The 72,089-nt window shown below is 34.1% G+C and overlaps 3 protein-coding genes across 3 annotated transcripts; 2 read left to right on the top strand and 1 right to left on the bottom strand.

The window, feature by feature from the left end:
* The first annotated feature begins 2,081 nt into the window (after positions 1-2,081).
* On the top strand, positions 2,082-13,323 carry LOC100813406 (transcription factor MYB1). The gene is made up of 2 exons (XM_003520895.5): positions 2,082-2,541; positions 12,163-13,323. Exons 1-2 carry the CDS (start codon positions 2,268-2,270, stop codon positions 12,945-12,947), a joined length of 1,059 nt encoding a protein of 352 aa, XP_003520943.1. The 5' UTR covers positions 2,082-2,267; the 3' UTR covers positions 12,948-13,323.
* Positions 13,324-45,068: 31,745 nt separating this feature from the next.
* Positions 45,069-49,018, top strand: LOC100813946 (uncharacterized). The gene is made up of 2 exons (XM_003520896.4): positions 45,069-45,588; positions 48,226-49,018. Exons 1-2 carry the CDS (start codon positions 45,134-45,136, stop codon positions 48,455-48,457), a joined length of 687 nt encoding a protein of 228 aa, XP_003520944.3. The 5' UTR covers positions 45,069-45,133; the 3' UTR covers positions 48,458-49,018.
* A 4,557-nt stretch (positions 49,019-53,575) lies between these two features.
* LOC100814477 (serine/threonine-protein kinase BSK6) lies at positions 53,576-59,221 on the bottom strand. The gene is made up of 10 exons (XM_014773145.3): positions 58,812-59,221; positions 58,482-58,702; positions 57,823-57,958; positions 57,564-57,697; positions 57,366-57,471; positions 56,796-56,881; positions 56,124-56,312; positions 55,159-55,323; positions 54,967-55,080; positions 53,576-54,044 (listed from the first exon to the last, which is right to left on the bottom strand). The coding sequence occupies exons 1-10, from the start codon at positions 58,891-58,893 to the stop codon at positions 53,802-53,804; spliced, it is 1,476 nt and encodes a 491-aa protein (XP_014628631.2). The 5' UTR covers positions 58,894-59,221; the 3' UTR covers positions 53,576-53,801.
* Positions 59,222-72,089: the final 12,868 nt, after the last annotated feature.

Raw genomic sequence — 72,089 nt, 5'->3', positions numbered from 1 at the left:
GTCATCCGAGGAAGACCCTGAGGAGGATCTTGAGGAGCTACCTCCTGAGCCTGCTGTGGATGCTCTTGACTTTCTAGAGGGTAATGAGGACCCACTCCCTGAGGTGGATTCTCCCGAGGACGTCATGTCAGCATCCGAGGCAGACTCTACGGAGGATAGTGGCCCTGGAGAGATGACGATCAGTGGAGGCTCTTCATCATAGTAGACAGTTCTATGGACTAGTTTTATATACTTTTTGAGGGTGGGTGTATCTAGGACTGACTGTTAGGTTTACTCTTTTGTTTTTGTACGGGTAGACCTATTGTATAGGAATTTGATGATTGTATACATGTGGCTGAAGCCACCACTGTGGACACCTTTGCTCTGGATGACACTATGTATTTTGTAAAACTCCCATATTTTGGACAGCTTTTAAATGATGAATGTACTTAGGTTTAATCTTGTTATTTGAAAAGAAAGTATTAGCAAACTTTATTTGCAAAAGAGTTTACCGACCGTATTTTATTTATTATTTTCACGTGACGACCTAAAGTAATGGCTGGTATACTCTTCCTTTTGAAACATCAAAATAGTTTAGAGATTACGAGTGGTAAGAAAGAAATGACTCCGAATAGAGTTGTGAACTGGCCATTCAGGACTCTATAATGAGGATTTTCCTTCTGCACCTAATTATTGTGAAAAGAGAAAGAAATGAAAAAGAAAAAGAAGAAAAAAAAATTACCATGGTTTTTGTTATTTAAATCATTACTATTAAACCAATCATTATTTTGGGGACGCCACAGTTCTCATGCGGTTTGTTGGAAGGGACAAAAATACTACTTTCAGTGTGGACGTTGTGGGACCTCTACACCAAAGGGCAGTCCTAACCATAAGGCACCATATTTTTACCATTGATGTCTCTGAAGATATGATTCAACAAAATTATCAACTGGTAGGTGTTTCTTAATTTAATCATAATCCTTTATATTATTTATTGTTAACTTCTTATATTTAATCACCGTGTTCCTTCTAACCTAGGTTCTGCCACCAGAGGCTTCAATTTATTTAATTGCATCAAAAAAATATATGGTTGTGGATCGTGGTAGTGGTAGGCATCAGAAATGGATGATTACCATGAACAATGGCCTGTCATGTGTTGCTGATGTGTGGATTCATTATTTAGATGAGTGTCATTTGAAGGCTGGAGATGAGGTCATCTTTTTCTACAACATTGACCAACATCTATGGGAGGTCCTTTATAGGAAGCAGGTTACATGGGATGACACAAAGGATGAAGCTGACTCCCCTTGAAGAAATATTTAATTACTTATCTTTGTTTTATTTTGATATATTATGTCTTTAATTTAATTACCCTCGGGTAATGAACAATTTTTTTTTTTACTTTTGTTTTTGTTTAGACATTCCTATCAACAGTACAAATATTATTATGTTTTATTCTATGTTTGTGGGTTTGATTTTTCTATGCTATATTTATTATTTAGTTAGATTCAATTTTGGTTGTTTCCAAATAATATTACTTGGGCTTTCGAAAAAAACCTGCACTTTAGTGAAGGTGGTTGTTCACCTTTGCAGAACCAAGGGACAATGAAATGTAGATCTTCAAATGCTTCAAGTACATGTAAGTTATTTTTCTTTGTCTACTTTATGATTCATTTTTATTTACTTATTGTATACATTTATTGTTGCATACCATTGAAGTTGTCGAGACCTATTGTTTGGGATCAAAGACCCTGATTCAAGATGGAACCTTATATTTTATGTGTTTGACATTGTTCTTTGAATTATAATTGCATTAACCGTCTTTTCACATAATGTTACATCTTTTTACATTAGCAGCCTTTCCGGTCTATATTATGTGTTTGAATATTTAAATTAATTTTTTGTACATTTTTTAAAAGATTATTAATATTTAACAATTAACAAATCTCAAATATGAGAATAAACATGTTGATAATATTCAAATAGGAGTATGAGCCCGGACGTTCCCACACGCAAAACTCTAGTTAATTTAAAACTTACCCCAAATGAAAAAAAAATCCCTTTCCACTTTTCCAGTCAAAAAGGTTAGGACACTATCTGAGTTTTGTTACTGAAATAATCCTTAGATTGAAGGGTATAATTGTAGTTGAACAGTTGAAACATGGACATTCATCTTCCTTCGCTGTGAGCACGCTTGTGTTGAAAAAGTGCCGAAACATTTGCGCTAACTATTCTATTGTCTTGTTCTTTTCCACTTTCCACTCTTCACTTCTTAACTAACCTCACAGATGGAACCGGAAGAAACCGCCGCCGCCGCCGCCGACGGAAGCGGCGACGAGGGGCTGCTCGGGCTAGACAGCGGCAGCGGCGGCGGTGGAAGGGACAGAGTGAAGGGTCCATGGTCGCCGGAAGAGGACGTCATTCTGAGCCGTCTGGTGAGCAAGTTCGGCGCGAGAAATTGGAGCCTCATCGCGCGCGGGATCAGCGGAAGATCCGGCAAGTCGTGCCGGCTCCGGTGGTGCAACCAGCTCGATCCCGCAGTCAAGCGCAAACCCTTCACCGGTACGTAATTGGTTTGAATTTGAATTTGAATTTGAATTTGGTTTTGTTTCGGTATGGTTTAATTTGATTTTTTTCGAAAATTGACCTTCCGAGTGTAGAGATGGAAATGCAATAACGGAAATGGTTTGAATTTTACTTATAATGTTTCATGTATTAAGATCTTTTGTTTTTAAAGTTTGATGGTTTTGTGGTTCATTTTTTGAATTTGCTATGTGCATTACTGTTCCTTAATGGATAAGTCACATTTTTGCTTTGCTGTTTATGAATTATTATCATGTTGTTACCCAGGGTGATGGTGTTATTGAGATGGTGGTTGGTAGTTATCATTGGCTACAGGGTATGACTGATACCTGTGATTGTTATTTGTGTAGAGAACTCTTTGTGTCTTGTACTTAAAATGGTTATGGCGGTGTACGCTACTGTGTGTTTGGATTGGTCTTGCTCACAGGCTATGTTAGTTTTTGTCGTTTTACAAGAGGACTCACGTGGATTAGGACTTATGAGAGACTGATCTTATTATGGATAGGTTTAGTCTGACATTTGGAAAATTATGAACTTGATGTCCTGGATCGTCGTAAATTGAGTTCCAAGTGAATTTCATACTTAGTATGGGTATTCGCTATACTATAACAGTGTCTTGTCATGCACTGAGTTGGTTTTGTGTCTGGTTCGTTTTTGTTATTTTTGATTTTGAACATAGGAATTCCATTTATAATAATGGTTAAATAAAGTGTCTTTTGATCCTGAGTGCTGTTTTTGTTTTTGTCTTGTTCCAACTTAAAATTTTCAGATTTTTTGGTCAATCCAAGGTTTTAAATTGTGATTGCAGTTGTGGTTTCATCACAATCCTCGACATTGTGGAAAAATGTGGCTAATGCGGTCATGGTGAGTAAAAAAACCTTGACATTGCAGCCACAATTGCAGTTGCAGACAGTTAATCCCTATTTTCTTATTTCTTGTCAAACCATTTTCTTTTTAAAGTCTAATTCTTAGAATGTAATGTGAGATAATTTGACGAATTCACTGCATGTATATAATGTATAGCGAGCTAGCTAAAATGACATCCCATCAAGTTAAATGAATAAATTCATGTCTAAAAGCTTTAGCTCAGGCCTCAGGAAGTACCGAATTTCTTTGGAGACTATTGGTTAAAGGTGATAAAGTTTATAGATTTAAGAAAAGGAACACTTCTGTTAATGCTTTGCTGATTCACAAATGGAGAGCAAAGGAGTGAACCATTCTTCCAAGGTTCCCCTTATACAACTCAGATGCTGATTGATTTTCCAGAACTAACAAATATGAATGTTTCCACTTCTACCTAAGCCAAGACTATAATCTTATCAACTTTAGCATCCCAACCAATTCTATAACTACACTAACTACCTATTCTCTGGGCCTTATCAATATCATCTGCTCAACGTTCAACCTTATCGGCTTGTCCACAATTTCCAGATGGTGTTTACACTATATCCTTCCCAGTGTGTTTTGCCTGTGCCACCAGGATTCCAAAATCTTGTATGTACTCGTCAATAAATCCATTTGCTGCAAGGTAGGTAATCTTTCATACAAACTGCACAATTGTCTTCCTGGGAACCTTTGAACCATAGCCACTGTCAAATTTTCCCAGGTCAAATCTGATGTCTTCTTTCTCAATAACACGAACAAATGCCCTGCTGACCCCTCCATGATCATGAATGTGAATTGAAACTTCTCATTTGGCTTCATTTGTTGCACTTTGAAGATTTTCTCAACTTGGGCAATCTGACTCACCCGGTTGCTGCCATGGATGTTGGGCAATTCAATCTTTCTAGCCCAAGATTTTGATTCATCACAGAAGGACTCATAATTGGCTTCTTGTTATGACTCTGTTTTCTCCATATTCAGTCTTCACATGTGTCTTGTGAGTGGGTTGTTCATGGTCTTCTTGCTCCTTGAATCTTTTGCCCTGTTTCTTCATTCACCTATCCACTGATTGTTGAACTTCTTCAGTACCAACTATAATTAGCCGAATTAGAGGCCAGAGAAAGTAATTGTGCCCTGTGACCATCAGTTCTCTTTGTTTAAGAACTCCCCCTTGTTCTTCAGAGCTTTCATCCCGTGTTCCATGTCAACCCATAAGGGATCTAGTATTTGGGTTAAAATTGTTAGAGACACAACATAAAACTTCTTAGGCTTTAGAAAGAGTGCTGAGCATTAGAGAAGAGAGAAATAACATTTCTGTAATGGTTAATTGAATAACGGACCAAAGGACATAATCCTTCTTCCAAAGATTTCCCTTCAAGGCTATCCTTTTACGACTAAGCTACTGCCCAGCTTCCCAAAACTAACAAATCTGATTTCTGCCCTGCTCCTACTATTTAGGCCAAGTCTCTATTTTTAACTATTTCAACTGGCCAACTAACTTTATTACATTAACAAAATATTCTGTAGCCCTCATCGCTTCTTGATCCGGGGTTCAAAACCCACTGAGGCCAATTTGCTTCGTATTTAGCCTATGTTGTCCTTGCTGACACTAGATCATGGACCTCACTTTTAAAAAAGAGAGAAAAAAGAACAAATGCTAATTCAAAATAAATTATTCTCCAAAATTGACATAAAATGGGCAACTCAGGGCACGAGGCTCTCACCTGGTGGGGTTTGGGGACTTTGAAATCAAGGAGACTATTTCCCAGATTTGAACTCATAACCTCTAGAGGTCACAAAGTGGCGACCTTACCATTTCGTCAAGGCTCACCCTCAAAATGATATAATGATAAATAACTTTTGAACCAAATACACTGGATGATAATCCCCGATTTTGTAAAGATACTATAACATGTGGGAAGCAGGAGGGAAATTTGGCGTGAGTCTGTTACAAAGGAAGGACACATGGCTGATGATCCGCATGTGGGGGTCAGAAAAAGCACACGCGTTAGGAGGGAGAATATAAGGCTGCATGAATACTCACTTTGAGGCATGTTGAAGGTGAAAATTCTTCCTGATTGCTTCTCTGATCCTTCTGATATATTCCTTCTTCTCTGTACTCCTTTATAAACCTTTTCAGCTCTTCTTTAATCTTCAGGTGTTACTCTGAACTGGTGCTGGTCTCATTGCAGAACGCTGACCTTGCATTATTGATTCTGTCTCGTTCCTTTTGCTGTTGTCGTTATTTCGGTTTCGTTGTGAACACTGTTCCTTTGTTTGTTATAAACACTATTTTCTTCTATCAATACAAATTATACGTTTCATTGGTGCTTTCATTGTCATCATGGCCGAGCATAATGAACGTACCAGGCTTCAACAACTTCAGTCCTAAGTTTCCGCCCTCACATCTTGGATGGAAGAACAACGTTCTTGTGATCAAAGTTTTCACGATCGTTTTGATCAATTCCAAGCTGACAATCAAGCTCGTATGTATTTGATGCAGAGATCAATTGATCTGTTGATTCAGAACCAAACAACGGCCAATGGTGGTTCGAACTCACAAGGTTGTAATTCCAACACTCCAGTCTTGTCACCGACGCCAATTTCAATAAATTCTGTTGTTAAGGAGATTTTATTGGGTTTTCTGCATTTTGATGGACAAACTCCAGTCATGGAATGGATTTTCAAGGCAAAGAAATTCTTCAACTATCATAATACTCCAGATTAGGATCGTGTTGATATAGCTTCCATTCATTTTGAGAAAGATGTAATTCCATGGTTTCAGATGCTGCAGAGAATGGAGATGGTGAATACCTGGATTGAGCTTCGACGTGCGTTGGAATCTCAGTTTGGTCCTTCGCTTTTTGATTGTTCTATGGCAGAGTTATCCAAACTTCAACAAAAGGGTTTATGTCATTAGCTCATAGATCTGATGGTTTGACTCCTGAGGCCTTACTTAATTGTTTCATTAGTAGATTGAACAAGGACATCCGTAGAGATGTGGTTGCCCAGGCTCCTAATTGTATGAGGAGAAGTATGTTACAATGCCTATTACTCGTTCTACTCCATTTTCACCTAGATACTCAAACTTGTCTTCTTCTAATACTCATAATAATGTCCAAAAAAATCCAGTGAAAAATAGTTTACCCCCATTGCTGCCCACTCCAAATGTACCTCCTATTCAAAATACTTCAGTAAAAAAAAAAACTCCTGCTGAGATGCAATTGAGAAGAGAGAAAGGCCTATGTTATTTCTGTGATGAGAAGTTTTCATTCAACCATAAGTGTCCTAATAGACAGTTTTTGTTGTTACAATCTGAGAATGATGATGCTGAGCTTGAACCTCATGATAGTGAAGACAGATTTGATAGTGTGGCTGATAATGCGGAGGTGATTCTTGAGGATCATCACTTGTCATTGAATGCTTTAAAAGGTGGTGTGGGTGTAGGTACAATTTGATTTATGGCTTATATTGATAAACTTCCAATGAAGGTTTTGGTGGATGGAGACAGTTTAGACAATTTCTTACAGCCAAGAGTGGCTAAATTTCTCAAATTACCTGTGGAACCAGCACCTTTTTTTAAGGTTATGGTGGGAAATGGGAATTATATGGAAGCTGAAGGAATGATTAGCAAGTTAACTATCAAAGCTCAAAATGCCAGGTTTCAATTGCCTGTGTTTTTATTACCAGTATCAGGTGCTGATCTCATCTTAGGAGCTAGTTGGCTGGAAACTATTGGTCCTCACATAACTGATTATGACAAGTTACAATTGAAATTTATGTATGATGGAAAATTTACGACCTTACAAGGAGAGAATGATATAATTCCAGGACAGACTTATTTACATCATATCAGGAGGATGTTGAATACAGATGCTGTTGCTGAGATTTTTACCATGCAATTAATTGAGCCCAATTCTGTACAATTTCCTTTATTGGAGTTGCCCACTGATATGGAACCTAAATTGGCCTTACTTCTGCATTCTTATAGTGCTGTGTTTGGAACTCCTACGTCATTACCTCCTCCATGAGCTCATGATCATTCCATTCCCTTAGTGGATGGTTATCAACCTGTTAAGGTCAAACCTTACAGGTATCCTCACAGCCAGAAGGAGGAAATAGAGAAATTGGTGAATGGTATGCTTGAAGAAGGAATTATTCAGCCAAGTAAAAGTCCTTTTTCCTCTCCAATTATTTTGGTAAAAAAAAAGATGGATCTTGGAGAGTATGCACAGATTATAGAGCACTTAATGCCATAACTATCAAGGACACCTTTCCAATTCCAACTGTTGATGAATTAATTGATGAACTTTATGGGGCAGTCTTCTTTTCCAAGCTGGATTTAAGATCCGGTTATCATCAGATTCTTCTTAATTCTGAATATAAACACAAAACCGCTTTTAGAACACATCATGAGCAGTATGAATGGCTAGTTATCTCATTTGGTTTGACCAATGCCCCAGCCACTTTTCAGAGTTTGATGAATGACATTTTCAAAGGTGCTTTAAGAAGATTTGTTTTGGTATTCTTTGATGATATTCATATATTCAGTCCTTCATGGAAGGATCATTTGTCTCATTTGGAATTTGTGTTGAGCATTTTGAAGCAGCATCAGTTATTTGCTAGATTCTCTAAATGTACTTTTGGAGTTAGAGAAATTGATTATTTGGGACACACCTTATCAGGAGCTGGTGTAGCAATGGAGACAACGAAATTACAAGCTGTTTTGGATTGGCCATTACCAAATTCTCTTAAGCAATTAAGGGGATTTTTGGGCTTGACAGGATATTATAGAAGATTTGTGAAAGGTTATGCTACAATAGCAGCATCCTTAACAACTGATCTTTTAAAGAAGGACTCATTTAAGTGGTCTGCAAGTGCAAGTGCCACTACTGCCCTTAATAAGTTGAAGGAAGTTATGACTTCAGCTCCAGTCTTAGCCATTCCTAACTTCAAGGAACCTTTTGTACTAGAGACTGATGCTTCAGCTACTGGAATTGGGGCTGTATTAAGTCAGAGTGAACATCCAATTGCTTATTTTTCCAAAAAGCTATAATCTAGAATGCTAAAACAATCTGCTTACATTAGAGAGTTTCATGCCATTACGGAAGCTTTGGCTAAGTTCAGACACTACCTATTGGGCCATAAATTCATTATCTGTACTGATCAGAAAAGCTTGAAGGAATTATTAGAGCAAAGGTTGCATACTCCTGATCAACAGCAGTGGTTACCCAAATTTTTGGGATATGATTTTGTTATTCAATACAAGCTAGGTAGGGAGAATATTCCTGCTGATGCATTGTCCAGAAGTTTTTCTATGGCGTGGTCTGAAGCAGTTGGAGTGTGGATGACTCAAGTAGCAACATTAATTAAGGAGGATGCTATTCTGGCTGCACTTTATAAACAATGTATAGAGGGAACTGTGTCAGGAACTGAATATACAGTTAAGGATGGCTTGTTGTTTTGGAAAGGCAGGATGATGATTCCTTTGAATGAGGCATTGAAACAAAAAATTATGCACGAGTTTCATGCTTCTAAGATTGGAGGTCATGAGGGAATCACCAAATCAGTTTCCAGGATTTGTAAACAATTTTATTGGCCCAAAATGCAGCAAGATATAAGGGATTTTGTGAGAAAGTGTATTATTTGCCAACAAGCCAAGGTAGAACAAGCGTTGCCAGTTGGCTTATTACAACCACTGCCAATTCCTCAAAGAATTTGGGAGGACATTGCTATGGACTTTATTACGCATTTGACATCTTCATATGATGCCTTTATTGTTAATATAGTAAAGATGCATGGCTTTCCTAAGACCATTGTCTCAGATCGAGATCGTGTTTTTATCAGTGCTTTCTGGCAACAGTTATTCAAAGCCCAGGGCACCACATTGGTTATGAGTTCTGCTTATCACCCTTAGTCGGATGGCCAAATGGAGGTGTTGAATAAGACACTAGAGATGTACTTGAGATGCTTTGTGTTTGATCATCCTAAAGCCTGGTTTGAGATGCTTCCTTGGGCTCAATTTTGGTACAACACTTCCTTTCATCACAACATTGGTATGTCTCCCTTCAAGGCTGTTTTTGGTAGGGATCCACCATCTGTTATTCCTTATGAATGTAATTCGAAAGATCCAGTTTCTGTGCAAGATTCTTTGATTACTCGAGATGCTTTGTTACAACAATTGAAATCTAATCTTTTACGAGCCCAAAATTATATGAAGCAAAATGAAGATAAGAAAAGCAGGGATTGTCAATTAGAAACTGGAGATTTGGCTTTGGTTAAAGTACAGCCCTATAGACAGCACTCAGTTGCATTGAGAAAAAATCAAAAATTAGGAATGAAGTATTTTGGTCCATTTGAAGTGGTGGATCGAATTGGCACAGTGGCATATAAGTTGAAATTGCCTGAAATAGCTCGTATACATCCTGTTTTTCACATTTCTGTATTGAAGAAGTTCATTGGTAGCTCAAAGCATCCTTATTTACCATTACCATTAACAGTGGGTGAAAGTGGTCCGATGGTTCAACCCATAGTAGTATTGGATTCAAGGGTGTTATTGAGAGACTCTTCCCAAGTGGAACAGGTGCTGATTCAGTGGGAAATTGCTGGTCCTGAGGAAGCTACATGGGAGGATGTGACTTGGGTTAAGGCAAGTTATCCTCACTTCAACCTTGAGGACAAGGTTGTTTTTAAAGGGGAGGACAATGTAACATGTGGGAAGCAGGAGGGAAATTTGGCATGTGAGTCTATTACAAAGGAAGGACACGTGGCTAATGATCCGTATGTGGGGGTCAAAAAGAGCACACGCGTTAGGAGGGAGAATATAAGGCTGCGTGAATACTCACTTTGAGGCATGTTGAAGGTGAAAATTCTTCCTGATTGCTTCTCTGATCCCTCTGATATTTTCCTTCTTCTTTGTACTCCTTTATGAACCTTTTCAGCTCTTCTTTAATCTTCAGGTATTACTCTGAACTGGTGCTGGTCTCGTTGCAGAACGCTGACCTTGCGTTATTGATTCCGTCTCGTTCCTTTTGTTGATACGTAGTCGTTATTTCGGTTTCGTTGTGAACACCATTCCTTTGTTTGTTATAAACACTATTTTCTTCCATCAATACAAATTATACGTTTCAGATACCCAACGTATATTGGCTTCCATTCATTATATACTTTAGGATGAGATTGTGTAATATTATAAAGGACAAAACTTTGGTACAGTAACTGATAGTACTTTTCTCCAGTAAAATTATTACACTGGTTACCAAGATGTCAATTTTAGTTGCTGAGATGAAATTGATGGCTGCACTGAAGGTGGACACTTGACATCGCTTATTGAAATGAAATATGACCCTTGCTAATTTGATTGAAGAACAGTATGACCAATACCTTAGTACTATATCTTAGCTTTGACCCATTGTTAATTTAATTTATGGTTAGTTAATTAGATATTTCAATTGTGTCATCGCAAGTAATACTCCGACTATAATACTCCGCAACTAATTAGATATTTCAATTGTGTCATCGCAAGTACTATATCTTAGCTTTGACCCTTGCTTTTTGGAAGCACCGACTATAATATATTCACATCGCTGATTGTTTTATACTTACATCATTTGTTGGGTTGCCTTTAATCAACTTGTGTCTATATTTGTGTACACTGATCTTAGGTCTGACTGTTGACTTAAGGGATGATGATCTGCATTCTTGTAGTCATGTGTTTTCTGTATAGAAAGGACATTCATGAATAGAATACAGCTATCATGATCATAAAAGTGTGGTGAATTTAAAGTATAGAACATACTTATGCTTATGCTCACAGTTACACCTAAAAATAGCATACACAATTTTAGATTATAAAACTGAGGTTGACAGGTGGTGAAAGAGCAACTGATCTTATGTATCTTTCATTTTTGGAGGTAAAAACCTATTAGATAATGAAAAAGCTCAATGCTTGGGATAGGTTATATCATGTAAATAACTTTTAGTAATGGTTTGCAATGATAATCAAGAATGTGGTATTATGCATACATCTCATTTCATTTGTCAAACTGTCTCTGCTTTTGTTTGTTGACTATTAAAATTTAGTCCTCTTTTTTGTGCTAATTTTATATCTATCTATGCATGATATTAAAAGTTTAATTACAGTTTCCTGCAACAATTATATTATAATAAATTCAGGATCTAAAATGAGAATCCGCAGACCAAAATGGCCTTTGGGAAAGAATGAGATTACAGAATTCTTTGTTAATTTTTTTTTCTTTTTCTAAAAACTCAAGTACCTCACTTTCAATACTAATCACCAGCTGTAGTAGCAACAACAACAACAATCATCATTGTCATCATAATAAGAATATTGTGAAGAGAGTGTTTTTTTTGGAACATTTCTGTTCCCTTGTGATAAATCTCCTTACTCTCACAGATGACTTTTCTGCAACCTGCAGTAACGAATAAGCCACAATTTTTTTTGTTTTGTGCAAATTTCCTTACCTGGAACAAATTATAACTGTCTACATTATCTTATGACACAGGTCATAATAAATCCTATGTACAGGAAACATGCATTCCATTGAAATATGTTGGTAATCTACATTACAGCATGCATTATATGTTACATTAGAATTATATGATATATTTACTTAGAAAGTTTTGGATTTCATCTATTAAATCTTATCATGTTACTTTCCTAAAGATATAGGCTTAACAAAATACAACTCTTTTCAGATGAGGAGGACCAGATGATAGTTGCTGCTCATGCAATCCATGGGAACAAATGGGCAGCCATTGCCAGGCTTCTACCAGGAAGAACAGATAATGCGATTAAGAACCACTGGAATTCCACTCTGAGGCGTCGGGGAGTTGGACATGATACGATTAAATTAGAATCTGGCAGCTTCATGGAAGATGTTAGCTTGGAGAAAGCAAAAGCATCATCAGAAGACACTCTATCATGTGGGGATGTTTCTTTGAAATCCTCAGAAGGGAGAGATGTCAGTTCTATGGAGATCATGGATGATAAATCTGATGGCAAAGCACAAACTGAGGGTCAATTACACCATGAAGTCAAGGACCCACCTACCCTTTTTCGGCCAGTAGCACGCGTGAGTGCTTTTAATGTATACCACTCATTTGATGGTACGCAGCCTTCAACATCAATTCCAAGATCTGTTTCAATGCAAGGACCCGTTTTACAATCATCAAAACCAGATATGGAATTTTATAGAGCGCTTGAAGGAATTTTTGGTGATCAGTCAGTGCCTCACCAGTGTGGCCATGGCTGCTGTGCTGCTCCAAATGGTAGAAAGTCCGAAAGCTCTTTGTTGGGACCAGAATTCATTGAATTTTCGGAACCTCCATCTTTCCCAAATTTTGAGTTGGCTGCAATAGCTACAGACATTAGTAACCTTGCTTGGCTTAAAAGTGGGTTGGAGAGTAGTAGTGTCAAAATAATGGGCAACACCTCTGGCAGGGTAGTATCTAATGGATCTCAAGTACATATTGGCCATTAAAGTGCCAAATAGATCATCATTCCTATTCTGAGTGAGGACTGGATAATGGGTATGATAAAGGCTTTAGTAATGACAATCTATTTTCCTTCCAAATGTAATTAGGCAATCAAAGTTATGTGAATCACTGCTATAATGTAAATGGATTCACTAGGTAAAAGGAGGTTCATAAGTTCAAGGAACAATTATTTTGTTTTTTGGGGTGTTGACTGATTAGGACTTGATTTGGGACCCTGTAATTGCTAAAATGTTCGTCGTAAAATAGGCCAATAGGGTAAAATTACTTGCATATCAGTCAGTTCGAGTTGCTGCTGTGATGCTGTTCACTTTCTAAGAGTAAAACTCATTTATGTTAAAAGGCAATTGCAGCTTAGAGAAATCAGAAGAGTTATTGTTTTCTGTTGTGAATGGCCTAGGCTTTACTAATGTTGCTCAAATATTGGTCACGCATGATTTTAAGTTCCAACTATCTCGTGCAATGCTTACTACCATCTACCATGCTATTATCATTGTTAACTACTCGCCCTGGTCTTAAATACAAGAAAAAACACATTATTTTGTCTCAAATATAAGCTAAATTTATTTTATTTAATGCTATTATTTTTAAAATATCTTTCATTTAATTGATATGTTAGTTGCAATGATTCTTTTGTATTCTTAATATTAAGTTCCAATGAAGAGTAAGTTAGAAAAAATACTTTTTAATTGAAATTAATGCAATTGAATGTGATTAACTAACTTTTTTAGTGTATCATAATTTTTTTCTTCTTCTTATATTTGAGACCAGAGGGACTACATGTAATACTTGTATTATACATGTCACCTAATTCACATGATTGATCAATACGAACATTGGTCTTACATTTTAGATGTTTTTGTTCCTCCAATTGTGGTAAACTATATTTACATGAAAGTTAGTGCTGATAATAATGGGGTATTGACTAATAACTACTCCCTTTGCTTATTATAATGTAAAAATTAAAAGTGTAGTTTGATCCTTTTATATGGTTTAATTTAAAATGTTTTAGGCATTAATAATTTTTTCATTAAAATACTTTTAAGAAAAATCAATTCTAGAATAACATGCCAGTGAGAGAAACAAAATTCATTAATATTTATAGTTTTGTTCATCGGGATAGTTTTGGAAGAAAAAATATACTAATTTAAGATAAATTCAATGCTTGTATAAACAAATAATATAAGAAGGGGGGTTGAATTGTGTTTTTAGAAATTTAAAAACTTTTCTTAGACTAATAGCATGTGTTATTGTCTTATGTAAATAGACCAAAATCACTTAGATATCTAACTATGTTAGACGATGATAAAAACAATTTTCTTTGTAAAACAAAACAATATATAAAATCTAAAAACAAATTCAAATCTCTTGTCAGTTAAAGCAAAAGAGAGAAGAACATAAAGAATTATACTAGTTCATCTCGAATTTGAGACTACATCAAGTTCTTAGCAACCACTAAGGTTTCACTAACTTATCAAAGTTACAAGTGTTCATTATCACTTCTGACTCTTACACTTGCAAGCTCTATCCCAAGCCTGACTTAAGCCCAATATTCTTTGTTCTACAAGTCATTGTTGGCTCTAAACAAATCAACAAGATTTAATTGAAGATTGCACACTGACTAAAATGCGATCGTCTTACAGACAAATATATCATACGACATTTTTAGTATTTTCTCTCATGGTATGCAAAGTGTTTTAAGAGCTTAGTATCTTTACAAGAAAGAATGAAAGAATAAGATTGCGCAAATGATTTGTGGCGTGTTTCTTCAAAGCTTTTCCTATATATAACATTCATCTCCAAGTATCTGTTGTCTCACAACGGTTGAATTCTTCCATCTATTCTTCGTTTGAAGCCTTGACTCCATTGAAGCATTTAATGCTTGCATTAAATGTACATCTCTTCTTAATGCAAAGTCTATGATGATAGGTTAGTGTGTCTTGTACTTCAGTAGAAAAATCACTTCTTTCATCATAGAAGGTCTGCAACAACAAAGTAGATCAACGTATTCCAAAATGGGAACTTCATTTATTTTTCAGAAGACTTTGATAGATCATCAGAGAATATTTTTTGCTTGAAAGAATCTACACATAGTATTAATGAAGGTCTTAAATGTTATACCAGATCGTCTTATGGGTATATCGTCTGAAATGTCAGGCACCCAAATACAAATCATGATCTAATAGCATATAAGATACAACTTTTATCATTTGTATTTATTTGCATCTAATTAAATTAGGAATCCTTATTCATCTTTAAAATATAAAAGTGTTTTGAATGAACAATGCTCTCAACTAAATTAATAATTTTTTTAATTTTAATAAATTAGTTAATTGGACCTTATAATAAGGATTAGATGAAATATTTTTCTTGCTTAAAAACCACTTTGCAAGATGATGTAATATAAAACTTAAAATAAATATTTTTATATGTCTTGTTACTTTTAAAAATTTAATTTAAATGCATTGTTATCAAAATATATTAGTATTTTAGATTTATGATAAATAATGTATAGATTAAATTAATCTGCAAGGTTTTTAATTATATGAGTTTTTAATTAGATTCATAAATTATTTTTTAATTAGATTCTTAAATTTGTATTTATTTTTTAATTAGATTCTTGGGAGGATTTAATTAAACCTTGTCATAGTTCAAGAATGTAATTAAAAATTGTGAAGTTTAAGAACGTAATTAAAAAGGTTTAGAGATGTATTTAAAAATTGTCATAGTTGAAGAACGTAATTGAAAATTGTTAAGTTTTTGTACTTCAATATTTTCACCTTGTTGGCCAGTATTCTTACATATGCAGCTTTGTAAGTTTTAAATTCAGTATTTCTCAATCCGCAAAAATTTGAACTAAAGACATTCAAATAGATAAGAGATTAAAAAAATCTATAAAAAAGTAAAAAAAAATGCTTATTTTTTTTGCTAAAAAGTAAAAATGCTATTGTCGAAGAAAAATAACTAAAAATATTCTTGTTGAAGAATGACAGCTAAAAATCCTCTGGTTTTCTAGTTATTTTAATCATATGTACATATTTTTTTACCTTTGCAATGCACAACATAAATATTTGTTTTATATAACTAAAATTTATAATAAATAAATACTTTTAAATATATAAACTACATTATAATTAAATTTGTACTAAATAATACTTTTAAGCATATCAATTATATTTTAAATTTGTGATAAATAATTTATAATATGATACGATATTATTTTTAACTATTGAGAATTATTTTTTTAAAAATTTGATTTAGAAATAAAGATTAAAAAATAGATTTAAAAAATAAGAAAACCTTTTAAAAAACTCTTAAAAACACTCTTATTTAATTATAGGTGACATTTATAAGAAAGAAGTTGTAATGTATAACTTTATCTTTCTCCCTTTTTTTATATGATTTTTCTTCAATTTTATTTCCAGGTGCAAGATTCAAGGATTTTTTTTTCATCATAATTAAGATCTTTAATTTATGGATAGGACTCCGATATATACTTTATAAGTTTTGATCTTTGGATTCATTATAAAATTAAAAATTGTCCTTTGCTTTAATTGTGTATCTATAATCTTGTCAAACCATTCTGAAGATAAAAGCACAGAAAACAGAAGACAGAAGAAAAGACAGTGTTGTCAATAACATGAAATCTTTGATCTAATTTAGTTTCCGTTTACCATCGGTCTTTGTTCTCTTAGACAGGTTTGAGTGGTCAATTTTGGATCCAAAGTAACCTTTCACTTTATCCAATCCCAAATTCCACTAATTTCGAGGGAAAAGATGTGGAACAAATCAACCAAATTGTCCAACAGATCATGGGAAGTGGTTTAGAATCGCTTTCGCATGTTAAAGGTAGAACCAATACTTGGTCAAATTGAAGAACCATATGTCACGTACCCAGTTTCTTTTTTGAAAAAAAAAAAAACACATGTTACCATTAAAGTGTATGTAGGGTCGGTGTAACAATAAGTAAGAACTATTTGAAAAAAATTATTATTTCAAATAAAAATTATACATTAAACTTTTTTTTTGAAAGAATATATTAAATCTTTTTTGAAAGGATACATTATTTTTTTTTCTTTTTAATATATGGTCTTTTTGCTAATTATATGATTTTTTTTGTTAACATATAAGATATTTTTGTTTTATAAAAGTTAAAGATCAAATAATTATTTTAGGCTTAAAACTCAAATTTCATTTATGAGAAGAAAGATGATTAATAATAATAACATTATCTATTAAAGATTGTGTATTTATTATAAATTTTTTGATATTATATTTAATTTTTATGGATAAAAAATATATTATTTATTAACGATTGTGGTGAGATGCTATAGGATGATACTGTAAGGTGCACCTGAATTATGGATAGGAAAAGCTGAATTAGTAGAAGGGCTTAATTCTTAATATATGGTATTCCTGACAGAAATATGCAGACGATCATCATTGTGTTGCTCAGCATTAGTTCCTAACATCTTGTACTGTTTTTTCACTTTCTTGTATTGCATTTTCTGTCTCTCATATTCACCTTCATTTTATGTGTTCCGCAACGAGAGATTGAGAAATTTCTATTCCAATTTTATCTCACTTCGCTAATTAACCACGGACACTTACTACATAATTATTTTTTATCATTCACTTACTACATAATTTAATAATGTTTTCGGTTCATTAAGAGAAATAAATACTCATTAATTTGAAATTTGATAAAAAAAAATATTTCTGTGAGAGATCAAATTCAGGTAGTATTTACAATTTAACTTTAATTTTAACATATTAATATTTTATATCAATAGTTTGGTTTAATATTTTTAAGTTGATAAGTAAAGAAGAAGTTATATAAACCTAATTGTTCACATTCAATAAAAGAAAACTTCATGTCGAGCTCGAGTTTGAAAAAATTATATTTATGTCGGTTCGATGTTTTTATTTACTTACATAACTTTTCAAGAAATTTTTTCATTGATAATATAAAATAAAATTGTATTGTCATTCAATTACAAATTATCAATATATGATAATTTTATTAAATTTTATAATAATTATCTTAAAATTCATATTAATTATAATTTTTATTTATTAATATTGTAAAATGTTTTATACATATGAACTCTATTCTTTTCAATAAAACTTTTACATATACCTCTTTTCGTTGTTGATATGAGAAATGGATTTTGTGACTTTCGTCTTAGATTTGGCCTATATCGTGTAAGGTCTTATGTGTTTGTTTTCCTTTATGAGTGTTGTGTTGTTGCCTTCGAAAACATTGTTCTTAGTGACAATGATATATCGAGTACTTTACATAATCCACTATATTCCAATTACTCGAACACAACACGTAGCTTCAATAGTCTTTTTTTGTAGTACATTTAAATATATTGGTATGGACATGTTAACAACCATAAGTGTCATATTCAGATCAAATAGCGAAAACAAAAAAGAAAATAAATTTCAAAGGTACCTACCTCCTACCATTGCTATCAGCATTCTTTACCCTTCACAATTTTAGCTTTCTAGACATTCACTCGCTTAAACTCGATGGTGTATTTTTTCCGAAGAGAGGAGTAGGCTTGGTGATCAAAACTGAGAGCACCCGATTCTATTTATAGAGCTCTGTCCATCACAAAGTTCAACCTCTGTGGATCAAAACATGGGTATGGATAATAAGATCTTGGGTTGTTGCTTAATGTTGCTCAACGTGCGTTGAATGTGGACAGAAAATGAACCATAATTGAAAATGATTCTTCCCAAAATAGCAATAGAAATTCATTCAAAACAGAGCAAGTTTGTTCCACTAAATAAGGAAATCCAACATTCTCCCACTTGGTCTAATAGGAAACGGAATATATGAGTCATGGTGATAGGTTCTCTAATAGCGAATATTATCTTCCATGTACCACAATATATAAAGTCTCTAAATGCTAGCTCTTAACTTTATGAATAAACCATATACTTATTCCAGATCTAAAATTAATGATATTTCTCAAAATAAATAAATGAATATGTGCTTAAAACCATATGAGAAAACATCAAACTAAATAAGAGTTTCAAAAAATAACAATTGTACTACAATGAAATCACATCATGGAATCAAGTCTCATTCATACTACATGATCCTTAAAATTATTTGGTGGCATGCCTTTAGTCAAAGAATTGGCAATCATCAACTCAGTGCTAATGTGTTCAAAGATCATTTTTTTTAACATGTTTTCTTATGGCTAAGTACTTGATGTCGATGTGCTTATTTCCATTTCCACTTTTGTTGTTCTTAGCCACGAATATCGTAGTAGATTTGTCACAGTACAACTTCAATGGCCTAGAAATAGAGTCCACAACTCTAAGCTCAGACACGAAACTCTTCAACCATACATCATGCGAAGTAGCCTCAAAACTGAAAACAAACTCAGCTTCCATAGTGGAAGTAGCAGTCAAGGTCTACTTGGCACTTCTCCAATATACAACTCCAACAGCTAGCATAAAAATATAACCAAATGTTGATTTTCGTGAATCAACGCAGCCAACATAGTCTGAACCTAAGTAGTCAATCACCTCTAGACAATCAGTTTGTCTGTACATGAGCATGTAATCCTTTGTTCCTAGAAGATATCTCGTCACTTTATTTGTATCTTTCTAGTGGTCAATACTTGAATTACTGTGATATCTTCCCAAAACTCCAACTACATATGCAATGTCAGGTTTGGTGCAAACTTGAGCATATGTAAGGCTTCCAACAACTGAAGCAAATGGAATATTCTTCATGTGTTTCCGCTCAAAATATTTTTCAGGCACTGACTCAAATCAAGTTTGTCACCCTTCACAATGGGAGTTACACTTGGTGAACAATCTTTTGTGTTAAATCCCTCTAAAAATTTGTTAATATAGGTCTCTTGAGACAAACCCAAAATACCTCGAGACCTTCCCTTGTGGATCTTAATGCCAATGACATAAAATGCCTCTCCCATATCCTTCATATCAAAGTTCTTCGAGAGAAATTGTTTCACCTCATATAGAAAATCCATGTCATTAGTTGCAAGAAAAATATCATCCATGTATAACACAAGAAAACAAATCTTACTCCCACTGGCCTTTTGCTATATACATTGATCCATGATGTTCTCTTCAAAACCAAATGAAGTGATGACCTCATGAAATTTTAGATACCATTGGCGGGAGGCTTGTTTCAATCTATAGATGGATTTATTAAGCATATAGACTAAGTGCTCACTATCACTAGAGGAGAATCCTTCAGGTTGTTTCATGTAAACCATTAAGGAGAAATGAGCTACTAATGTCATAATTACTTGGAAAGAATCTTTCTTAGATACAAGAGAAAATGTCTCCGTATAGTTGATTCCTTCTCTTTGAGTGAACTTTTTGGCAACAAGTCTTCACTTATGTCTTTCAATGTTGCCTTGTGAGCCTTTCTTGGTTTTAGAGACCCATTTACAGGAGAAAAAATTTAGGGAAGTCAAGCAAATTAAATTTTTAGCAATACATTTATTAGCATGTACCTATTAATCTTTTTAGAGATAAGTATATATTTATTAGTTTATAAACTTATTGACTTGTTCAAATGATAATTCCATCAACTTATTTAAAGTCTTAATATAAAATTCACCTTTAAATAAATTATTATGTTGAGACTTATATAAATAAAAAATAGGTCAAACATTTAAAAAAAAAACCTATAATAAGTTAATAGGTCAAACTTGAGTCATATGATTATAAAGCAAGTCAAGTTCAAGCAAAGAAAACTTGATTTAACATATTTCCACTCTTAGCTCCAACAAAATTATAGTATTTTAGTGAACTTTAAACAATATACAATTAACTTTCTATATGGGAGTGTATGTGCAAGTGCAAGAACAAGGGAGATCTTATTGATATTTACCACCTTAAAGTTCACAAGGGCCTCACATTTCCACTAACTTCATGAATTGTTAAGATTACATTAGTTCTAAAAAAGAGATACAAGATTGGTCAGGTGTTGAAGGGAAAAGGAAAGGGGGGAAAGCGAGATCGCGGGTTTGAATCCTGCTGCTAGCAAAGGCTAATAATACTAACAATTGACATTCGTCAATTAAAAAAAACAATAGTCCAAAAATATTATAAACTTTAGGTGCAATTGAGCACAGTTAGAGGTGGGAATAGGCCAGGCTAGGTCAGGCTTTGAAAGGCCTGAGCCTAACCTACGATGAATCTTTGAGACCTGAGTCTGGCCTATAGCCTATCAAAGGTTTTTATTTTGACTCGGCCTAGCCTCTTTAAAAGTCTGGCCTGGCCTGATAGCCTTTTTAAAAGCCTTCTTCACAATAAATATTTAATATTTTATGAAGTAGGAACGTAATAGGAAAGTTAAAGAAAAAGGAAAGTCAATCAAAATAATGAGGAATATAAAAAGGCACATGACTCACACCTAAATTGTAATTAAAGTCTTACTTGATTATAAGAATAGAAGTTATGAAGCAGTAATGTGTAATCAAAGTCTGATAGTTTCAAAAAAAAATTAATTGTATCCAAAAAATAATATTATATATTGGTAGCCAGGTCGTAGGCCTCTGTAGGCCGGCCTGGCCTATTCCCACCCCTAAGCACAGTAAGTAGAGAGCATGAGTTGTTAAACATAACATATACCATGCAACAAAAAAACACAATTATAGCAAGAAAGCATCATCACCACCACCTATTGTGCAATCAAGGAGGGAAATACCAAAGAGATTTACACCAATGGGTCATGAGATTCCATACAAGTGAATCTGATGTCACACCTTAACCCAAAACCTTAAGGCTCAGGTTTATGGGTCTTATCCTCACTTATATGATGTTCAACATTTTCATTCCTACCCGATGTGGGAACTCACCTCACACTTGTACCCTAACAATCTCCCCCTTAAATGTGAGTTTCTTCCACATGGTAGTCTCGCCCTCAAGGAAAGTCATTTTCATTCACGAGTATTCCATGGTGGCCCTTAAGGCTTAACCATGGTTTCCCCACCTCGCTTAGCCATTGCCACCAATATGCTCTAATATCTTGCACCTCTACAACGCCTACGAGACCCACTGCCTGGACTCCATGTATGGACTTTCCTGCCAAGAAGACTTTTGATACAAGGGATCTCCATGTACATGAATCAACTATCGTCATCTTAATCATCTGAGTCGATCACCAAGTCGAACCATCCACTCTTATGCCAATTGTTGTACAATCAAGGGGATAAACACCAAAGATATTTTCACCAATAACCTCAAGCACACCACATAAGGAAACTTAACACCACACTTTAACCCAAAACCTTAAGGCTTAGGTTTATAGATCTTATCCTCACTTATATTGTGTTCAACGTTTTAATTCTTATCCGATGTGAGACTTCACCTCATACTTATACTCCAACACCATCTCATAAGGGTGTATGCGGGTCAGTTTGGGTTGGATTTGACCCAACCTAATCAAATTTGAATAGGTTGGGTTGGGTTTATTTTCCAAGAAAAAAACTTGAAACCCAACTCAAACCAACCCATTTGTAAATGGGATTTGTAAATAGGTTGGGTCAGCAGGTCAAAGTATTTAAATTTTCCTGTTAACGCATTTAAAATTCAATACTTTTTATAAGCTAAAATTTTTGTTAACCTCTAATGCATTATTCCAGTGTCCTTTCAAGTTTCAACATGATCGAGGTGCGATTGCGATTTGCAACTGAGTGAGGTGCAATAGAAAGAAGATGAAGTTGAAACCCTAATTTGGTGGGAGTGATTGAGTGAAATCATGAGAAACTAAGAAAAGAAGAGACAAACTCATTCTTAATTACTAAGTTTGATAACAATAGTAATTGATTTTCTAAAATTTAAAAATTTATATTATATATAAATAATAATTTAATACCAATTAAAGGGTCAACAAGTCAGGTTAGTAGATTAATGGGTCCAAATATTAAAACCCATGACTCAACCCAAAACTCAATGGGTTTGAATGTGTTGGTTCATATTTTATCCAAATACAAAAAATACACAACTCAAACTGTTTGGATTAACGCGAATTCGTAGGAGACCCGTACTCGTAAACACCACTACCATCTCATTACAATCATGATTGTAAGAGATTTGATGAGAATTATAATGATGACTTAGACTTTTTCTTTTGTCGCTAATTATTTATTTTTATGTTGCAACTTTTGGATGTTGTGATAACATTCTTGATTCATATACTATAATTTATTCTTATAGTTTATTTATTCATTTAAATTTCTTTTAGCTATCTTAATATGAAATAATACTCCAAGAGTTAGACAATTTAAATTAAAAATTGTTTATACTTTAAATTAATAATTATTATATTTTTTTAAAAAATATTAACAATTATTGATGACTATGGATAATGATTCTCATAAATCTGATGGTTATTAATAAATGACTAAGAATAGACAATAAAAAAATACAGAATGTTATGTTTAGATTACAAGTGAAATAGAAAGAAAAAAAAAAGAATAGGAATAAAAATAAATAAATAGGATGAAAAAGATGTATTATTTAAATGGAAAGAAATAAAAACAAAAGAAATGAAGAAGTTTTCTTTTAAGTGTTTTGGATTAATGGAAATGAAAGTAATTAAAAAGAATTATGGTTAAATAAGTTTTTGATTTTAAACTATTTTAGATTTTTATTTTTAGATCCTTTTAAAAAAATTGTCCATTTTTAATCCCTATCAATTTTTAGATGACTAATTTTAAAATAAAATTTTTTCATATACAACATTTTTCATAAGCCAATCTAAGTTTAATCCAACAACCACTATACTATAGATTCACACAACAAACCTTGTGCACAAAAACCACAACTCTAGAAGCAACAATCTTGTTACTGGCTACTGCTCTTTTGAGTTTCTCACTCATTCAGTTCTAATAGGAATGACTCAAATGTTTTCCCCTAGATCCTCACTTCAATGAGGTTACACAGAGTTTGGAGACTTACATATACTCTCTAAGTTGGACATAAGGTGGGCTCTAATATTATAGTGTTTGACCTTGTCCCTTTTGGCTATTTTTCTTCCTAGCAATTGGCTTCTTTGAATGAAGGTCTTTTTATAGGCTCTGTACTAATTGTTTATGACTCTTGGAGAGAATTTTAAACTTATTCAAATATTATATGAGCTTTCTCTTTCATACAACCATGTTTTGGCTATTTTTACTTATGATTCATGTAGCTTCTGAACTTTTTCATGCTATATTCTATTTGTTGCTCCCATTTTAGCATATATCTAGCACATTTTCAACATTAAATTTTGGCAATCTGTTGATGCTTACTTTTGTCTTAGGGATTACCTTATGACAACTTTTGGTACTTGTCTCGGGTGTTGCGTAACGCCCTTGATTGTCTACTTCTCAGTGGCTCTCATACTACAACACTTTACATGGTGACACTTCACTCAACATGCTTGTTGGTCATAACCCTCCACTGGTCAAAACCCTTCATTTTAGGTGTTTTTTCCTCATTCGCACATTCCCGGGAAACTTCCCAGAACGTCACCATCCCATGATTGCTCCAAGCCAAACATGCTTAATTGTGGAGTTCTTAAGTGATGGGCTACTGAAAAGTAGATGCATCTTGTTAATATAGTATTAAGTCAAAAGACATTTATGGCTTAAAGAAGAATCAGGACTCCTAATCATTTTGATTAGATGCAAATAAATACAAATGATAAAAGATGTGTCTAATATGCTATCAAATCATGATCTGTATTTGTGCGTCTGAAGTTTCAGATGATGTATTCATAAGACGATCTAGTATAGCATTTAAGTAATGCATTTAAGACCTTCATTTAATAATCTATGCTCAAGATTCTTTCATGTAGAAAATATTCTCCTCAGATATGTGAAGTCCTATAGAAAATAAATGAAGCCCACGGTCTGGAAGACACTGATCCTCATCAAAAGACGTGTTCTATTGTTGCAGACTTGCTATGATGAAAGAAACAACTTTCCTACTAGAGTACAAAGTCATGTTAACCTATCAGCATAGACTTTGCAAGGAGAATGGACATGCATTTAATTCCAAAAAACTCCAGACTTCAGATGAAGACTAGAGTGAAGAATCCATCTGTTGTGACACAACAGATATATGAAGATAAAGGCTATATGTAGAAGAAGATTTGAAGAAATAAGACACAAATCAACTATGCAATCTTATTCTTTCCTTCATTCTTGTAAAACTTTATGTAAATTATTGTAAAGATAATAATCTCTCAAAATACCTTGTATACCTTGAGAGAAAAAACTAAAAGTGTTGAGTGATATATCCTTCTGCAAGACAATCACATATTTAGATAGTGTAATCTTCCAACAAATCTTGTCGATTTGTTTAGAGCTAGCAATGGATTGGTAGGACAAAGAATATTGGATTTAAGTCAAGCTTTGGGTAGAGCTTGCAAGTGTAAGACCCAAACATGGTAGTGAACAATACTTGTAACTTTGATAAGTTAGTGGAAACTTGGTGGTTGCCAAGAATGGGATGTAGTCTTGGGTTTAAGATGAATTGGTATAATTATTTGTGTGCTTATTTATATTTCTTGAAATGAAAAAGGGTTTGAATTAGTTTTTAAATTTTATATCTCCTTTCTTTTTACACAGAAAACTATTTTTCTTATCATCTAATAAAGTCTGAATCAAAACCTTTCTAAGTGATGTTAGGTTTATTTGCACCAAACGATAAATGTGTTTTCAGTCTTAGAAAAGTATTAAATTTATAAAAGCCCAATTCAACTCCCCCTTCTTGTGTTATTTGCTTCTACAGTTTGGTATTAAAGCTCAGCCTATAAAGGTTTAGTACTTAATAGTGTGTAGAGGAAAAAGTCTAGATGGAAGATAACCAACATTAGTTTTGAAATACAATAAATCACACTAGAAGAAGGGTTAAATAATGTGTTAGTCAAAACAAGTAGATGAGGTACCCACGAATGGATAAGTATCTCTTTGGGTTGCTTCCAGTCATCAAACCTATTGACGTACATGCAATAGAATGGTCAACATAAATTTATATATTTGTTTTCATTAAAATCATAAGAGTAGTCTGGGTCGTCAAGTTATGAATCGTCTAGTGTCTAACAAGTTCATCACTGAGGGAGCATCTCCTACAAGGCTACTAGGCTTTGCTAAAGAAGACTGCCCTTACTAGAAGGATAAAATGGAGATGTACATGAAGTCTACCTAGTGTTGAATCTAGCTTATCATCACCAATGGGGATATTCCCATTCCTAAACCTGAAGCTGAATGGACAGATGATGATCTGGCCATTATGCAGCTCAACACAAAAGCTAGATATACTTTGACATGAGCCCTATCAAAAAATAAGTACAACAAGATATGTAGACTAAGAATTGCTAAAAAGATCTTGGACTCATTAAGCATAAACTATGAAGGGATTGAAGATGTTAGACTAAGAAAAGTCGTGACTCTAACCAAACATTATGAAAGCTTCACCATGAAGGATGGAGATTCTATGGATGACATATTTTGATGACTTCAAGTTCTTCTAAACAATCTAGAAGCTCTTTAACAAACATACTATAAGGCTTAGATAAACCTGAAGGTGTTTGACAGTTTTCCCGAGGCGTAGGAACCCAAGACCATAACCATCCAAGAAGCAAGAGATCTGAAAAATCTTGCATATGATGAGTTTCAAGAGAGAAAGGAAGAAGAGCTTGTCCAAAGCTCTAAAAGTGCATATGCAAGAATCTGATGGCTCAAACAACTCTGGTGGATTCACATATGATGAAGTAGCCCTCACGTCCAGAAAGTTGAAACAGATGATGAAGAAGAAAACAAGTATCAATACTCCTCTAGGCGCAAGGTTCTAGATTCAAAAAGGAAAATAAGGAGGAAAGCAATATGATCATCTACTTTGAAGGTAGAAAGCCTAGACACATGAAGGTTGAATGTTCCCAGCTGAAGAAGAAAAAGAGATATTTTGGGGACAAGAAAAAGAAAAGTTTGATGGTCACTTAGGATGACTCAAATAGTAAGAAGAATAAAAATTCATACGATGAACAAGCCAACATCTATCTCGTGGAAGATACAGATGATAAGGTCAAGGTATAAAGTTGTTCTGAATTTGATACTTCTTCTCATGCTTCATCGGACAATGAAAATGATATTCCCTGTGATGTTCTTCTTCAGAACTGTTATATAATTTCTCTTTAGTGTAACAAGTTTAAAGAAATATTCAAAGTTTCTGCTTCTAAAAACACTAATTTAAGGAAATCAAATGAAGATTTGAAAAAAAAAATCCAGACTCTAGAAGAGAGTCTAAGCCTGGGCAGTAAGCCTGATGAAACTTTCATTGTCGAAAAACTAAGGAAAAAAGTAGCATGTCTTACTAATGAGTTTGAGAAGTTCTTTGAAAGTTCAAAGACTCTCACCACTCTTTTGAAATTCCATCAACATCCCCATGATAAGTCTGGTCTGGGTTTTGAAAAAGGGACAACATTGATGTGATCCTTACTAGGAGCGGATCGCTTGATACAAGTTATAGAGTTTTGGATGATGCCACTTCTAGAGAGGGAAGATAAGTCAAGTAGACGCCACAAGGATTACCTTGATAAGTTCGAGATTGGTTCAGCGAGGAACTTGGAGAGAAGTTCTCACAAAATTTTATCAAATACCAAAAGTTCCTTCTATTGAAAACGAGTTCCTTATATTGAAAATGAAATCAATACATATAGTGTATCTGAACAAAAAGATAGAAATATACATGGGCCTTTAAACCAGTTTGGGCCAAAATGACAACAAAAAAATAGAAATATAAAAAAAAGACATATTTGGCATGTGCCTTTAAATTAGTCTGGGCCTTCAGCAACAATTAAAATTCTTGGTAGTGTCTCTGCCTCTGAGCCTTCATCCTTCTCCACTTGGGCCATATAAGTATGTCTGATACCATTTGGTTGGAGTGTATCCACTGACTGTTTGGTCCTACTCCTGGTCATAGGTCTCTATATTTGGGCAGTTTTAGGATTCTCATCATTTCCTTCTTCTTGGAAAGCATTTGCCCTGAAATGTTCAGAATCATCACTTGGAATATCGATCTTGTAAGCATTGTCATTAATCCTCTCTAGTACTTGGAAAGGTCTGTCTCCTCTAGGTAAAGCTTGTTTCATCTTCTTAGTCTTGGACCTTGTCATAGGACCTCCAATCCCATGTAAATGATCATTAGACGACCTGGTTGCACCTCTATCATTTTTTGCCAGTGGCTTAAAATGTAAAGAAAGAAAGAATGCCTAAATCATATCCATGAATCATATGTTACAACAATTAGAAATTCATGCAAAATCAACTATAGAACATATCAATAAGGACACTCAATATAAAATTTGTGTTTGAACACAGTCACTAAAGCTTAAGGCATGTTTCCATGTTCAAATCAGTGTTTCAAAAGTTGTTCTTTTATCAAGTCCATGCAAAAACATCTAAACTCATTTGATATCTGGGAAAGCCATTCCTTGTTTTTCATTCTCAATGTTTCCAAAAAAATCACTTTGTTGTGTTCTGATCATCAAAAGTAAGTTTCAAAAACATCGATTGTTAATTCTTTCCAAAGCATGTTATGTCCAAGAAAAATTTTCTATTTAAGTCCCAAAAGGATTTATATATAATCTACAACTACACTAACAAAACAAAATATATCAAAGCACACGTAAATCAGTCAAAAACACAAACTCAAGTATGTTTCCAAATAAAAATCCAAAATAGTAAATAAGGTAATAAAGTACTAAAATTTAATACAAAACAATAAAATAAACATAAAGACAAGTCATGAATTTTTGAATTTCATGGTCAATCTCCTCCAATGAAATAATCAACAAAATCTGCCATGTCTTCATCCCCCTCCTGAAAAATAGGCATGTCCCCAGGCTATGCAATGATAGCTCTAACAAAACAAATTATACATTCAAAAACATAATTCACGACTAAAGACTCAAAAGTAATGTTCAGAAATATAAGACATAAGAGTAAAGTAACAAAAATTAGGACAAAGTTTAGTAGCACTAGGTTACCTCCCATGAGCGCATCTTTAACGTATTTTTAGTTGTACGCCCTTGTTATGGCTTAGACTTCCTGCAATTGGACAAGTGGTGAGCCAATGGGTTTTATGTTCTCCTTCAAAATTTTCACTAGTTTCTTTTCTTCTTTAGAAAGACTTGAATTAATTATAACTGGTTTTTGTGAATCACCTGCAAGAAAAACATATTTCAAATGTGGAGGTAATGCTTTCAAATCATTTTTTTATTCTTCATTCTTACTTTTCTCTGTCAATTCTTCAAAGACAGATTGGTGGTAAGGAATTTCCTTGAAAACATCTAGTTGTTGGAGACAATCTAAACTCTTATTTTCCATAATTTCACTTATCTCCTTAATTTCTTTAGTCATTGTATTCTCTAAATAATCTTTTCTTTGAATTAACCTCTTGGAATCAGAAATCACTTCATCCAAGACATCCACTCTAAAACACTCTCTTGGATCCTTTGGGTTAACCTGTGTGTTTACTAAAAAGGATCCACTTCCATGCTTAGACAATTGTTTTGCAAGTTTTCCAACTTGAACTTCAAATTTGTAATGGAAGCATCAATTTTCTTCTGGTTTATGATGTACATCTGCATAAACGGAGTTAGAGTATCTTCCATCTTTAACATTCTATCTGATTGAGCTTGCTATTGTTGTTGTGGAACCCTATTTGAAGGACCTGCATAAGAGTTGTTAGAAGGACCCGCAAAAGAAGTGATAGTGAGACTAGAATATGCATTATTATTTTGTAGTCTTCAGCCATAAGACTGATTTGAACCTGAGCCACCTCTGTAACCTTGGTAATTTGCTTGGAAGTTCTGTTGAGATCTCTCCTGGTTTTGCACATAATGGGCCTCTTCTTCCGATTGGCAATCTCAACTTGTTGAACTTGATGAGCTTGGGGTGTTTTTTGTGATCCACATTGTTGAAATTGTTGAGGAGGTTGGCCTATCTATTTTGTTGAGGCCACTATTTTCTTAGTCAAGAGTTTGTTTTGAGCCAGAATTACATTCTAAGTATCCAACTCCATGAGACCTTTTTTTTAACCAGAGCTCTATCATGGTGACTCTGATTATCATTGGTTGTTATTGAGTCAATGTTTACAATTGCTTCCTCTAGGCTCTTACAAAACATAGTACCTCCAGCTAAGGCATCAAGAATCATTTTTGTTTGAGGTTTCAAACCACTATAAAAAAATATGTGTCACAACCTACCCTTCGGCAAGAGGACAAGGCGAGCTTCAAGGGTGCGTCTTTTCATGAAGAAAACGTGTGGAGTCACCACCAACGTTTATTCGAGGAAAACGTTAGAAAAACTAAAAAGATGAAGGTCTATGGATTTTGAAGATGAGGGTTCAGGAGTTGTTTATGCACGGGAACGGTATTAGCACCCCACGCGCCCGTCATAAGGGACGATAGCCTTTAATCGAGTGTACAAAACATGACTTCAAGATTGCGTATTTTCCCTTTTATATTTTTTTTATTTTTTTGGGTCGACAAGGGTGTTGCCCTTGCTTCTACGTATCTTCAGGTGCGATGAGGAATTCAGACCTATGTAGTTTTTTAAGTCTGAAAGTTTGTGTGTTTCATTGATTTTATGTTTTTTGAAGTATTGATTTTGATTGAGAATAAAATTCATTTAAAGTGTTGGACCTTGAAACGATGTTTTAAACTTTGAAAAGCGGGGAGAGTCGTTAAGGAGTTGGACCTTGAAACGATCTCAAGTGATATTTTGATAAAAAGAAATTAGTTATGAGTTGGTTTTATCTTGGTTTTTGCATATTAACCTTCAACACTTTTTTTAAGATAACTTGTGGCACTAAAGATCGGTTAAAACTTACTTTACAAAAGAAAAACGATTACCGATGATAGGAGAAGGAGATGAAGATGCACAAAACAATAAAGAGGACCCCTAAGGGTCCATACATCATGTTCAAATCCTTAAAACAAAAACTAACCGGTTGGCGAATGAATAATGAACGAAGAACGATGTAGGAATCGATCACGGATGCGATTCGGAAGCACCTCGGCCTCATTTTTTATTCTTCTCAATTTCACTAAACCCTTTCAATATATGAAGGTTGACCCTTTCCTTCAACCCCCTCATGCCTATTTATAGGAAATGAGGGGCGCCCAGGCGAGCTCACCTCGCCCAGGCGAGCTGCTACTTCCACCTGAAGTAACCTTGCTTGCCTAAGCGAGCTGGTTACTTCACCCCTAAGTTATTTGGTGGCCCAGGCTGGGCGAGCCAGGGGTCAGAAAAAGCTTCAAAATGACCCTTTTGCCCTCCCTTTTGTGTATTTTCCGCATTCCTTACCAAAACGTCAAAAAACCTTTTGTATTGCGTGGCAACTAGTGTCAAGCAGCTCAATTCGGCTAGCAAGGATCAAAACTTTAGCAAATGATAGTCCCCGGACAAAATAAGGGTCTGACAATATGTAGTTATGCAACATAATCAAAAACTATGGTTTGGGCACCTTCGCAATAAAAGACTTGAATCTCACCCATGTTTCACAGAGAGGTTCATTAGACCCTTGGGAAAAAGTAGCAATGGTTGATATTGCATTGATGAATCTGGACGGAGGAAATACCCTTGTAATTAATTTTTGCTTCACCTTTTCCCAAGTGTTGAGGCTTTTGTTTGGATGTGATTGGAGCCAAGTCTTTGCCTTACCTACCAAGGAGAATGGGAAAGCTCTGAGCTAGACAGCTTTAACGTCTTCGTCGGAAGCTCCCATGGTACTGCATAGCTCTATGAAGGTAGACAAATGTGTGTATGGATTGTCATGATCCATTCCAGCAAAAGGGTGTGAACCAATCAAACTGAGCAATATTGGCTTTAGCTCCACACCCTTTGTCGCAACCTGCCCTTCAGTGGGGGTGCAAAAAGAGCCTCTTGGACGGGCTAAGGGTGCATCTTCCATTGAAGGAAAACGCGTGGAGTCGCCACCAATGTTTATTCGAGGAAAACGTTGGAAAAACCAAAATGGAAAAGGTCGAGGGTCTACGTATTTTGAAAATGAGAGTAAGGTATTAGCATCCCACGCGTTCGTCATGAGGGACGACAACCTCTAGTCGAATGTGCAAATCATGACTTCAATATTATTTATTTTCCCTTTTATCTTTATTTTCCTTTTTTGTATTTTTTATTTTTTGGGGTTGACAAGGGTGTTGCCCTTGCTCCTTCGTATCCTCAAGTGCGATGAGAAAATCAGACCTATGTAATTCTTTAAGAACTGAACGTTGGTTAAATTGTTTTTATCTTTTTTGAAAGATTGATTTTAACCGAACAAAAGTCGTTTAAGGCGTTGGACCTTTAAATGATCTTTTGGTTTTTTAAAAGAGGAGAGAGTCGTTAAGGCGTTGGACCTTGAAACGATCTTCTCAAGTTTGAAAGGCGAGAATCGTTAAGGCGTTGGACCTTTGAACGATCTCTTGATTTTTTTTATGAAATGGAGAAGCTTATGAGTTGGTTTTATTTGGTTTTGGCTCATTAATCTTCAATCCTTTTTTAGAGATAACTTACGGCGCTAATGACCAGTTAAAATTTATTTTAGATTGATGAAAAGAGTTTATGACACAAACGATCGATCAAAACTTATTTAAACAGTGATTAAGTGAGATCATAACACCAATGATCGGTTGAATTTTATTTTAACGGTGATTAAATGAGATTACGATATGAATGATCGGTCAAAACTCGCTTTAAACAAAGAAAAAGATCACCGATGATCGAAGAATGAAGATGAAGACATACAAAGCAAGAATGGACCCCTAAGGGTGCATAAAATGAATTCAAAGCTTCGAAGTAAAAAACTAACCGGTCGAAGAACGATGAACGATGAAGAACGGCGAAGAATGTTCGCGGAATTGATCACGAAAACGTCACGGAAGTGCCTCGGCCTCGATTTTTCTCCTTTTTTCTCCTTCTTTTCACCAATTTCAGTCGAATTTGCTCACTAAGGGTGTTGAACCCCTTTCCCTCAGCCCCCCACGCCTATTTATAGGAAAAATGGGGGAAGAGGTTGCCGCCCAGCTCGCCCGGTGACTTACTCCAGAAGCAACTTGCTTGCCCAGGTGAGCTGGTTGCTTCTCCCCTAAGTCTTGTAATGGGCCCAGGTGGGCCCAGGGGTTGAGGAATGCCCCCAAATTGACCATTTTGCCCCCATTTTGAGTATTTTGCTCATTTCCTTCCGAAACGTCACAAAACCGTATGGATTGTGCATTAACTGGTGTTAAGCAGCTCAACTTGGTTGGCGAAGATCCACATGTTGGCAAACAATTATCCTCGAACAAAATTATGGTATGACACCCTTGTTGTTGAAAGGAAGAATGACTATGTTGTTGTAATACTTTGGTCCTTGTTAATAAGCATAGTCACCAAGAGTCCTCCTTGGTGGTCTATTTCCTTCTTCTCCTCTTCCTCCCATACTGTTAATTACAAGTGGCTTTTCTAGTGAAGGACCAGGCGAGTCAAAGTCTAGCTTAGGCAAGCCAAGGATCAGAAAAAGTTTCAAAATGACCCTTTTGCCCTCCCTTTTGTGTATTTTCCGCATTCCTTATCGAAACATCAAAAAACATTTCATATTGCGCGGCAATTGGTGTCAAGCAGCTCAATTCGGCTAGCAAGGATCAAAACTTTAGCAAATGATAATCCTCGGAGGAAATTAGGGTCTGACAATATGTAGTTATGCAACATAATCAAAACTATGGTTTGGGTACCTCCGCAATAAAAGACTTGAATCTCTCCCATGTTTCACAGAGAGGTTCATCAGACCCTTGGGAAAAAGTAGCAATGGTCTCAACAATATAATAAAGCAAAATAGTAAATCATAAATTTCACAATACTTAAATAACTAAGTCTAATAGTGCATCACTTCTAGATAATAACTTGCAGATGTTATAGTAGTGGTAGATCATTCCCATCGAGGATTTCATGTTATTAGAGAACAAGGGTTTGTTGGACAAGTGGCCTCAGAAAATTTTAAGAAGGGGGGGTTGAATTAAGATTTCGTTGACTATTCCTAATTGAAAATTTCCCTTTCTTAGATATTCCTTAGATTCAATTATTTCTTTAATTGTAAGTTACTCGAATAAAAAATGAGGAGAAGTAAACTTAAACAAATATAAACACAATAGAAAGTAAAAGAGATTAAGGAAAGAGATCATGCAAAACCGAATTTATACTGGTTCGGCCACAACCCGTGCCTACGTCCAGTCCCCAAGCAACCCGCTTAAGATTTCCACTATCCTTGTAAAATCCTTTACAAGCAATGAACCACAAAGGACTTCCCTCCTTTGTGTTCAATGATTACAATCAAGAAGTTATTCCCACTTCTTGCAATGAACCCCAAGGAACGTTGGTCCCTTGTGTCCAGTGATAATAACCAAGAAGTTATACCCACTTCTTGCAATGAACCCAAAAGATGTTGGTCTTTTGTTTCCAATGATCAACCAAGAAGCAAATCCTGCTTCTTGCAATGAACCCAAGCAATGTTGGTCCCTTGTGTTCAATGTTTGCAACCAAGAAGACCTTCTCTTGAAAATAGTCACCAAGAGTAGGTCTCTTGAAAATCTTTTTGTAAGAATGGAGGAGAGGAAGAAAATAGAATAGCACAAGTTTTTGCCCAATGAATTTTTCTTAACAAAGCAAGTGTTGAACAAAAACTCTTAGAAAAATGTTGAGAATAAGCATTAATTAGTATTCTGAAATTCGTGTCATGGTCACATATTTAGTCATTTGATGGATCTTGAAGAACCATGTTAAAAGTTGTGACTCTTGGCAGAAACTAATCATTTTAAAAGTTGTGACTCTTTGACAATTTATTTTTCAAAACCAGTCACTGGTAATCAATTACATTACCATAATGGTGTAATCGATTACACAGTTTATTTTATCAAAAGTTGTGACTCTTCATGTTGAGGTTTGAAATCCAACGTTCAAAAACCACTGGTAATCGATTACAAATATTGTGTAATCGATTACACTATTTTAAAAATATTTTGTCACAAGTTGTGACTCTTGAGATTTGAAATTCAACGTTCAAAAACATTGGTAATCGATTACATGCCCATGGTAATCAATTACTACTTTGTAAAACAGTTATAAAACTGTTTTGGGCTTCTGGTAATCAATTACTGCCTTATGGTAATCGATTACCAGAGAGTAAAAACTCTGGTAAAATATTTTTCTTTGAAAATTTATTTTGGACAAATTGTGCTATTCAATATTTTCTTTGAAAAATTCTTTTTATACTTATCTTGATGCTTTTCTTGAGGCTCTTGCATATCTTGAGTCTTCTCTTGAATCTTCACTCGAATCTTCTTGATTCTTTAATCTTGTTTGAATGGATCTTTAATAATCTTTGGCATCATCAAAATAATCTTGGAAGCTTTGATTTTAAAGGTGATAATTTTTGTATTTGAGAATAACACACTAAATGAAGGTATGTTAAACACTAAACAGACAAAAAACAACCCAAAATGACTTACATTTTGATTTAAGTTTTTTAACTTGCTGACTCGTGAACTCGATTAGTAAACTCGAGAGTCTACTGAGTTTACTTAAATTTTATAGAGTCTACCCAAAGTATACTAAAAAAAGAGTTTACTCAAGAGTCAACCCATAGAGCGTAACTGAACTCGTAAACTTGTAAGAGTTAGTGAGTTAACTCGAGAGTTTGATAACCATGCTCAAAGGAGAATTTTTTTTCTTATCTTTTTTCTGGAAGCAAATAACATAAGAAGGGGGCTTGAATTGTGTTTATAGAAATTTTATAGTTTTTCTTTGACCAAAAACATGTTTATCGTCTAATACAGGTTCTACTGAAAACAAATACAAGATATTGAAAAAAGCTTTATTAGACTATGGTTTTCTTTATTAGATCAAAACAAATATAAGATCTAAAAATAAATTCAAACCCTTTTTTAGTCAAACAAAAAGAAAAGAGTAAAGAATAACACAATAATTTATTTTAGCTCATCTTTACCATTGAGACTACGTCTAGTCTTGGCAACCTACCAAGTTTTCACTAACTTATCAAAAGTTACAAGCATTCTTCACTGTCACTTCTAGCTCACAAAGACAAGTTCTAACCCAAGCTTGACCTCAACCCAATATTCTTTGTCACTAACTTATCAAAAGTTACAAGCATTCTTCACTGTCACTTCTAGCTCACAAAGACAAGTTCTACCCCAAGCTTGACCTCAACCCAATATTCTTTGTCCTACCAAGTCACTGTTGGCTCTAAAAAAAATCAACAAGATCTGTTGGAAATTTGCCCAAATACTAAGATATGATCGTCTTACAAACAAATATATCACTCAGCACTTTAGTCTTTTCTCTCAAGGTTTTCAAGGTATTTTGTGAGCTTTATATCTATACAAAAATATTTACAAGAAAGAATGAATAAATGAATGACTCGAGCAAGTTGATTCATGTCTTGTATTTTTAAAGCTTCTTCTATTTATAGCATTCATCTTCAAGTGTTTGTTGTCTCTTATCATATGGATTCTTCACTCTAGTTCTTCGTCTAAAGTCTTGTGGTCATTGGAGCATTTAATGCTTGCATTAAATGAACTTCCCTTCTTCATGTAGAGTCCATGTTTATAGGTTAGTGTGTTAGACACTTCAGTAGAAAGTTACTTCTTCCATCAGAGCAGGTTTGCACATGCAGAGTGCACCTTTTGATGAAGATTAACATTTCTAGACTGTAGACTTCATTTATTCTTCATAGGACTTTGATAAATCTTAGGAGAATGTTTTCTGCAAGAGAGAATCTCAGGCATAGAGTATTAAATGAATGTCTTAAATGCACTACTTAAAGCAATGTCAGATCGTCATATATGGATGTATCATATAAAACATCAGACGCAAAGGTACAGACAATGATCTGACAACACATCAGACTTAACTTTTTTCATTTGTATTTATTTTTATTTAATCAAAATAATTAGGGGTCCTGGTTTATCTTTAAGACATAAATGTCTTTTGACTTAACAATCTTTTCTTTTTTATGATGTCAAACAAATACAAATGTAAAAGTTGAGGACATATATATGATATATGATATGACAGTTTAAGTGCAATAACAGTCTTATTAGATGCAATATAAGGTATAATAGACAACATGCATCGTAAGACTTTGAGATAAAGTACTTTCAATCAGAAAACTCTCATTTTATTCACCAGAGATAAATTACATAGAGAAGAATAGAGGAATAAGAGTCTAAAGATTTGGAAAATCTCCTCCTCAGATGATGCGCTCCTCCTTAGCTTCTACATCTTTTGCTTCTTCTGCTTTTACTTCTTCCCCCTTTTTGTTTGGCAACTTCTTTTTCCTCTTCTATCTTGCGAAAGAACTCATCTCCAAAATCATCATCAAAGGAGATATCTATTGGGGTTTTAGTATACTTATTAAAGAAGTAATCCCTAAAGAGTTTCTACCTTTTAGCTTTTCTTTCAACATGAGTTTTGTCTTGAAGAGCTTCAGCAAGCGACCCTCGAGTCTTAAGCAATGCTTCTTCATGTAAATGCACATACTCCCAAGATGGAGGAGGGCCATCATAAACTTCTACGGTCGTATCTTCAGTAAAAACAAGGATCTCATTATCAGAATTCACTTTCTTCAATGATGGGCTTAACTTGATGAATGAAGGTGAAGGTGGAGTGTGAAGTACCTAAAACACACTAAAAGAAATGAGGGTTGAATAGTGTGATAGATAAAAACTTTTCTTTTTGAAAACTTTGAAATTTTTTCTCAAATATATATCAATGGATGATGGGTTTCATCCAAGGGGTTCAAAATCACTTTGTTTTAAAAAATCAGTTCACAAAACTTGGACATAATAGTGTAGAAAAACACATAGGTTTTATACTTGTTCACCTCAACTCTTGGGCTACGTCTAGTTCTTCTTCAAGACTAAGGCTTCTACTGATCAAAACTTTGATTACAGCCAAGTATTCTCTATGCCACTTCTAGCTACAACAAGTACTCTCTAAGCCACTTCTGGCCCTACCCTTAATCTCACCCTAAGACTAAGACTCGAGTATTTTTTTGTCACGAAGTGATTCTTGACTTTCACAAACAATAAATGTTTGATAGAATGTGTTTTAATCACTCAAAGAGTGTTTACACAGTAAGTTTGATGCAATCCTCCCAAGGAGGTGACCCATCACAAAAGCCATGGCTAGGAGATTCTAAGAAGATTGGGCCAGAGATGCAAGTGAAGGCCCTAGAGTTCTCATGAGCCTTAGGGTAGATTTTAGGCCAATGAGCTAAGTATGAGCCCACTTACCTTTGTACATATTAGATTAGGATTTCATTATTTTTGGGCCTTGTATTTAGGGCTCCATAGTGTAGGGATGGTACCCTAGTAATGTAGGATTTTTCAGTCCTTGTATTTTAGGGCACCTAGACTAGTTTTCCTATTAGAGTAGTTTTTCTATTAGAGTAGTTTTGTAATTTCACATTCATTAAGTGCACTATTTGATGTTGATAACTACTAAATAAAAGTGCTTTTTATAATGAAAAATAAAGTGAAATTGTCTGCAAAAATAATTATTTAGCAGTTATTTCTGCTTAATTGTTAGAAGTGATGCTTTTCCAAATTATGGCTTGCAGATATAAAAACTGGAGGGGTTAAAAGCAAAAGGCTACAAAAATTATGAAGAAAAAGTGAGGATTTAGCATCAGGCCCAGCCCAAGGCGCGCTGGCCATGCTAAGCGCGCAAGCAAGCACTTGCGCTAAGCGCACAACACGCGCTAAGCGCGAAAACGTGCACCTGTGCTGAGCGAGCAAAGCGCGAGTACAAAGGCCCAAATCCACTTCAGCAACTATAAAAAGAGAGTCAAGCCAAGGAGAAAGGACACACAGAGTCTCAGAGCACTCTCATACCTAGCTAAAGCCAGAGAACTCCTCCTTAGGGAATTCTATTCACTCTCTCATCATTTTTTCCCTTCTTCCATCCCTTCTCCTCCACTAATTCTTACACCCCCATTTCAGTGTAAGGTCCTCAATGACCATGAGAGGCTAAACTCCTAATTAGGGCATGGCAGGCCTAAAAAGCCAAAGAGATGTATTATGTATTCCATATTTATCAATACAATAGGTGTTTTCTATCCTATTGTCTTTTTCTATTTCTATTTTATGCATTATTCATCTTTACATTATGTTAGGGGTTAGATGCTCGACAGAGGGTAACTCTAATAAAAATATAAAGAAAATATGCATGTATCAGTTATAAGGGTTAGGCGCTCGACAGAGGATAACTTCTAATAGAACAAAAAGAAAAGATATCATAATGAAATCATTGGTAGACATAGGATGATAACATTATGCTCATGCATTAAAGCACACATCTAGAATCAAAGCTTCATGCATTTCATCTATTGAATCTTTGCAAAGGCATTTGGGAGATAGGTAGGTAAAATAGGTTTGTCATCGTGAGGTATCAAAGCCAAGTAATCGAATATATGTGGGTAGGATAAATTCACCTAATTGATAAAGAAAAATCCAAAAATCATACATCCTAGGCAAACAAGACATGTTAGGTCCTAACATTCTCATTCTATTGAATTCTATAATTATTTATTTTACTTTCTATTATTTTCTCTACCATTAGTTGTTATCTGTTACCATTCTTTTACTTCTTTTACACCACTCTTTACTTCTTCCCTTATGAATTGAAAATTATATGATACAAATACAAAACAAAATCCCTGTGCAATTCGACACTCAGACTTCCAAGTTTTACTACTTGGACATTTGGTGCACTTGCCTAACAGTTAACAGATGTGTGTGTGTTGGAAGAGAAATTTAATTGAATTGGGAGAAGCCCAATCCAATTAAATTTTGGACCATCCTCAGCGGGAGGTGAGCATTTGCTTGCTACACCCCATTGTCGCATCATATAGTCACACTTTGTGCATGTACTTCATGCTTTACATGCCTCATGACACCTAAGCACACTTAGTGGAGAATCTTGAAATTGATCTTGGATTAGTGGACAGAACCATAGCTAAAATTCACTAATCATAATTAGTGAAATTTTGGCTCCAAATTTGGCTCCACAAATTAAAATTCAAATTCAAGTGAAATTTGAATAGAAATTCAAATTTCCCTCCAATTTTGTGTGACACTTAGGCTATAAATAGAGGTCTTGTGTATGCATTTTTTCAACTTTGATCATTTGAGAAATTACACTTGAAAGTTTAGACCTCATTTGAGGCATAAATTTTGTGGCCCCCTCTCTCCCTCTTCCTTCACTCATCTTCTCTTACCTACAAGCTCTTATCCATGACTTCCTATGGTTGTGAGCTTGTTCTCGACTCATCTTCTCCTTGAAGTGGTGTCTTCAATCACCTTTCATCCTTCCCTATTCTGCCGTCATTGATGTTCAAGAAGCAAAGGACTCCATTGATGTTCAAGAAGCAAAGGACTCCATTGATGAAGAAGATCCAAGGCCTACAAGCTCTACATGGAGCTACATCAAAGTTTGAATAAAATGGAAACTTGCTAACTTAGCAAAGCCATGGTTCACTCAATTTGCTCAGGTTTCTTCTATCCAGCTAAACGGACATCATTACAACATTTTGTTTGTTTTGACTCAAATGATTCTCTAATGATTCGAAAACTTCATTACAAACATTTTCAAGCTTTATATAGACTTCAAAGCTTCGATTTGTCGAGAGATCCCAGCTAGCCATTGTCTAACAGCTTGGGCACTTTACACGTCGCATATTACAGTGTGGACAGAAAGTGTGAGGACCACAAACATCTTCTGCAGCGTATCTTCAGAGAAGTGTATCTTGCTAGTGTATTCTTGTATTCAGAGCTGACTTTTAGTTGACAATTCAAATACAATGTTAATAGTACAGGACAAAAAGAATAAAGAATGTCAAGACAAGACAATTCAAAACTTCCCTCTTGTGCGCTATGGCACGTATTGCTTATTGAACCATGGACGTTACTTTATGATGATAACTCTTAGCTCTTGAGGATCAAGTAACAATTCCATGGCTTTCGGACTATGAGCCAAGTGTTGACTAGATGTTGAGGCAATATCGTCCAATGACTGATATTTCAGCTATCGTCCACAGCCTTTCTCCTCATGCTTTTTGCTTATATCTCGTAGAGATAGATAAACCTGTAACTTAAGCATGAAAGGTTAACACATAAAATTTATACATTGTTAACATCAAAACCTTAGGGACTTAACGATTTGGTACAGTCCAATTTGACTTGAACGCAGCCAAACTTAATAGAGTTTGTAAGATCAATAGAAAATGAGAAGCTGCGCTCAAACACAACAATAAACTCTCTCTTCCGTACACAAACATGTTTTGAAGGTGAATCAACCTCAAAGAGATTGTGACTAGTTGTCTGATAACAATGTTCGGTCTTGTGATGAACTCCATCTAATGGTGGATTCTCTTTAGATTCCAGACTAGAGCAGTGAGCTCCCAATTTGTAATATCTTTTCAGAGCTAGCCAATCCTTACTTGTTAGATCCCTCTTCTGTTGTAAAGCAGCTACTTCATGCTTGAAGAGTCTACTTAGCCTTGTCTTTACATAGTGGGTTGAGGGTGTATATTCATCATCTTCAATGAGAATCTCTTTGCCCTTGTAGCAGTCTACTTTGGGAATCAGAATTGGCTTGTCTGTTGTTATCTAAAACTTAGTTGCAAAGTGTAAGATACAGAAATTGAGACCCTAGCATGAAGGGCATATGGACATTGAGCCTCTGCAGCCATTTGAAGGAAGCTTGCCATGCCCTAATCTCTTCTTTGTACTGGTTTAGGTACAGATGCAACTGCGAGCCATAATCTGAGAATTCTCATTCTTCAAGGTAGATGTCTTCTATATGGAAGGACTCCCTAGACTTCTAGGGAAGAACCACGTTGAAGATTTCCATCAGACTAAGAAGTTGTTGAAGGTCTAAAGGAGTGGAGAAAGTCATTTCATCATAGGCAACCTTTTTGCTTCTCCAGATTGTAGCTCTTGGAGGATAGACCTACCTTCCAGACAATATGTGCTCAAAGATGATGTTTGTTGAAATCATTTGTAACTTAGTTTTTAAAATCATAAAGTCGACTATATGCTTAGATAATTGACTACACCAAGGCCTTGTATCTTAGAATTAAGATTAGCTTAGATAATTGACTATTTGGGTCTAAAGCTGATTTCACTACCACATTTAATCGATTATTTGTGAAGTAATCGACTATATGTTCTTCAAAAAACTCAAGTGATGTGAAGAACAATTTAATCGACTATATCTATTAGATAATCGAGTATTTCTGTTCTGAGACTATAAAATGAGTTTTTTAAAAGGAACTTGTGTGTGACACCCATTCTCTTATATTTTCACTTCATTTTTCATTGAGAGAAACTCATAAACTTATTGTGTCAACACCCTTTAGGTCCTTTGATAAAAAAAAAACTTATTTTTACAGAAGAATCATTGGATCTTTGTTGTACAATCACGAAGAGATGTTGAAATTGCATAGTAAGTGTTTTCAACTTTCATATCTTTCACTAATCTGGTGAATTCTTTACTTAATTTGTGATTAGTTTGGTGAATTCTTTACTTAATTTGTGATTAGTTTCGTGTATCTTGAGTGAGTTACTCAAGTGTGATTTATATAGTAGGTTTCTACATGTAGATTTGTTTTTGTTGATAGGTTTTTAAGAGTTTTGCATGTGTGGTTACATGTGCATGTGAGTTTGGTTGTTAAACTCAATATGTAGTGGATAGATTCAAGCTAAGGTTGTTGCATATCAAACTAGATGTAGATTTCTTTGAAAACAAACCAGTATCAATCTCTTAAGCATCTTCTCTCTAACCCTTCATCTTTTAATTACTTTTTGCCCAAGGTTCTTTACATATTGGTTGTGATATTTGCTCTGTATCATTGAATCAACCTATTGTGTTTGGAAGTAAAAGGATATTTGCATAACATCTCAATCTCTTGATTCAATTGGTTTAAAGGAAGCAAATTGCGAAAATCTTTAAAAAAAAAGGATAAAAAAAAACATTTTCAAACCTCTTGGTTTAAGTTTTTGTGTGTCATTATTTCTAACACTACTCTTATGGTTAATAGATAGATAACCATATATTATATAAATTTGACCCTTATAAAACATAGAGAATCTGAGCCTATTTAACCAACTAATAGAAAAGCAATGCAATAAATTTTGAAATATTCTAATTAAGTAATAATGGATTTAGCACCATTTGAGTTGGCATCATTTGTATTCATGACAACCATGCATGCATGCCAGTTACTTGGGTAGCATTACTAAGGGGCAAAAGCCTTGTGAAACTCGCTTAAAGACGTGTCTTGAAGATATGACATCCGATATCTATATACTTTGTCCTTTCAAAAAAAAAAAAAAAAAAACTAAATTTGTAGCATTGTGTAAGACACTCTTGTTATTACAATACAGAGTTTGTAGTGCATGTACAAGTAATGGCCAAGTATCTAAGCAAATTACATGTAGCAAAAGTCAAAGGCACAAAATATATTGAATTAGGCTACACATAAATTGAGAGAAGTTAGAATATATATATATATATATATATATATATATATATATATATATATATATATATATATATATATATATATATATTTGGTGGATTACTCAAATTAATAAGAAAGCGGTGCGGTAAAATTTGGAATATTCTATAAAAGTGGTCCCATCGTTATTAACACCATCTGAGCTGTATGCTAAGAAAATATATTTCTTACTCCATTATTTTTAATAATATTTATTTAATTTTTAATCAATTAATAAATGAGAAAGAGATAGATAATTCCCCTTATTTCATGACAATTTAAAAGGGATAAATTTTTTTAGTATGTCTTGCAAGAATAATTCCACACCTTGTTTTCTTCTCCCAAACAAACGATGAAATTCCCTGTTTTTTAATATTTTTTCCACTCTATTTCTGTGCCAATTACTTATACTGTGTGTGGTTGGATGGAAAGAAAATTAAAAAAAAAAAAGAGGGAAAGAAAAAGAATTTTGAATGAAAAAAAAGTAAAATAAAAACTAATTTTTTATTTTTAGAAGTCTAATTTTTTTTCTCGCCTTTCTTTTAATCTTTGTCCCACAAAACAAAAAATTATATATTGCTATTCATATTTTCTTTTCTATCAATATTCTTGATATTCAAAACATCCCATTATGTTTGTCACAATTTTTAGTTGTAGAGTTTTTAAAGCTAAAATATATTTTGAATTTCTAATATAAATATATTTTTAATTTATCCAATACCTAAAATAAATTTTTTTAATTTATCATAAATATAAAATATACTTAAATTGATTTTTAATTAATAATAACTTTTTTGTTACACTGGATAATGTTCCGTAAATTTGATCTTGGCAATGTCTGAGACTATGACCCGCAGGCTCAGTCCCATCATCATCATATAGAAACTGAAACAACCATTGGCGTAATGTGAACTAGTCCTCTTCCTTTCTGATATATATCCAAGGTTTTGAAATACAGTTTTCCTCCCAATATATAGTAATATTTATGTGGTTTGGAGTAATTATTAAGATTATGGCACAAACTGTGAAAGCTAACATCACACCAAGTTACCACTTACTTTATTAATGTTAATCTTCTCCATCTTTTTTTTTTCTTCAATGCCCCACACCTCTTGTTTCTATGCAAAACCTGCGTATGTTTCTCTGTACTCTCACTGCACGTTCTGTTTTTGTCTGCAGTGTCACTGTCCCTGTCTTCTTCAGCCACACCAAGAGTCCCTCTCTTGCACACCAATCTTTGTTTGAGACCCTTTTTCTCTCTCTCTTTCTAACCAGCATTGGAGCCTTGAAAGCATGGAACTTTCCTTAACCTGTTCCATAACTTGAAACTTCTAGAATGATGCATTAATTAAAGGGGTTGCAAGCAAACGGCACCTAATCCATTTCTCAATTTTTTTATATACCCTCCAACTTCTCTCTTTTTTTTTTCTTTCTTTTGTTTTTGTTATATATATATATATATATATATATATATATATATATATATATATATATATATATATATATTCTTAGTAGAAGAGGTGCTTAAACTTTGAGGTTTGAAAATTTTGTTTGTGTTTTTATTGAAATGTCAAGTCTACAGATGTGTCATGTGGTAGATTTGGAGCAAGGGAGTCTCAGTCACCACCACCGTTCAGTGAGTGGCAGTGACATGAGCATGTGCTTTTCTGATGCTGAGAATGGTTCATGCTATTCCCATTTCTATTCAACAAATGGTGACCCTTATGATGATTACACATTTGGTTGTGTTTCTGATGCTGAGGATGGTGGTGATGTTGATTCAAGGAGGGCTTCTTCTGTCACTGATTCTGTGGAGGTGGAAATTGAAAGTGGTGCTCCTGAAATTAAGGTGCATTTAGCCAAAGTGGAGAGGGATTGCAGGATTTGTCATCTTGGTTTGGAGAGTGATGATAGTCAAGAAGAGTCCGGAGTTCCCATTGAATTGGGGTGTTCTTGTAAGGATGATTTGGGTGCTGCTCACAAGAATTGTGCTGAGGCCTGGTTCAAGATTAAGGGGAATAGGTGAGTTTAATATTCTTTAATTTAAAGCTTATCTTTTCTTAGGTTGTTTTTCGTTTTCAATTGGAACTTGGAAGTCTCAAAATCTGCTGCAGAAAAAGTAAAATTGGAAAAGCCTCTTGTTTGGTTTTCAATTAGGCCAATTGTAAACTGAATCTTGCCTCAATTTCGCCTTGAAACTCAATTTGAAATGGAAGTAAAAGGAGAATTGTTTTTGCAAACGCATTTGTGAAATGAAGTTCGTTCAAACTTAAGCTTACAATTTTTAATCCAAAGATGCTCTTAGTTGGATTGTGAACTTGGTTTTTATTTTAACTTTCATAATTTTAGAAAAACAGAAAATACAAACCCTCCTTTTTCTTGATTTGTTGCATTGGGAATTTGAGCTTATTAACTAGTCATGTCATGCCATGTCACTGCTTGCAGAAAATTTTACAATTTAGTGACATCTTGTATTTAGTGGAAGGGTATGGATATGATACTCAAAACTTTAGTGTAGAAAAATTCTGAAATGTAAGTGAAGTATTTAGTAGGCAATTTAACTTATGAATGGTTTAATTGAATTTTGAGTATAAGGAACAAAACTTTTAAGGCAGAAAATTCCATCGTTTCTTCAAGAGTGGGGAATGTTATAGAAGATTACATTATTTAAAGAAGACTTAAAGAGTAAGGCATAAAGCATTAGTCAGTCTTACTGATTAGCTGAGTTGTGCAAGCAAAGTGGGATTCCTTGTTGCTTTGTCCCTTTTCTGAAATTAAGGAATTTTCATATTATTTCTTTTTCATTATCTTTATCTCAATCAAAGTGGAGATTTGACACCTTCGCCCTTTTGTTCATGTATTTGGGATTTATTTTTGTTGTCTTGGTGGATGCTTATAGCTTGATGATGTGTCACCAATGATATTTTAACCCAAAATGTTAAGGATTTGTGAAAATTTGTTCATTTATGATGTATGATGATATCAAACTTTTAGTATGCTTAGTTGTTTTACTCACCACAAGATAGATCCTAGTCAAAGAACTTTAAAGTTAATTATTGTCACACTGCATGTAAAGGTTCAGCATGTCACTTGCAGATAGTAGAACAGTTAAAACCTGTACTCATTGTAACTGTGCTAATCCCTGATTTTAATTGCAATACATGAATTCTAATTCAATATAATGCTATAATTTTTTCCCCTTGTTTAATGCATGGTAGTGAACCTATTTTATTGATGAATTATCTCTTCTCCATGTTTGGGACCATCTATGGAGGCAACTATGGTTAACAGTATAACATATCTAGTTGCTGATGAAGTGGAGGGAGGAATGTGAGGTGGTGAACTAGTGGGGCCATGGTCACCCCTAATTTTTGTGATGTTTTTTGAAATTACTATAAAAATTATTTTGTGGTCCCCTATATTAAAAATATTTGTCTTATCTATATAATTTATTTATTTTCTCTTATATTATTTCTGTACTCAATACAGTTATGTAGTTATTTTATTTATAAAAGGATAATAGTTATATATTAATTTCTGGCATATGTCTGTAACCAAAAAAAAAAATATCTTGCATATATTAATGCACATAAAAGTTTAAAATTTCTTTACTAAGCCATGCTATTTGATCATAGCCTCCCTTAAGCCAAAGTTATGGCTCTGCCCCTGCAAGCGCATGATTAGTGGCTTTATTAAGTGAAACAGAATATGAATATGTTCTCTGTTCTTTCTTTGACATATCGATTGATGCTTTTGTTTTATTGATAGAAAATTCTTGAAATAATCTTTTTCTTAATGGGTTTAGAAGAAGCTGCATGGTTTACCTTACCACGTGATTTTTTCATTGTCCCACCAAAGACAAGTGTAGATTTGTAGAAGGTATCAAGTAGGAATCAGAATCTGTCTGGTATGACATCTTAGTAGAAACACATAAGTTAACTGACAAACACTTTCATTCAATTTGAAAAAAATTCCTTGGTTGCAATAGTGAGGAATAATTGCTCCACCCATCAACTATGCCCTTATTCTGTGTATGAGCTTCTAAACTCTTAAGGATTTGGTTAATGTACTAAGTTTGTGGTTGTTGAAAATGTGGCCTTTTCTTTTCTGTCTAGTTTCTATCATGCATTGCCAATACTATGCGAGTTCTCTTTTGCTAGTTTATTTTGATTTTTCAGTTTAAGAGGGGATAATAATGCCCCTGATCCTTATACAGAGCATGTACTCAATGGTACCAGCAATTTTTCACCTGTGCTCTCTCTATCCTGTTTCACTTAAAGCAATACCTTGGTGGGATTTATCATATTTACTTTCTTCTAGTTGTGTAACCTCACAATTATAACTGTAACTATTTATATGAACATCTACCTCTTTAGTTTAAAAAATAGGTTAAATATGTTTTTAGTCCATGCAATAGAATAAAATGAATAACTAAGAAGAGACAATTTATTTTTGAGAGACTAAAAGTGAACATTATTTCATTTGTGAGGACTAAAATTGTTTTTTTTTTTTATCACGGACTCTCTGTGAGATTGGTGTAAAGTATCTATTGATTTTTTCAATGACTAATTTCAGTTAGAAAACATGACTTTGTTGATGACTAAAATTATATTTAGCCCTTAATTATTTTTTCTAATTTTTTTGTTTGTTAAAATTCAGGACATGTGAAATATGTCATTCTGTTGCACGGAATGTTTGTGGGGCAAATGAGGAGACAACACAGACTTTGAGTGACAGCAGCAATGCTAATAATGCAGCATCCACAATCTCAACATCAACAGAACCTCGAAGATTTTGGCAAGGCCATCGCTTCCTGAATTTTCTGCTTGCTTGTATAGTTTTTGCATTTGTCATATCGTGGCTTTTTCATTTCAATATGCCCTCCTCGTAATTTTTCTAAAGCATAACTTTTTTTCTTTACTTATATTTTAAAGAAAAATGAAATCTAATTTAATGGGGGAGGGGGTGAAGAGAAAGAGGAAGAAAAATAGAAAGGAGAAACCACAATCTAAAATAGAGAATTGATTCTTAGAGATAACTAATGTTCTCATTTTAAGGCCTTACTGGGGCTATGTAAGTAGGCATTTATATCATCCTTGCCTCTATGCAAGTCAACAGTTCGTGATTTAGTCATTTATGTTGTGCAGTCTTCCTATAATATTGGGTCTTTCTTTATAGTGCTTTCTTATTCAGACAAAGGTATATAGCAGAGCTTGTCTATGTTTAGAAAAAAAAAAAAAATCCCCCCTATTACTTTATTTTGCAAATCAATGTGATTTTGCATAAATATTAAATGTATATTATAGATATGATTGTTTTAAAGTGAACAACTCATTTTAGTCGGTAAAGTAATCTATTAACATTAACAATGTACCAAAAGGAAGGTTTTTTTATACCACATGTTAAGATTCTATAAAACTTTTCCCTCCTTTTTCAACAATTTCAAGCCATTAATTTATCTTTTAGTTAAACGGTCCATATCATATAGTGATTAACAATTATTTTTTTCTGAAAGTTTCTACTATTTTGAGTCTGTCTAGGATATATTATGTTATCTTCTTTTTTTTCCTATCTCAAATTATTATAATATCTATTTATTTATTTTATTAGCAATATCTATTTATTTATTTTATTAACAAGGGAATGGAAAGGAAAAAATTCAAGTGATTGAACACAAGTGATTTATGTGTTACAGTTAATGTTAAGTCGATCGAATATTACTTGAGTTTGATTCTTAATGAAAATAATTTTTTGTCAGATTTTATTTATCTTTCAATTTTTCAATCGAACTTCAGATTAGTCAGATTTTATTTATCTTTCAATTTTTCAATCGAACTTCAGATTAGTCAGATCAAATTTTTTCTAATGAAAAGGATTAAAACAAAAAAATTACTAAAGGAAGGTTTTTGGTGTCACATGTCAAGATTCTATAAAATTTTCCCTCCATTGTCAATAACACATCCAAGTCATTAATTGATCTTTTAGTTAAACAGTTAATACTCTACAGTGATTAACAAATATTTTTCTCAAAAAATTTCTTTTACTTTGAGTCCTTTGAATGTTATTTATTTTTATAATAATATGATTATAATTTTTTTTTAAAATGACTATATTATCATTAAAAAAATAATAATATTTAATATAATATTAATATATATATATATATATATATATATATATATATATAAACATTTTGGTCATCAATCTATTAACTCTATTTTAAGGGAAGGTTTTGGGAGAACAAAAGGTCATCTTTTAGATAATTTTTTTCCCTCTCAAACCCTCTCTCTCTAATTTCATTTTTTTTCAATGTTTTATTATTTTTATTTTAAAATCTTATGAAATTATTTATAGTTAAACATTGTATAAAATCATGTAAATAGTTTCATAAATAAATATTTCGTTGATTAATATTTAAATTATCATATTATAATTTTTATACTGAAATTTAATTTAAATATAATTAATTAAAAAATTTAAAATTTTGAATCCACTTTTAATAATTACATATACGAAATTTTTTTTCATTATTATTTGTATATACTCTTATAATATTTTGCAAAAATGTATAAAAGCAATTTTAATATTAATTTATTTATTTTATAAGCAAAGAATTTCATTAAAATAAAAACCAGTAGCACAATAAATGCCAAGCTTACAAGTCAAAACAAACAAAATAAATAAAGCATAAACACGATGGATACAGCTTTTGCCCAACCCCCAAACTCACCAAAACTCCCGTCACCCAGACAAACATCATAATAACTATGAGCTACATACACCACCAACAAAATTAACATAAGGAAACAATATTAAAACACTAAAACCGTACTGATATGTCCCATAACATTTCAATTAATATCAATGCATGCTCTAGGATTCAACACCCATTCAGATAATGGATAAGTGAGACCCCTCTTTGCCTTATTCTACTGTCATGAACGGAATTTAATGGAATCAACAAGGCATTCCTTTTTTGTGTTTGTTGATGTAAGTATCCAAGAATTATGGCTCAACTATATTGACCATATTACCACAAATCATACCGCCATCCAATACTTTTTGTTATCTACACCACAATGATGGAATATTTTGGAACAAATGACGCACAATTATAATAAGTATATAACAACTAATAACAATTATAATAGAGTTAGAGACATTGAAGAGAAAATGAAATTCATCCTTAATATCTCAATTGAATCACCAACCTGAAATGAGAAAGATATTACTCTCTGGTTGGTTGTTGGAGTTCTCACATGATATTGGGTTATGGTAAAATTGTCTAATGGGGCAATAATTTTACAAGCACATGACAAAAACAGAATCCTCATTTAAACAGTAAGTGAGATTCAATATATCATAAAAATAATCACATAATAAATTCAAAACTAATATCCATCAATTAATAAATCATAATTTATTTACATAATTAATATTAATAATCATAAATTTAATCTAATAATTAAACAATGTTAATCCACAAAATTCCAACTGCCAATCCATCAACCCCAAAACTATAAGAAATTCACCATCGCATCCTTATGTAATGTCACACTTAGTCCCCAACATCTCAAGCATGCCGGCCAAACTCTATATGTAATCTCATTGTTAGTACTAATTTATTAATTTTATTTTTACTACAAAATAGATTTAAACTAATTATCCAAAAGTAACATAAATTAAAAAAATAGAATCATTTTTCTATGATAAAGACTACTTTCTACTGGAGACAATCCGATTCCAATCAAATACAAAAGTTATCGACAATAAAACTCTCTAATTATTTAATAAAGTTGCATACTAAGAACTCCAACAATAATATATTTTTAATTTATAATAAATTTTTATTGTTAATGTATAAAATATATTTTTTAAAACTTAATATATATTTTTTTATACTTATATTATTCTATTTTTATAGTCTTTCCAACAAGCTACATTTTAATGGAAAAGTAAAAAAAAAAAAAAAAAAACACTACATTTTATGGAACAGAAACTAAAAGGTTCAATGGTTAATGAAATGATGCATTAAATATTTAAACTTTTGGAATTGACAAATTTGCAGCCATTAAACATTTCGTGAACCACCAAAGCCTATATCACAATTAACATACTAATAAACAAGTGGTGTGGTAGTTTTTGGAATATTCTAATTAACTAACTAATTCAGTAGCATCAGAGTTGGCATCACTGTGATGTTTGTCAATCATGCATGTTGAACTTGGAGACTAAATGTTAAAATTAAGATAGGATTGGTGCGTGCTTTCGTGTGTGTATTAGCATCCATTTGAGCTAACATCATTATGATATGTTCCAACCATCAACCATGAATGTTCAACTTGAAGACTAAATGTTAAAAGACAAGATCGATGAGTGTTCTAGTAAATATATGTCAGCTGCTTGGGTAGAGCACCACTAAAGGGAAAAAGTCTTGAGACTAAATTGAAGACGTTCCCTAATTAACATGACAACCAATATCTAAAACTGGATTTTCAAACTATGTGCAAGGTGCTCTTGTTATTACAATAGAAAATAGTAGTGCGTGTAAAAAAATGGTCAAGTCTCTAAGCAAAAGAGGAAGTCACTGCATCTCACATGCAAAAGAAGCCAAATGATGAAGATTAACTTACAAATTGCTTGATTTGGACAGTTTCAGAAATCAACTTTAAGAGCTCCATGGATGAATGTTCAAGAATCCGAAAAGGAAAAATGGAGAAGAAGTAGAAAAAAAAAGTAGTAAAACAACACCATGATTGATGCAAATAGATAAGTCGAGAAGGATTCACCGTTAAGGATTTCATATCGTAGACAAGAATCATGATTCCATTGAAGAAACTCAAGAAGCTTCAAACTCTCACTTAAGCAAAGGTTAATTTCATTAAAATGATTAAATTGTTTACAAGAGGGAATAATAGACAATATATTCCTTAATTAATAGACCTAACAAAGGTAATTAGAGCAACATTAGGTCTTAATTATAATGTTCAAAAGGCCCAAAATTAAAAAACACAACAAAATGTGCAAATACAAAAAATGTTGTTTGGGAGCTCATGCTAACGTCCCGAGCTTAGCGCAAGAATGGCAACAAAATGGTGTTTTATGTCACTCTATCGCTAAGTGCCACCTAATCCTAAACTAAGCATGAGATTGGCAAAACCCAACAAACTTGTTGTGATCCTCAAGCTAAGTGCCAAGTCCTAGGCTTACCATGAAGATGATAGAATTATCAACACATGCTTGTCAAGGACATTGAACACATAAACTTAGAGTTCTTGGGTTAATTCTTCTTATATTTTGTTACCTAGGCTTTGATATCATTTTAAATTCTCTCAGTGAAACAAAGGTAATAGACACATAACATATTGAATTAGGGTACACCCATAAATTGAGAGGAGATAGAAAGAATATATTTAGTGGTTTACAAATTGTTTTTGATTGAACATATACATGAAAAGCTAGGAATTATATTGAATTCATTCTACATCTCACGAAGAATTAGAACTTATGTAATAAACTAACAAAAAGGCGGTGTGATAAAATTTAAAATATTCTAAGAAAAAAAAAATTCAAAAAAATAATTAATTAATCATATTAATTATATCAATCTAAATCAAAACTATTTTTTTCAACTTATATATCATTCATTGGTACATAGTATAAGGAAAAAAAAGTTATCTACAATCTCAATTAAATAAATAATATTTGTAAGATAAGAACATCAAATAAGATAAAATTAATTAAAATTTACTTATGTCTAATATTTATACAAAATGATTTTTTTCTCTCTAGACCAAAATAGTACATCCTATATGAGACCTTTTGTAATTGGAAAGCCTAAAAGTTTGGAAGGAAAATTTTGCAAGTGAATTGACACGTCCTACACTTCCCATGTGACACCTTTATAAATTGTATTGTTCTCTTCTTGGTCCATTATAAATTGTACTGCATAGATATATAATTTTGACAGTATTGTCATTGAATGGAGACAACAAAGGACATGCAGGTGGAAACAAAAGAAGGAAAAAGAGGGTGCACGCGTATAAAATTTCAAATCAGTCACTGTATTTTGTCCCGGGCATTACGGAAAGCCAAAAAAAAATTAAAAAAGAAATTAAAAACAAATAAATCATGAAGGAAATTGGAAGCAAAGCCTAAGAAAAACTACTTTAAAGGGCATGAAATGAAATAATGCTTAAGACAACAAAAGAAAAAGAAAAATCTATACAACTTTTTCAGTTTTTGTTTTTTCTGGCTTCCATGTTAGTCCCGTCTTTGAGAGTCTCTTGTGCATCATTTTCCATTCCGAGGCTGAAAAGACAAGCTGCTTGAAGATACAAAGAAGTAGGCCACTCTGGAGATACCACTTGGGCTTGCATTGCATCCCCAAGGGCTTCTTGTGCCATGTCATTCATTAAATAAGATAAGCAGCGTCTTGCATACACTGTAGGTGACACCATGGTCCCTCCATCTATGAACTGAAAAAAAAAAAGTATAAGATATAGATAAGTAACTAATGCTAGAGTTTAATTTATTTATTTATTTGTCTTGGCCATAGGTATCCTCTGTCAGAGACACTCATCATGGATATAGATAAGTAACTAATGCTAGAGTTTTATTTATTTATTTATTTATTTGTCTAGGCCATAGGTATCCTCTATTAGAGGCACTCATGTTGGAGCCTGATTGGACCTAGAATAACTCCACAATACAAACATTTGATGGTTAGGTTAGAGTTTACTTTTTATGTCTTACATTTTTATTAATAAAAAATCATACTTTTAAAGCAGTTATTTAAAATTCAACAAATTGATTATATATATATATATATATATATATATATATATATAAAATCAATTAGCATGTAAAAATATTTTATAAATTAGCAATAAACTATTTTCTCCTTGTTTTATTTTTAAACCATCACATCTACAAACAACTTAAGGCTAGAAGGAAAAGGCCTAAACAATATCTACTAATGCCCTGCTTGATTATGTAGTGGGAAACCCCAAACATGATTTTGCTACCCAAACATGATTTTGCTAGGAAAAAAAATGGTTGTCAAGTAAATATAAAGTTTGTTCTTAAAAATACATTTGATGTAGAAGTAAGAAAAAATCATTAAAAATGTAACTTTTTCATTTGTGGGTTAAAAAATTTATTTTGAATTTACTTTTGAAAGAAAATTTCTTAAATATAAATCACTTTGCTTTAAAATTACTTTTAATTAAAATTATTTTTTCAAATTCAGGATGATGCAAAATTAAGTTAACAAACGATAATCCAAATTAGATGTTTAACAAGACAGTATGCAACCATCAGTCATTGCAACTCTGCAACATTAACATTAAGCATAGCTTCCAATTTAAGCAAAAAGTCCTTAAATTAAAATCCTCTTACTTGAGTGTAGCAGTCAATGGCAGTAACAAAGTCCTTAGCTCTAAAAGCAGTATCTCCATGCTTCTTCAAATTCAAGGTCTCTTGCATTTGACTGGTCCACAATTGAAAGGAAAGCTGCAGTTTCAACATTAAGAAGGATCAACATTAGAGTTGGTAACAATAAAAATAGAGGGAAAAAGTGTGTAAGCAAACCTCATTGGCAATTCCTTCATCATCCTTGTAACCAGTTTTCTCCAATATTTCATGTATTGCAGTAAGGTCCAGTCTCAAACAAGCTTCACCAAAAGGTGTCAATGACAATTGCTTTGTTGAGGATGCAGTTTCTTGCTGGAGACCCATCAGAACATATGAAGGGACCTGCTCATATACTATCCAAATGAGAAATTATAATCTTCCCAAGATAGGTATAAGGTTCTCACATTGCTTATATAACATTTGTTTTTGTCATAGATGCTTATACAACATCTTAACAATTAAACTACATGGAAACACTAGCATAATTCCAAATTATGTGCAAATAAGAATTTAATTTACATACATTGTTAACATAAAATATTTTTACGGTGAAATCTAACAAGACATTGAGAAAAAAAAAAAAGTGATACACTGACAATGTATGTATAGTTTTCTATTGTCATCCAATCGTAATCTACAATGTATGGTAAGTTTATTGAGTTTTACAATAATTACCTTAAAAGTCATACAAAAGATGATTTGTGATTGGATATCAGTCTAAATTTATTTTACATTATGAGTGCATAACCATTAAATTCTAAGACATTTTTTAATCTCTACATCATATTAATAAATAAATGATAAGGCAAAGTAGTCAAATCTCATTGAATATCGGTGTAAATATGCTTTACAATAATAATGTATATAAATTAAACTTTAATAATCATCATATACTTAAATTTCAATTCACTTTAAGTGATAATCAGTCATCTTAAGAAACACAACAACTGGAAAAGAATATGGAAAGTATGGAGGTACTTCATCAGCATGATTAGACGAAGTTTCCCAAATGCTGCTAAAAAATTAGGTTAAAAAATAAGGGAAGAAGAGGAATATTTGTGTAATAATAGAAGTAGAATAATAGATATATGAGACCTAAGCATAAACTATTATTCTAAAAGCTTATCATGCATGGAATATACCTCTGTCTCTTTCTGAAGTGACAAAAGAGATGCAACAAGAGACTTTGCATTTGGCCTCTCACGAGCTTCATATTGTAAACAACGAGAAGCCAAACGAACCAACTCAGTTCCATCATCCTTTGAAAAGTGACCCTCTAAGGCAGAATCCATCAACATCAAAAAGTTTTTGCCACGAATTAAGTCAAGTGCCTGTAAAAGAACAAAAGTGAATGCTGTGAATATCATATTTTTGTTCTTCATTGAGTTTGGTACATCAATGAACCACCTAATTTATACTAGACATGGTCTGCGTGAACATTAAAGATTTAACACAGATATTTCTACGTAGAAGTACTATTTTGCAACTTGAAATAGATCCAAATAATTAATACACTATGAGTCAATGACTAATATACCAAAAGATTGTAAACTGGTATTTTTTTATTTTTTTGTAGTTATTGTAAAAGACTATAAACAATATACTAGAAAAGTTTCAAAATATGTCACATGAGAATTTCTATAATAGCAATTTCTTGCTTATGATATTGATATAAATTATAGTGTGTCCCACACGCTGAATGTGTATTTTAAGCAACTATATCAGCCATTGACACCATCATTGTCCAAAATCAATGGTGTGAAGATCTCATGGAATTTTAGTTTTAGTACTTCATAATGGAAGGAAAAGCTTACATGGCTTGGTGGAATATGTTTACCACTCAAGAGATCTAGCAGCAGAGTTCCAAAACTGTAAACCACACTCTCTGGAGTCACTCTACCTGCATATAAACCCAAATGTACCAAAGAACAACAGTCACATACTAAAATATGTAAGCATACGCAAAATAACTCCAGATATGTTTCCCTCATCTAAAAGAAGGATTTTCCTTAGGGTAAGGAAACAATAAAAAAAACAAAATAAAAAGAAAAGACAAGATGAATTTCTAGATAAATTCCAATATAATTTGGTCAAATTTTATATTTCTAAAAACGAAAGTCAAAAGCAATTAATTTTTTACTTATTTGCAGAAGAGGATGTAAAATTAAATACAGGCCCCCTTTGTGATACAATAAAGATCCTACCTAAAACAGAATAGTACAACATTGCCAATGGCTCTTTGACCATTCTGAAGTATTTCAGACTAATCTATACTTTTATGGCTGATTCAGTGGCAGATTTCTCAGATCTCTTTCAGTTATGCCAAAGATCAAGGACATGCTTTCTCATGCAACCAACACACACAAACATCCTAAAAACTTTACCAGTCCTTAAGTACTCAGGAGGGGTGAAAGCCAGGTTTGTACTGTAACTCTTGCCATCTCTACTGTTCTTCATGAGACCAAAGCAAGACAACCTGGGATTAGCATCCTGTGTATACAACACAAGCCAGTCCAAGTTACAAATAGGAAGAAACAAGATTTAGTTAGAACTTGGAAGCATTTATTAACCACCAATTATACCTGATCAAACAAGATCCTGTAGGCATTGAGATCATGATACAAACCCCTTCCTTTACTAGTGCAATATTCTAGAGCTTGAGCTAAGTAGAAAGCCACCCTCAACCTCATTGCCCATTTCATTGGTTGTGCCTCCCCTGCACCAAATAGACCATGATTTATTTTTGTTCAGAATTAAAAGGCATATGACCACAATTTAAGGAAATATTTAAAACCCAACAAAGATTAACATAAAAGTTAATGGTATTCACAAAGAACTCACAATGAAAGAGATGCTTGGCCAGAGTTTCATGTGGCATAAACTCTGCTACTAGCAGCCTCTCTTCCCCTTCATAGCAATAACCAACCAAATTTGCTAGACGTTCACTTCTAAGGCTCCCCACTTGTTTGGCTTCCTCCTAAATTCACAAGACATTATGTCAAATTCAATAGAAGAAAGAAAAATGCAAGAAAGTTAAAGTTTCTTTAAATTGCAGTCCGCAAACGTATTTGCAGCCTCAATATCAAGGTTTTGGAGATCTCCATGACAGCATCACAACCACAATTGTGACTACAGCATGGAGATCTCCAAAACAGCATTGCAACCATAATTGTGGCTACATCAGCTGCATTCGGAGATCTCCACAACTACATCACGACCACAATTGTGACTATATCAGCTGCATTTATCCACAACAACGTTTTAAAAAACTGTCTGTGACTGTGATTTCAGCCACAACTTCACCGCAACAGTAATTGTGGTTGCATTAGCCACGTTTACCCACAATTCTCATAATATCAAGGATAGAGACAAGACTGCAACCCCGACCGCAACTGCAATTTAAAACCTTGGTCCACAATTATCTTTAGAGGCCTTTTAAAACTGGACAAAAGTAGTTAAAAAGGGAAAAAATAAATGAAGTGTGAGTGCAAGTTACAAACGAGGAATTGGCGAGAATCAGGCCAGGCAAACTTGTTGAAACGTTTGATGGCTATCCACTGTCCATTATCAAGTTTTCCTTTGTAAACAACATTTGGAGCTTTCTCACCATGCTCAGACACTATGTTTTCTGAGGAGAACCCATTTGTGGCAACCTTCAGTTGCTCCAAATTGAACTCACCAAAACTTGGCCACAATTTTCTCTCACCCTTCTCGCCATTTTCTGCAACAAAGACAACATTTTTAAAAGGAAACAAGAGTTTCTAGACAAAGGGTGGTGTGTGCATGTGAGAGTGTGTGCTGAAAACACAAAAACAAAGAACAACACAAACCTTGGTCAGAGGATTCAAGGACAGAAGGTTTGAGGTGGGAGTGGAACCAGCAGAAAGAGAATTTAGAGCAACGAGCCCCCATGTAAGTGCAAGAGAGGAAGAAGAAAGAACAAAAAGGTGCAGTTGAGGGTTGAATGCTAATGAAGAATGATCACACAGTGGTCATTGTTGTGAACCTTTTGTGTTTGTTTTGTTATGCTTGAACATAAATGGCAAAGAGTACACAATTCAAAAGGTTCCTACTAATAGTACTTAAGGTGGCTACAACAACTCTTCTTCATTTGTACCTCAATTGCTGTTGCAGTGTACACAACAGTGACAACACAAATACAAGACGTTAATGTTTTTACAATTTTTTGTTATCACTTTCTTCTTATGTCTTTCTCTATCCCTTTCTTTGAAACAGACTTTTTTTTTCTTCAGTGATTCAATTTGTAAAGGGCCTTTCCCAATCTTGGCTTTCTGGTTTTGGCTTTTTGCTTTTCTGCTTTCTCATCATTTTGCTTAGCATTTAATAAAAGGAAATTTAAGAATACCTTTTATGTGAATTTGTTTGCAATCTATTATTATTATTGTTAAGTACAGTATATGTGAATATCTTTAGTGTAAATGAATCCCATTTCCAATCTAATGAAAATTAATTTGTATTCTTAACTCCAAAAGTCCACTATTTAACCCAGTGTTATAAATATCATTCTCATCAGGGTTATAAATTTTATTTTACTGTGACATCATATTATTAAATAAAATGATATGGTAAAATAATCAAATTTTATTGAATATTTATATAAAAATATTTTACACTTATAATATGTTAATTAAATACAATAGAAAATTAGTACAGTGATTATTATATCAGCACTAGTTCAATTGTATAATTGATTCAATTCAATAGTCTACTCAAGTCTCAAACCAATTGTCCAACCTCTTCAACTTAACACAGTTGTTATAACACTAATTCAATTATTTAAGACAAATTTTGAATTGCATAATTACTTATTACTATTTTTTTTCTTAAGAAAAACGATAAATACATTGCATTTGTGATACAATGTTATTTTTAACTATTGGTAATTTTTTAAAAGAAAAAAAGTTATATTAAAAATAATTACTTTAAAGTAATTAAAATGGTAATTTATGATTGAATGATAACGTAAAATTATTTTACACTACTATGGCTGCGTACACATTAAATACTCTTTAAAACTAAGGATATTGAGAATAATAGATTGAAATAGATATATTAAAAAAATCTTAAAAACACTCTGAACGCTCTCATCAAAGAAAAATATCAAAAAAATGCTCTTGTTAAAGGAATGACACCTATAAACATTCTCATTTAATACAGTTATTATAATTTATATTTAAAAAGTGATTATCCAATGAATATGAGTTAATTAAGTTTATGGGAAACACCATAAATTTGATTTTCATATAAAGCATCATTAAGAAAACGTGATGAATTATAAATATGATTAAACTTCATATTAAAAATTAATCTCAATCAACTTAAAGGATTGAAATTTATGAGAATATCTTAAAATTTTATTAGAATATATATATATATATATATATATATATATATATATATATATATAAAGTGATTTGTTCACTTCTAGAAACCAGTCAAATACACCTTTAATAACAAATTTGATTTTGAGTTACTATAGACAATAATAAATAAGAAAAATAAAATAAAATCACGTTTAGAATTTTGCGACCCTCCCCAATACAGGCACACTAAGAGGACACTTGATAGGAAATAATTAAAACCTTTAGTTGATTATTTATATAAATTTCTTGAAAATCAAAGAGTAAGTAATATTTCTATCAAAAACTTTAATTATATATCACATTAAATAACCTAATCAAAGAGTAATGTATTTTTATCGCAATAAAAAAAAATTAACTTCAAATAATTAAAATTTCACCTCCTCCATCAGAGCAATTTTGTGAAAAACATAACTAAAAACTATTTTCAAAAAGCATTATTTTCAGTCAATGTTATTTCTTAAAAAATAAATCAAACGTCAAAAATAAAGTTTCCCAACTTTAGATTCCTTGATTGTATATACCTCGATGTGTGAGGTAAGGTTAGACTTATGAAATATAAGGCCTAGAAATTATCATACCTATTTAGCTTGATATTAATTTTTATTAAATATAATTTTGGTTTTCTTATTTTTAAAAATATGTATTTTTATTTTTTATTTTAAAATTGAGATATTTAATCTTTTTTATTTTTTTAATTTCTATAGTTTAATCCTCCTATTTTAAAATAGAGAGCATTTAATTTTTTATTTTATAAAATTCATTTTAATCTTTTCATCAAATTCAAAAATTGTTAAATCGATAAAAAATTTACTTAATGTGAATTTAGTCATATGAAACCATATAATTTATTTAATCTATGTGATGATCATCATTAATTATACGTCCTGAGTTAGACTCCATGTTAATATCCTCTTGATTTGAATTGTTTATGTGTGATTGAGTGAGAAAGTAAAATGATTCATAATCGCTAGAATTAGGTAAGTTTACAATAAGAATTTGTGTACAAGTTATACGTTAATCATGACAGGTGCAATTCAAAGAAAGCAACACTTCACGACTTTTGACAAATGTATGAAAAAACAAATTTAAAAACATATTGCCTTAGTCAATGATATAATATTAAAAAAAACTAATTCTTTTCAATTAGCGGATAATATTCTTTGTACAACTTTTGATAATTAAAAACTATATATGGTGGATGTCTCTCATATCTTTAGACAAACCACTCTTTTGGAGCACTCACCTCCAAACCAGGCATGAAATTCAACGAAATTGTTAACAAATTCAAAGCAATCACTGCTCTGACCTTCACCCTCATTTCTTTTACCCGTTCATTTTTTATTGCCACTTGCTAGTGATTATTCCACTTCATTGTGCCAATACAATTTTGACCTAATCTACTAGCATTTTTCTATTTGTCATGTTACAATTCATGTTTCCTTTTAAGTGTTTAACAACAATTGTGATTGTTTTCTGGGGAAAATTCCGTGTATAGCAAATCATTAATGAATTTGGAGTCTTTGAGGCTATTAAATAATATGATATGGATATGTTGAAGAAAGAGGGATGTAGTAATTTTCATCAAATGAGAGGACATTGAGAAGAAAATTTTGATTAAGAACTTGTCACTAGAAAAAGTATCAAGTCTTTATATGTATAAAGTTAATGATAACTCTATTTCAAGGCTCGGGATATGTCTCTCACCTAATGAATTTAATCAATTTATCATTCAAGTATCGAGCTCATTTTGAAGCCTACGAAGCTATACATGGATTTGTGACATGACACAGAAATTGACCCAAAGCCAAATTATATTCTAAAAATTGTTAAGACAAGGACACAGCACGAGTATACATGTAATTGAAAATTTAAGGAAAATAACCACTCCCGCACATAAGCTTCAAAATCGTAATATCTTTATATGTGTCACATATTTCAAAAATAAAAATTTGGGAGAAATAAAATTAATATATTATAAAAGAACTCTGGCCTGCATTATTTTCTTCGTTAAAAATTACTTAAAGTTCAAAATAAATATAATCTCTTTATGACGTCATTGTAATCCCCTAAGTTTTTTTTTCAACAAATTAAGTCCTTTTACTTTTAAAATTAAGTAAATTTATTAGTGTTTTCATAAAAAATTATAAAAATTATCAAATTTTCATTTTTTATTCATAAATTTATTAGTGTTTTCATAAAAAATTATAAAAATTATCAAATTTTCATTTTTTATCCAAAACATCAAACTACATTCTAAATAAATAAAAAATATATATCAGTTAGAAGAAAACTAATAAATGGTATAACCTTTTTTTAAAAAAACGTGAACACTCAGCATCGATTCAAGAGATACAAGAGATAATTATATAGCATAGTGTACAATGATTCTGCAATAAAGTAATTAAATGTGAATTGATTGCAGATTAGAAAATTCTAAATATAGAATAAATTTCTTAAATATGGTTAGTTGCAATCTGGTTTATTTGTGAGATTGATTAGTACCACTTAAAGCATATTAGTCTTCCAACAACTTTCCATTATCAGTAGCACAATCATAGGGATCTGGTTCCAACGACTCTTTGTTTCCTTTTTTTGCATGATTGTCATTATTAGTAGCACAATCATAGGGATTTGTTTCCAATAGCTCTTTGTTTCCCTTTTTGCATGATTGTCATTATTAGTAGCACAATCATACGGATTTGTTTATTTGTTTCCAATGGCTCTTTGTTTCCTATAGCACAATCATAGGGATTTGTTTTCAACTGCTCTTTGTTTCCTTTTTTTGTATGATTGTCATCCAACAGCTGATTATTGTTAATATCCTCCCTCAAACGAGGTCGAGGTTGAAGGCAGAGTTTGGTCCGAAAATGCATGAGTAGCTTTGGACACGGGCTTAGTGAATAAATCAGCAACTTGATCATGGGTAGGAATGTGGTGAGTGACAAGATGGCCAAGAGCAACTCGTTCACGGACATAGTGATAGTCCAATTCAATGTGCTTGCTGCGGGCATGAAATACGGGATTGATGGTCATGTGGAGTGCACTGAGATTACCATAGTATAACTGTGGAAGGGATGGTAGTGAAATGCGAAGGTCTTGCAAGAGAAAGGTAAGCCATGTGAGTTCAGCGGCAGTGTTTGCCATGGCCCTATATTCAGCTTCCGTGCTGGAGCGAGAAACTGTGGGTTGTTTCTTAGCACACCATGAGATGACATTTCCTCCAAGATAGATACAATAACCGGTGGTGGAGCGTCGAGTGGTGGGACAACTTGCCCAATCTGCATCAGAAAAAGCAAAAAGATCAAGTGTGGTATGTGAAGTAAAGTGGAGACCTACATCAATAGTTCCCTTGACATATCGTAATATACGATGAGTCATTTGTAAATGCACAATGGTAGGAGAGTTCATAAATTGGGACACAAAATTAACACTATATGAAATATTAGGGTGAGTAAGAGTGAGATATTGTAAAGATCCAACAAGCCCACGAAAGTAACTTGGATCATCAAGGGGAGTGGTATTGGACGTCATCTTCATCTTAGCTTCAAGTGGTGTGCTCTTTGGTTTACAATCAACCATGTTAGCTCGTTCAAGGATGGTAAGGGCATAGTGTGACTAGGATAGATGAAGATCATCAGTTGTCTGTAGTATTTCAATGCCAAGGAAGTGATGGAAAAGGCCCAAGTCCTTCATGGAAAATTCGAATTGTAGAATTTTAATGAAGTCAGAAACTAGAGTGGTAGTGGATCCTGTGAGGAGTATATCATCTACATAAAGGAGAAGAATTAGTGATCCAATATTTGAGTGCCAAATAAATAAGGATGGATCAGCCTTACTACAAAAGAAACCATATTTAAGAAGAAAAGAACTAAAACAATCAAACCAGGCACGAGGTGCTTGTTTAAGGCCATAAAGAGCCTTTTGAAGCTTGCAAACATGGTTGGGGAATTGAGAGTCAGCCATGCCAGGAGGTTGCTCCATGTATATGTTCTCAGAAAGCAAACCATGCAAAAACGCATTTTTTACGTCAAGTTGTCGAATGAGCCAATTCTTAACAAGGGCTATGGTGATGATTAACCGGATGGTGCCTGGCTTGATTACAGGAGAGAATGTTTCAGTATAATCTACTCCATTAACCTGATGATATCCCTTTGCAACAAGACGAGCTTTGAGCTGATCTAGGGATCCATTAGGTTTGAGTTTTGATTTGAAAACCCATTTAGAGCCAATAACATGCAGGTCATGGGTGCGAGGAACGAGTTCTCAAGTTTTATTTTTGTGTAAAGCCTCAAGTTCTTCGCACATGGCAGCCTTCCATCCAAGATGAGCTAATGCAGAGCGAATATTATATGGGTTGCGTGGAATGTCTGGAGATGACATAGTGATTAAGGCATACTTAGGATTTGGCTTTGTAATTCCGTGTTGTGAGCGAGTAACCATGGGATGAGTAGGTACAACATGTGGAAGTTGAGTCTGGGTAGAAGAGGCAGATTCAAGTGGTTGTATTGAGGTAGAAGGTCTAAGCTCAAGGTTTGACTCAATTGGTGAGTGTTGTGACTCAAGGTTCTCATGTTCAGGCAATGAGGGTTGTTCTGGTTGACCAAAAGATGCAATAGGAAGTTGTAAGGCAGGAGATTGCATTAAAGGATTTGAGCATGGTGGGGCGAAAGCAGAAACTGTTGTTATTGTTGTTAGGTCTGCACAAGAACTGGAGTTAGTATGAGGTAGCCAAGAATCAAATATGCTAACTACATGTTGTGTAGGAGAGGAAATCGTATGATGACGATTAGTCTTATATGGAAAGAATGACTCATCAAAAAACAACATGTCGTGAGATAAAAAATTTCTTACTAGAAGAATGAAAGCACTTATATCCTTTATGTATATCACTATATCCAACAAACACACAAGGAAGGATTTTAGGGTCGAATTTGTTACGTCATGTATCCCAAGTGTAAGGAAAACATTTAGAACCAAAGATACATAGCGATGAATAGTTAGGGTGTGTGCCATGTAAGACAAAGTAAGGAGTTTCAAAATTAAGAGAAGATGACGGAAGTCTATTAATAAGAAAGACAGTTGTAGTGAAAGCTTCAACCCATAGACATAAAGGTGCACCACTATGAAATAGCATAGTCATACCTAATTCGCGTATTAGTCTATGTCTCCTTTCAACCATACATGTTTGTTCTGGTGTATATGAGCAAGAAACTTGATGTATAACACCTGTTAAATGAAAATGAGTTGAAAGTTTGGAGTTGATGAATTCACCTCCTCCATCAGAATGAAAAACTTTGATTTCTTTGTTAAATTGTTTTTTAACATATTGTTCAAAAGATAGATAAGCATTAACAAAGTCAGATTTATGTTGTAAGGGAATGATCCATATGTATTTAGAAAAATCATCAACCAAGCATGAATAATATTTGAATTTACTAATAGATAAGACAGGAGTCGGTCCCCATAAATCATAATGTATTTTTTCAAAGATAGAAGAGCTAGAGTGTTCAGAAGAAGAGAAAGGCAATTTAGTAAGTTTTCCCAATTGACAACTATCACAAAGATGTTCAGATTTCAAGGTTCCAACTTCCAACTACATCAATTAATCCTTTGTTCTTTAGTAATTGTAAAGCCTTTATTTGAGGATGTCCTAAACGTTGATGCCAAATGTCTATTGATCTTGATTTGAAACGATTAGAAAAATATGATTCTGGCATAGGGGAAAGAACATATAAGTCACCCTTGCGCCTCCCAGTGATAATCGACGATTAAAAAAATATGATTCTGGCATAGGGGAAAGAACATATAAGTCACCCTTACGCTTCCCGATGATAATCGGTTTCCCTGTTTCTCGTTCCTTAACACAAAAATCAACATTAGAAAACTCACAATTAATAGGAAATTGTTTTGTTAGTTGGCTTATGGAAAGCAATTTTTTTGTTAAATTAGGGACAAGTAAGACATTATGAAGAGGTAGAGTAATATTTTTTTGCTTAATGAATGTGTCTCCAATACCATGAATTGGGAGAGAAGAACCATCACCAATAAGCACAGAGTCTGTACCTGAATATTGTTGGATATTACTCACTATATTGGCTTTACTTGTCATGTGATTAGAGGCCCCGGTGTCAGAGGTCCATTATGTTTCAGCAATTGTGTTGTCTAAGGTAAGGGCTGCAAGTACTTGAGGTATATCATCAGATTAAGTTGGTTTCTTGGACACCCACCAACATATCTTTGCTATATGGCCCATTTTATCACAATATTGACATTTTTCATTCCGATATTGTTCTCGTTCTGCAGGAGTCATACGACGTTGTCCGGGTGGAGGAGGAGGTCTCTGTTGTGAGCTCATAAAGGTTTGGCTTTTATTTTGGTTCATGGGTTGTTGAGCCTGAAATCCTCTCCCAGTTGACGTGAAGGTTTGAGAATTCCTTTGATGTTGGGAGGAAAACTGACGAGATCGTTGTTGTTCGCCATAGAAAGCCACTTGAGGAGTGGAAGAGTTGTGCGTATTGGAATGATTGGAGAACCAATTGCGACGTTGATCATGGCTTTGGAGTTGTGAGATTAACTCAGAGTATGATGGCCTTGGAGGTTTTAGCATAGTTGTTGTGAATGTTTCATACTCGTGCCCGAGGCTTGTGAGGAGATAGAAAACTTTCTCTTTGTCTGGGACAGGTTTCCCAATTGCAGCAAGGTTGTCGCATAAACCTTTGAAGGTGCGGATGTGTTCACCAATACTTTGATCATCTTCCTTGCGGAGGTATGTGATTTGTTGACGGAGTGTGAATTCACGTTCTTGCGGGTCTTCCGCATATGAATATTTAAGTGCAGTCCAAACGGCATGGGCAATGTCTAAGCCAACAACGAGTCCAAGTGCTTCCTCAGAGAGTGTTCCAATTATCCACCCTCGAAGAAGACGATTTGTCTTGTGCCAAGCAATGAATTCGTCAGTTAATTTTGGAACAAAATTTTCTGTGTTTGTTGTGTCATTGGAATTTTGTGTGGTGTATTGAGGGGGGGCTGGATCATCATTGGTAAAGTGACCAACCAAGTCTTGACTTTCTGCTAATGTTAAGGGTTGTTCACGCCATAGTGGATAGTTTGTAAGTGTGAGTCTCAGAGTGATGAAATTGCTAATATTTAGAGATAAGAAAGTCATGGTGTGGCAAGGTGTTCACAAAGGCTCTAGATACCAAGAAGAAAACTGATAAATTGTATAACTTTTTTTTAGAAAAATGTGAACACTCAGCATTGATACAAGAGATACAGGAGATAATTATATAGCATAATGTACAATGATTTTGCAATAAAGTAATTAAATGTGAATTGATTGCATATTAGAAAATTCTAAATATAGAATAAATTTCCTAAATATGGTTAGCTGCAATCTAGTTTATTTGTGAGATTGATTTGTGCCACTTAAAGCAGATTAGTTTTCCAACAACTTTCTATTATCAGTAGCACAATCATAGGGATTTGTTTCCAATGGCTCTTTGTTTCCTTTTTTTGCATGATTGTCATTATTAGTAGCACAATCATAGGGATTTGTTTCCAATGACTCTTTGTTTCCTATAGCACAATCATAGGGATTTGTTTCCAATGACTCTTTGTTTCCTATAGCACAATCATAGGGATTTGTTTCCAACTGCTCTTTATTTCCTTTTTCTGGATGATTGTCATCCAACAGCTGATTATTGTTAATAATTTTTCCCCATTTCAAATTATAATCTCACATCCTAATTTTTTTAAAAGAAAATGATTAATTTTTTACTAAATTTATAATGTATTAAAAATTTTATAACTCAAATTTATCAGGAATCTCTAAATACTTGAATAGAAAAAAAAAAGTGTTTTAAAGATTACAAAAACTCCAAATTTTCTTCAAATTGAAAATAAAAGAATTTAATTAACTAAAAAAATAAAAGAACTAAATTAAATTACACGTACTCCAAACTAAAAAATATAAAATACAATAAAGCATTGAAATTTTAAATGTTGATATTCATCATTTGTTTATGTCATGTTCGGCAGTGATGTATCCATGTGGTTGTCAAATGAAAAAAAAAAAAAAAAAACACGTTCAAATGTGTATCAAACATGTGTTACGGTATGTCATATCTAACACTATCCATCACAACACTCGAACAATATATCCATGCATAGTAGCTTGCATCATAGCCATTGTTGTTGCTAGTTGCTACCATAAGTAACTTGTTGGTAGTGGAGCCCAACTATTAAGGGTTGGGCGTCCGTGCTCTTGTGTCAGGGTTGACGTGTGCCTTGAAGTGCCACGTAGCATGACACGTGTACTTTGTGGACCCTAGACAATACATAAGCCCCTAAAGCTCTGAGTCGACTTTCGGGCGAAAGAGATTGTCCAGTGTCGAAAGGGATTGTTTGATGTCGGGGGTAGTAGCTTGACAAGTAAGAGGGTGGCAAGTCAGTCGAGCCCCCAAGCATGGACAAGTATTGTCCGGTGCCGAGAGTGGTAACCTCGATCGATGTGGCAGTTGCAAGTCTGTCAAGCTTGACAAGCCCCCGAGCCTGGACAAGTGTTGTCCGGGCTGCTTATGTTAGGTTGTCTGAGGTAGACATGTTTTTGGTTTCACAGGCAAGGTCTGAAGTGTCAGGTGAGGGAAGCCTATCTATTTGACAACTTTATCATTTTCTTACCATTGAGAGTGCATTGAAGACACACATTACATTTTGTCTATTGTTGTAGGCATGTGCGGCGCATGCGCAGTACTCTCATAGATGTGTCCTTCATGAAGTGGACACATACTAAAGACTTGATGCATGGGTGAGTGGGGTTGTGTCGTCGTGCGAAAAATTAGGGCACCACTTCCGCTTTCGCTAGTTACCGAAGAGTCAATCCCCTCTTTAAATGGAGTGGACATTTGATTTGTGGCCACCGTCACTTTGAATTTTTGTTTTCTTTCTCTCGAAATCTCTTTGCTTTCGTGCTTGCTTCTTGTGATTTTCATTCTTCCTCTTTAATCCCTCAAGGTATTCCTTCTCTGATCATGTCTTCATTTCTGTCTGACTCTGCCATCGACATGGGTGGTAACGATTCTGGGGATTCAATTCAACAACCCCTGATGGACCAGGAGGTTATTTTCATTGGCAGTTCCTCGAAGGAGGATACTCGTTGCAATGCCTCCGACAACGAATCCTCTTCTTTGGAGAGGTTAAGGGTTTCGTGTCATACTGGTGGAGGCACCTCTCGTCTCCACAGGAAGACGTGGCCTTCCGCTACCTCCCCAGCCAGGGAGCTTATCCCGGTCATTGTGATTCTCTCCCCTTCGTTTTCTAAGGGAGCAAGGACAAGTGGTAGGGACATTAGGGCGTCTCCCCACGTGCGACGTAGCCATAGTGTTGGGTCGCCATCATCCTCACCTATTGTTACTGGATATGATTGCGTGAGGGATGATATTTTGAAGTATAAGTCCTCTCTCACCTTTGCGGTGAGTGTCGCTGCTATGCAATGCCAGGTGAAGCTGGCAAATCTTGACGACTCCTGGAAGGTAGTCGTCCAGCCTTGCAGGAGTAATGACTTCTCTTTCTTGAGGGCAGCATCGGGCAATTCACCCTTCTTCTTCATATACAGGTGTCTATTTGAGGTCTTGGATCTCATTCTCCCCTTGACCGCATCCCAATGTGCTCTGCTTAAGCATTTAAACGTGGTCTTTTCTCAGCTCCACCCAAACGATTGAGCCATGGTGAGGGCCTTTGAGATTTTGTGCCCCTTCTTCAACATATGGCCCAGTGTGCCAATTTTCTTGTATTTCTTCTAAATGAAGTTGACTGGCAAGATTGGTTGGGTTTCCTTGAACAGTGTATCCAAGAAGCTATTTGAATTTGATTCAAACATCTTTCATCACTTCAAGTACCATTTCTTTAAGGTCCTGGCTAATGGTTTGTCACTAATGTTCAACAGGGACGGGGAGCTCTTTTTCTCGTTCTATTGGTAGTCTATCCCCATCAAGTTTAAGTCATTTGACAAGGATCTGTTGACTCTTATGGAGAGGGTCGACAAAGATATTTTGGAGCAACTGTCGGCCTCATTGAATGCACGGGCCATTTTGTCTCTTCCCTCGGAAAGTGATCCTCTTGTTGCCTTGAACCGTAAATGTTTTGTCTTGTCTTTCTCCTTTGTGTCTAAACTACATTGTGGCTTGAATTGACATTTGTTATGTTATTGCTGCTTGTTTTACAGGAATTATGGATGTCTTCCCTTGGAGGCCACTTGTGAAGCAGGTTGGACCTGCTAATGGGACTGTGCCATCGTCTATAGTCGCTCCTGTAGCTAGAGAGGGGGTCGATTTGTTGTTGAGGTTGTCCCTATTGTTGGTGCTACTGAGGTCACCCTCGGTGCTCCTTCCTCTATTTTGGCTAAGAGGAAGCGAGATGGTGCCACTAGGGTGTCGGGTTGTAAGAAGTCGAGGGGGCATTTAAGCCTTCATGCCCTGAGTTGGTGTGCCAACTGAAGTTTTTGCCCTTGTCGTTGTTGCAATCCTTGTTCCTGCTAAAGTCGTTGTTGTTACTCTTGCTCTTCCTCCTCCTCCCGCCGTGCATGTTTAGGAGGCTATTCCAGCTGCTGAATTTGGGGGTGACTGCTTCGGCTCGTTCTGTTGTAGCGCTTTCGTCTACCATTGTTGCATCCCTGTTGAGTGCTAGAGTGGCAACCATGGGTGCTCCTGTGATGGCACCTCCTCCTTCTTTAGCTTCACCGGTTCCTCCCTCGGTTGTGTTGACTTCGACGTCCTCTTCCTCCTCTTCTTGTCCCCATGTGCCGTTACATAACATCTACACCTCGAACGATGTTGATTCCCTATGTGGTATAGGGTATAAGCCTAAACAGAAGACTCTGGTTGGCTTTGTGTTAGCCTTTCATAAAAATTTGATTTGATCAGCTCAGGTCCAGCATGCCATGAATTTGCCAAGGTCTTCCTTCAGCGAAGTTTGGCGATCTTGGAAAAGAATGGACAACAGCACCAAGAGGCTCTAAGCAAGGTGGCTTCCTAGGAGGCATAGGTCGCCAAATGAAGGCTTATTGCTCGCACAGTTTAGAGAGTGGAGCGCCCAAAGGTAGCGAGTGATATTGTCACCTTTGCTGAAGTTGTGAAGTCAAACCACCAATTGTCTTCTAAGGTTGGCTATGTTTTGATCAAGTTGTTGCACAACAGGTTGGACGGTGATGAATTGTTCAAACGTTGCAAGGGCTTGCAAGAAGAGAAAAAGGACCTCGCTAGCAAGGTGGAGGGAATTACGATGGAGAGGGACAAGCTTTCCAAACTGATTGTTGAGTTAGAGGCTCAACTGAAAGGAGAATGAAGTCTTTGACAACATAGGAAGCAAGACCTTGGTGATGTAGGGAGCAAGACCTTGATGATATAGGGAGCAAGACTTTGGCGGTCTTGGGTGAAGTAAAAAAGTAGATGACATTCTCAAGTTTGAGTTCAACCTTATTAAAGGTCTTGCCACTCATGTGGTGGTGTTTTCTTTCGCCTTGCAGAGCTTCTCCTCTTATGCTTGTGAGGAGTTAGTGTGATTTGCACCTAGTTAAAGGTCTTGTCGATCATTATGGTGGTAGTTCCTCTTGTAGAACCTAGACCTTTGACTGTGGTCGTCGTGGTTCTTAAGGAGTAAGTTGACCAAGGGGTTGCCTTGGGTTTTGTAAGAGAGAGAGAGAGAGAGATAACGAGAGACCGCATGGTA

This window comes from Glycine max, chromosome 3 (genome assembly GCF_000004515.6).
Source record: "Glycine max cultivar Williams 82 chromosome 3, Glycine_max_v4.0, whole genome shotgun sequence".
NCBI classification, from domain to species: Eukaryota; Viridiplantae; Streptophyta; class Magnoliopsida; order Fabales; family Fabaceae; genus Glycine; species Glycine max.
The sequence above is the reverse complement of the archived record's forward strand: the minus strand, read 5'-3'. Positions and strand labels throughout refer to the sequence as shown.

Excerpts from the sequence above, each read along its gene's own strand:
- LOC100813946 (XM_003520896.4), top strand. The coding sequence starts at position 45,134 with ATGTCAAGTCTACAGATGTGTCATGTGGTAGATTTGGAGCAAGGGAGT. Across the intron at positions 45,589-48,225 it reads TTCAAGATTAAGGGGAATAG|GACATGTGAAATATGTCATT; the intron begins GTGAGTTTAATA and ends GTTAAAATTCAG.
- LOC100813406 (XM_003520895.5), top strand. The coding sequence starts at position 2,268 with ATGGAACCGGAAGAAACCGCCGCCGCCGCCGCCGACGGAAGCGGCGAC. Across the intron at positions 2,542-12,162 it reads CAAGCGCAAACCCTTCACCG|ATGAGGAGGACCAGATGATA; the intron begins GTACGTAATTGG and ends AACTCTTTTCAG.
- LOC100814477 (XM_014773145.3), bottom strand. The coding sequence starts at position 58,893 with ATGGGGGCTCGTTGCTCTAAATTCTCTTTCTGCTGGTTCCACTCCCAC. Across the intron at positions 56,882-57,365 it reads TCCTGAGTACTTAAGGACTG|GTAGAGTGACTCCAGAGAGT; the intron begins GTAAAGTTTTTA and ends GTTTATATGCAG. Across the intron at positions 56,313-56,795 it reads AACATATTCCACCAAGCCAT|GCACTTGACTTAATTCGTGG; the intron begins GTAAGCTTTTCC and ends GTTCTTTTACAG.